The 72,089-nt window shown below is 34.6% G+C and overlaps 1 protein-coding gene and 1 long non-coding RNA gene across 4 annotated transcripts in view; both read left to right on the top strand.

Moving 5' to 3' along the window:
* Window positions 1-33,115: 33,115 nt before the first annotated feature.
* On the top strand, window positions 33,116-38,750 carry LOC145270313 (deoxyribonuclease TATDN3-like). 2 transcript variants are annotated; one of them, XM_080125959.1, is made up of 4 exons: window positions 33,116-33,406; window positions 35,101-35,213; window positions 36,369-36,449; window positions 38,533-38,750. In XM_080125959.1, exons 2-4 carry the CDS (start codon window positions 35,151-35,153, stop codon window positions 38,671-38,673), a joined length of 285 nt encoding a protein of 94 aa, XP_079982085.1. In that variant the 5' UTR covers window positions 33,116-33,406; window positions 35,101-35,150; the 3' UTR covers window positions 38,674-38,750. The 2 variants fall into 2 exon arrangements, 1 of the variants encoding a protein (XP_079982085.1); XR_013865322.1 differs by lacking the exon at window positions 38,533-38,750 and having other exon boundaries at window positions 33,138-33,406; window positions 36,372-37,626.
* A 30,033-nt stretch (window positions 38,751-68,783) lies between these two features.
* LOC145270392 (uncharacterized) overlaps window positions 68,784-72,089 on the top strand; it is a 4,489-nt gene continuing 1,183 nt past the window's right edge. Inside the window, exons 1-3 of one of the 2 annotated variants that reach the window (XR_013865334.1) lie at window positions 68,784-69,053; window positions 70,747-70,859; window positions 72,018-72,089. The exon at window positions 72,018-72,089 is cut by the window's right edge and continues 1,183 nt beyond it. This is a non-coding gene — a long non-coding RNA (uncharacterized LOC145270392). Of the gene's footprint in view, window positions 69,054-70,746; window positions 70,860-72,014 lie in introns of both variants that reach the window. The other variant, XR_013865333.1, reaches the window with a different exon arrangement.

Here is a 72,089-nt window from a genome sequence, read left to right as displayed (position 1 = left end):
CCTATAGACCAATGCAAGTCAACGTGTATTCAATTGAAAATTTCTAAGTCCAAACAACAGGGGATGTGGATATAGGTAGATGAGAATCCTATAGACCAATGCAAGTCAACGTGTATTCAATTGAAAATTTCTAAGTCCAAACAAGAGGGGATGTGGATATAGGTAGATGAGAATCCTATAGACCAATGCAAGTCAACGTGTATTCAATGTAAAATTTCTAAGTCCAAACAAGAGGGCATGTGAATATAGGTAGATGAGAATCCTATAGACCAATGCAAGTCAACGTGTATTCAATTGAAAATTTCTAAGTCCAAACAAGAGGGGATGTGGATATAGGTAGATGAGAATCCTATAGACCAATGCAAGTCAACGTGTATTCAATTGAAAATTTCTAAGTCCAAACAACAGGGGATGTGGATATAGGTAGATGAGAATCCTATAGACCAATGCAAGTCAACGTGTATTCAATTGAAAATTTCTAAGTCCAAACAACAGGGGACGTTGGTATAGGTAGATGAGAATCCTATAGACCAAGTCAAGTCAACGTGTATTCAATTGAAAATTTCTAAGTTCAAACAAGAGGGGACGTTGGTATAGGTAGATGACAATCCTATAGACCAAGTCAAGTCAACGTGTATTCAATTGAAAATTTCTAAGTTCAAACAAGAGGGGACATTGGTATAGGTAGATGACAATCCTATAGACCAAGGCAAGTCAACGTGTATTCAATTGAAAATTTCTAAGTCCAAACAAGAGGGGATGTAGATATAGGTAGATAAGAATCCTATAGACCAAGTCAAGTCAACGTGTATTCAATTGAAAATTTCTAAGTTCAAACAAGAGGGGACGTTGGTATAGGTAGATGAGAATCCTATAGACCAAGTCAAGTCAATGTGTATTCAATTGAAAATTTCTAAGTTCAAACAAGAGGGGACGTTGGTATAGGTAGATGATAATCCTATAGACCAAGGCAAGTCAATGTGTATTCAATTGAAAATTTCTAAGTTCAAACAAGAGGGGACGTCGGTATAGGTAGATGAGAATCCTATAGACCAAGTCAAGTCAATGTGTATTCAATTGAAAATTTCTAAGTTCAAACAAGAGGGGACGTTGGTATAGGTAGATGACAATCCTATAGACCAAGGCAAGTCAACGTGTATTCAATTGAAAATTTCTAAGTCCAAACAAGAGGGGATGTAGGTATAGATAGGTGACAATCCTATAGACCAAGCCTTCTCAGATTGTATTCAATTGAAAAATTCTAAGTCCAAACAAGAGGGGAGGTAGGTATAGATAGGTGACAATCCTATAGACCAAGCCTTCTCAACGTGTATTCAATTGAAAATTTCTAAGTCCAAACAAGAGGGGATGTAGGTATAGATAGGTGACAATCCTATAGACCAAGCCTTCTCAGATTGTATTCAATTGAAAAATTTCTAAGTCCAAACAAGAGGGGATGTAGGTATAGATAGGTGACAATCCTATAGACCAAGCCTTCTCAGATTGTATTCAATTGTCAAATTTCTAAGTCCAAAAAAAAGGGGATGTAGGTATAGATAGGTGACAATCCTATAGACCAAGCCTTCTCAGATTGTATTCAATTGAAAAATTTCTAAGTCCAAACAAGAGGGGATGTAGGTATAGATAGGTGAGAATCCTATAGACCAAGCCTTCTCAGATTGTATTCAATTGAAAAATTTCTAAGTCCAAACAAGAGGGGACGTAGGTATAGGTAAATGAGAATCCTATAGACCAAGTCAAGTCAACGTGTATTTAATTGAAAATTTCTAAGTCCAAACAATAGGGGACGTAGGTATAGGTAGATGAGAATCCTATAGACCAAGTCATCTCAACGTGTATTCAATTGAAAATTTCTAAGTCCAAACAAGAGGGGACGTAGGTATAGGTAGGTGAGAATCCTATAGACAAAGTCATCTCAACGTGTATTCAAGTGAAAATTTCTAAGTCCAAACAAGAGGGGACGTAGGTATAGGTAGGTGAGAATCCTATAGACCAAGTCATCTCAACGTGTATTCAATTGAAAATTTCTAAGTCCAAACAAGAGGGGACGTTGGTATAGGTAAATGAGAATCCTATAGACCAAGTCATCTCAGATTGTATTCAATTGAAAATTTCTAAGTCCAAACAAGAGGGGACGTAGGTATAGGTAAATGAGAATCCTATAGACCAAGTCAAGTCAACGTGTATTCAATTGAAAATTTCTAAGTCTAAACAAGAGGGGATGTGGATATAGGTATATGAGAATCCTATAGACCAATGCAAGTCAACGTGTATTCAATTGAAAATTTCTAAGTCCAAACAACAGGGGATGTGGATATAGGTAGATGAGAATCCTATAGACCAATGCAAGTCAACGTGTATTCAAATGAAAATTTCTAAGTCCAAACAACAGGGGATGTGGATATAGGTAGATGAGAATCCTATAGACCAATGCAAGTCAACGTGTATTCAATTGAAAATTTCTAAGTCCAAACAAGAGGGGATGTGGATATAGGTAGATGAGAATCCTATAGACCAATGCAAGTCAACGTGTATTCAATTGAAAATTTCTAAGTCCAAACAAGAGGGGATGTGGATATAGGTAGATGAGAATCTTATAGACCAATGCAAGTCAACGTGTATTCAATTGAAAATTTCTAAGTCCAAACAAGAGGGGATGTGGATATAGGTAGATCAGAATCCTATAGACCAATGCAAGTCAACGTGTATTCAATTGAAAATTTCTAAGTCCAAACAAGAGGGGATGTGGATATAGGTAGATGAGAATCTTATAGACCAATGCAAGTCAACGTGTATTCAATTGAAAATTTCTAAGTCCAAACAAGAGGGGATGTGGATATAGGTAGATGAGAATCCTATAGACCAATGCAAGTCAACGTGTATTCAATTGAAAATTTCTAAGTCCAAACAACAGGGGATGTGGATATAGGTAGATGAGAATCCTATAGACCAATGCAAATCAACGTGTATTCAATTGAAAATTTCTAAGTCCAAAAAAGAGGGGATGTGGATATAGGTAGATGAGAATCCTATAGACCAATGCAAGTCAACGTGTATTCAATTGAAAATTTCTAAGTCCAAACAAGAGGGGATGTGGATATAGGTATATGAGAATCCTATAGACGAATCCAAGTCAACGTGTATTCAATTGAAAATTTCTAAGTCCAAACAACAGGGGATGTGGATATAGGTAGATGAGAATCTTATAGACCAATGCAAGTCAACGTGTATTCAATTGAAAATTTCTAAGTCCAAACAAGAGGGGATGTGGATATAGGTAGATGAGAATCCTATAGACCAATGCAAGTCAACGTGTATTCAATTGAAAATTTCTAAGTCCAAACAAGAGGGGATGTGGATATAGGTAGATGAGAATCCTATAGACCAATGCAAGTCAACGTGTATTCAATTGAAAATTTCCAAGTCCAAACAAGAGGGGATGTGGATATAGGTAGATGAGAATCCTATAGACCAATGCAAGTCAACGTGTATTCAATGTAAAATTTCTAAGTCCAAACAAGAGGGCATGTGAATATAGGTAGATGAGAATCCTATAGACCAATGCAAGTCAACGTGTATTCAATTGAAAATTTCTAAGTCCAAACAAGAGGGGATGTGGATATAGGTAGATGAGAATCCTATAGACCAATGCAAGTCAACGTGTATTCAATTGAAAATTTCTAAGTCCAAACAACAGGGGATGTGGATATAGGTAGATGAGAATCCTATAGACCAATGCAAGTCAACGTGTATTCAATTGAAAATTTCTAAGTCCAAACAACAGGGGATGTGGATATAGGTAGATGAGAATCCTATAGACCAATGCAAGTCAACGTGTATTCAATTGAAAATTTCTAAGTCCAAACAACAGGGGATGTGGATATAGGTAGATGAGAATCCTATAGACCAATGCAAGTCAACGTGTATTCAATTGAAAATTTCTAAGTCCAAACAAGAGGGGATGTGGATATAGGTAGATGAGAATCCTATAGACCAATGCAAGTCAACGTGTATTCAATTGAAAATTTCTAAGTCCAAACAACAGGGGATGTGGATATAGGTAGATGAGAATCCTATAGACCAATGCAAGTCAACGTGTATTCAATTGAAAATTTCTAAGTCCAAACAACAGGGGATGTGGATATAGGTAGATGAGAATCCTATAGACCAATGCAAGTCAACGTGTATTCAATGTAAAATTTCTAAGTCCAAACAAGAGGGCATGTGAATATAGGTAGATGAGAATCCTATAGACCAATGCAAGTCAACGTGTATTCAATTGAAAATTTCTAAGTCCAAACAACAGGGGATGTGGATATAGGTAGATGAGAATCCTATAGACCAATGCAAGTCAACGTGTATTCAATTGAAAATTTCTAAGTCCAAACAAGAGGGGATGTGGATATAGGTAGATGAGAATCCTATAGACCAATGCAAGTCAACGTGTATTCAATGTAAAATTTCTAAGTCCAAACAACAGGGGATGTGGATATAGGTAGATGAGAATCCTATAGACCAATGCAAGTCAACGTGTATTCAATTGAAAATTTCTAAGTCCAAACAACAGGGGATGTGGATATAGGTAGATGAGAATCCTATAGACCAATGCAAGTCAACGTGTATTCAATTGAAAATTTCTAAGTCCAAACAACAGGGGATGTGGATATAGGTAGATGAGAATCCTATAGACCAATGCAAGTCAACGTGTATTCAATTGAAAATTTCTAAGTCCAAACAACAGGGGATGTGAATATAGGTAGATGAGAATCCTATAGACCAATGCAAGTCAACGTGTATTCAATTGAAAATTTCTAAGTCCAAACAAGAGGGGATGTGGATATAGGTAGATGAGAATCCTATAGACCAATGCAAGTCAACGTGTATTCAATTGAAAATTTCTAAGTCCAAACAATAGGGGATGTGGATATAGGTAGATGAGAATCCTATAGACCAATGCAAGTCAACGTGTATTCAATTGAAAATTTCTAAGTCCAAACAAGAGGGGATGTGGATATAGGTAGATGAGAATCCTATAGACCAATGCAAGTCAACGTGTATTCAATTGAAAATTTCTAAGTCCAAACAACAGGGGATGTGGATATAGGTAGATGAGAATCCTATAGACCAATGCAAGTCAACGTGTATTCAATTGAAAATTTCTAAGTCCAAACAAGAGGGGATGTGGATATAGGTAGATGAGAATCCTATAGACCAATGCAAGTCAACGTGTATTCAATGTAAAATTTCTAAGTCCAAACAAGAGGGCATGTGAATATAGGTAGATGAGAATCCTATAGACCAATGCAAGTCAACGTGTATTCAATTGAAAATTTCTAAGTCCAAACAAGAGGGGATGTGGATATAGGTAGATGAGAATCCTATAGACCAATGCAAGTCAACGTGTATTCAATTGAAAATTTCTAAGTCCAAACAACAGGGGATGTGGATATAGGTAGATGAGCATCCTATAGACCAATGCAAGTCAACGTGTATTCAATTGAAAATTTCTAAGTCCAAACAACAGGGGATGTGGATATAGGTAGATGAGAATCCTATAGACCAATGCAAGTCAACGTGTATTCAATTGAAAATTTCTAAGTCCAAACAACAGGGGATGTGGATATAGGTAGATGAGAATCCTATAGACCAATGCAAGTCAACGTGTATTCAATTGAAAATTTCTAAGTCCAAACAAGAGGGGATGTGGATATAGGTAGATGAGAATCCTATAGACCAATGCAAGTCAACGTGTATTCAATTGAAAATTTCTAAGTCCAAACAACAGGGGATGTGGATATAGGTAGATGAGAATCCTATAGACCAATGCAAGTCAACGTGTATTCAATTGAAAATTTCTAAGTCCAAACAAGAGGGGATGTGGATATAGGTAGATGAGAATCTTATAGACCAATGCAAGTCAACGTGTATTCAATTGAAAATTTCTAAGTCCAAACAAGAGGGGATGTGGATATAGGTAGATGAGAATCTTATAGACCAATGCAAGTCAACGTGTATTCAATTGAAAATTTCTAAGTCAAAACAAGAGGGGATGTGGATATAGGTAGATGAGAATCTTATAGACCAATGCAAGTCAACGTGTATTCAATTGAAAATTTCTAAGTCCAAACAAGAGGGGATGTGGATATAGGTAGATGAGAATCCTATAGACCAATGCAAGTCAACGTGTATTCAATTGAAAATTTCTAAGTCCAAACAAGAGGGGATGTGGATATAGGTATATGAGAATCCTATAGACGAATCCAAGTCAACGTGTATTCAATTGAAAATTTCTAAGTCCAAACAAGAGGGGATGTGGATATAGGTAGATCAGAATCCTATAGACCAATGCAAGTCAACGTGTATTCAATTGAAAATTTCTAAGTCCAAACAAGAGGGGATGTGGATATAGGTAGATGAGAATCCTATAGACCAAGGCAAGTCAACGTGTATTCAATTGAAAATTTCTAAGTCCAAACAAGAGGGGATGTGGATATAGGTAGATGAGAATCCTATAGACCAAGGCAAGTCAACGTGTATTCAATTGAAAATTTCTAAGTCCAAACAAGAGGGGATGTGGATATAGGTAGATGAGAATCCTATAGACCAATGCAAGTCAACGTGTATTCAATTGAAAATTTCTAAGTCCAAACAACAGGGGATGTGGATATAGGTAGATGAGAATCTTATAGACCAATGCAAGTCAACGTGTATTCAATTGAAAATTTCTAAGTCCAAACAAGAGGGGATGTGGATATAGGTAGATGAGAATCCTATAGACCAATGCAAGTCAACGTGTATTCAATTGAAAATTTCTAAGTCCAAACAAGAGGGGATGTGGATATAGGTAGATGAGAATCCTATAGACCAATGCAAGTCAACGTGTATTCAATTGAAAATTTCTAAGTCCAAACAAGAGGGGATGTGGATATAGGTAGATGAGAATCCTATAGACCAATGCAAGTCAACGTGTATTCAATGTAAAATTTCTAAGTCCAAACAAGAGGGCATGTGAATATAGGTAGATGAGAATCCTATAGACCAATGCAAGTCAACGTGTATTCAATTGAAAATTTCTAAGTCCAAACAAGAGGGGATGTGGATATAGGTAGATGAGAATCCTATAGACCAATGCAAGTCAACGTGTATTCAATTGAAAATTTCTAAGTCCAAACAACAGGGGATGTGGATATAGGTAGATGAGAATCCTATAGACCAATGCAAGTCAACGTGTATTCAATTGAAAATTTCTAAGTCCAAACAACAGGGGATGTGGATATAGGTAGATGAGAATCCTATAGACCAATGCAAGTCAACGTGTATTCAATTGAAAATTTCTAAGTCCAAACAACAGGGGATGTGGATATAGGTAGATGAGAATCCTATAGACCAATGCAAGTCAACGTGTATTCAATTGAAAATTTCTAAGTCCAAACAAGAGGGGATGTGGATATAGGTAGATGAGAATCCTATAGACCAATGCAAGTCAACGTGTATTCAATTGAAAATTTCTAAGTCCAAACAACAGGGGATGTGGATATAGGTAGATGAGAATCCTATAGACCAATGCAAGTCAACGTGTATTCAATTGAAAATTTCTAAGTCCAAACAACAGGGGATGTGGATATAGGTAGATGAGAATCCTATAGACCAATGCAAGTCAACGTGTATTCAATGTAAAATTTCTAAGTCCAAACAAGAGGGCATGTGAATATAGGTAGATGAGAATCCTATAGACCAATGCAAGTCAACGTGTATTCAATTGAAAATTTCTAAGTCCAAACAACAGGGGATGTGGATATAGGTAGATGAGAATCCTATAGACCAATGCAAGTCAACGTGTATTCAATTGAAAATTTCTAAGTCCAAACAAGAGGGGATGTGGATATAGGTAGATGAGAATCCTATAGACCAATGCAAGTCAACGTGTATTCAATGTAAAATTTCTAAGTCCAAACAACAGGGGATGTGGATATAGGTAGATGAGAATCCTATAGACCAATGCAAGTCAACGTGTATTCAATTGAAAATTTCTAAGTCCAAACAACAGGGGATGTGGATATAGGTAGATGAGAATCCTATAGACCAATGCAAGTCAACGTGTATTCAATTGAAAATTTCTAAGTCCAAACAACAGGGGATGTGGATATAGGTAGATGAGAATCCTATAGACCAATGCAAGTCAACGTGTATTCAATTGAAAATTTCTAAGTCCAAACAAGAGGGGATGTGAATATAGGTAGATGAGAATCCTATAGACCAATGCAAGTCAACGTGTATTCAATTGAAAATTTCTAAGTCCAAACAAGAGGGGATGTGGATATAGGTAGATGAGAATCCTATAGACCAATGCAAGTCAACGTGTATTCAATTGAAAATTTCTAAGTCCAAACAACAGGGGATGTGGATATAGGTAGATGAGAATCCTATAGACCAATGCAAGTCAACGTGTATTCAATTGAAAATTTCTAAGTCCAAACAAGAGGGGATGTGGATATAGGTAGATGAGAATCCTATAGACCAATGCAAGTCAACGTGTATTCAATTGAAAATTTCTAAGTCCAAACAAGAGGGGATGTGGATATAGGTAGATGAGAATCTTATAGACCAATGCAAGTCAACGTGTATTCAATTGAAAATTTCTAAGTCCAAACAAGAGGGGATGTGGATATAGGTAGATGAGAATCCTATAGACCAATGCAAGTCAACGTGTATTCAATTGAAAATTTCTAAGTCCAAACAACAGGGGATGTGGATATAGGTAGATGAGAATCCTATAGACCAATGCAAGTCAACGTGTATTCAATTGAAAATTTCTAAGTCCAAACAAGAGGGGATGTGGATATAGGTAGATGAGAATCTTATAGACCAATGCAAGTCAACGTGTATTCAATTGAAAATTTCTAAGTCCAAACAAGAGGGGATGTGGATATAGGTAGATGAGAATCTTATAGACCAATGCAAGTCAACGTGTATTCAATTGAAAATTTCTAAGTCAAAACAAGAGGGGATGTGGATATAGGTAGATGAGAATCTTATAGACCAATGCAAGTCAACGTGTATTCAATTGAAAATTTCTAAGTCCAAACAAGAGGGGATGTGGATATAGGTAGATGAGAATCCTATAGACCAATGCAAGTCAACGTGTATTCAATTGAAAATTTCTAAGTCCAAACAAGAGGGGATGTGGATATAGGTAGATCAGAATCCTATAGACCAATGCAAGTCAACGTGTATTCAATTGAAAATTTCTAAGTCTAAACAAGACGGGATGTGGATATAGGTATATGAGAATCTTATAGACCAATGCAAGTCAACGTGTATTCAATTGAAAATTTCTAAGTCCAAACAAGAGGGGATGTGGATATAGGTAGATGAGAATCTTATAGACCAATGCAAGTCAACCTGTATTCAATTGAAAATTTCTAAGTCCAAACAACAGGGGATGTGGATATAGGTAGATGAGAATCCTATAGACCAATGCAAGTCAACGTGTATTCAATTGAAAATTTCTAAGTCCAAAAAAGAGGGGATGTGGATATAGGTAGATGAGAATCCTATAGACCAATGCAAGTCAACGTGTATTCAATTGAAAATTTCTAAGTCCAAACAAGAGGGGATGTGGATATAGGTAGATGAGAATCCTATAGACCAATGCAAGTCAACGTGTATTCAATTGAAAATTTCTAAGTCCAAACAAGAGGGGATGTGGATATAGGTAGATGAGAATCCTATAGACCAATGCAAGTCAACGTGTATTCAATTGAAAATTTCTAAGTCCAAACAACAGGGGATGTGGATATAGGTAGATGAGAATCCTATAGACCAATGCAAGTCAACGTGTATTCAATTGAAAATTTCTAAGTCCAAACAACAGGGGATGTGGATATAGGTAGATGAGAATCCTATAGACCAATGCAAGTCAACGTGTATTCAATTGAAAATTTCTAAGTCCAAACAACAGGGGATGTGGATATAGGTAGATGAGAATCCTATAGACCAATGCAAGTCAACGTGTATTCAATTGAAAATTTCTAAGTTCAAACAAGAGGGGACGTCGGTATAGGTAGATGAGAATCCTATAGACCAAGTCAAGTCAATGTGTATTCAATTGAAAATTTCTAAGTTCAAACAAGAGGGGACGTTGGTATAGGTAGATGACAATCCTATAGACCAAGGCAAGTCAACGTGTATTCAATTGAAAATTTCTAAGTCCAAACAAGAGGGGATGTAGGTATAGATAGGTGACAATCCTATAGACCAAGCCTTCTCAGATTGTATTCAATTGAAAAATTCTAAGTCCAAACAAGAGGGGAGGTAGGTATAGATAGGTGACAATCCTATAGACCAAGCCTTCTCAACGTGTATTCAATTGAAAATTTCTAAGTCCAAACAAGAGGGGATGTAGGTATAGATAGGTGACAATCCTATAGACCAAGCCTTCTCAGATTGTATTCAATTGAAAAATTTCTAAGTCCAAACAAGAGGGGATGTAGGTATAGATAGGTGACAATCCTATAGACCAAGCCTTCTCAGATTGTATTCAATTGTCAAATTTCTAAGTCCAAAAAAAAGGGGATGTAGGTATAGATAGGTGACAATCCTATAGACCAAGCCTTCTCAGATTGTATTCAATTGAAAAATTTCTAAGTCCAAACAAGAGGGGATGTAGGTATAGATAGGTGAGAATCCTATAGACCAAGCCTTCTCAGATTGTATTCAATTGAAAAATTTCTAAGTCCAAACAAGAGGGGACGTAGGTATAGGTAAATGAGAATCCTATAGACCAAGTCAAGTCAACGTGTATTTAATTGAAAATTTCTAAGTCCAAACAATAGGGGACGTAGGTATAGGTAGATGAGAATCCTATAGACCAAGTCATCTCAACGTGTATTCAATTGAAAATTTCTAAGTCCAAACAAGAGGGGACGTAGGTATAGGTAGGTGAGAATCCTATAGACAAAGTCATCTCAACGTGTATTCAAGTGAAAATTTCTAAGTCCAAACAAGAGGGGACGTAGGTATAGGTAGGTGAGAATCCTATAGACCAAGTCATCTCAACGTGTATTCAATTGAAAATTTCTAAGTCCAAACAAGAGGGGACGTTGGTATAGGTAAATGAGAATCCTATAGACCAAGTCATCTCAGATTGTATTCAATTGAAAATTTCTAAGTCCAAACAAGAGGGGACGTAGGTATAGGTAAATGAGAATCCTATAGACCAAGTCAAGTCAACGTGTATTCAATTGAAAATTTCTAAGTCTAAACAAGAGGGGATGTGGATATAGGTATATGAGAATCCTATAGACCAATGCAAGTCAACGTGTATTCAATTGAAAATTTCTAAGTCCAAACAACAGGGGATGTGGATATAGGTAGATGAGAATCCTATAGACCAATGCAAGTCAACGTGTATTCAAATGAAAATTTCTAAGTCCAAACAACAGGGGATGTGGATATAGGTAGATGAGAATCCTATAGACCAATGCAAGTCAACGTGTATTCAATTGAAAATTTCTAAGTCCAAACAAGAGGGGATGTGGATATAGGTAGATGAGAATCCTATAGACCAATGCAAGTCAACGTGTATTCAATTGAAAATTTCTAAGTCCAAACAAGAGGGGATGTGGATATAGGTAGATGAGAATCTTATAGACCAATGCAAGTCAACGTGTATTCAATTGAAAATTTCTAAGTCCAAACAAGAGGGGATGTGGATATAGGTAGATCAGAATCCTATAGACCAATGCAAGTCAACGTGTATTCAATTGAAAATTTCTAAGTCCAAACAAGAGGGGATGTGGATATAGGTAGATGAGAATCTTATAGACCAATGCAAGTCAACGTGTATTCAATTGAAAATTTCTAAGTCCAAACAAGAGGGGATGTGGATATAGGTAGATGAGAATCCTATAGACCAATGCAAGTCAACGTGTATTCAATTGAAAATTTCTAAGTCCAAACAACAGGGGATGTGGATATAGGTAGATGAGAATCCTATAGACCAATGCAAATCAACGTGTATTCAATTGAAAATTTCTAAGTCCAAAAAAGAGGGGATGTGGATATAGGTAGATGAGAATCCTATAGACCAATGCAAGTCAACGTGTATTCAATTGAAAATTTCTAAGTCCAAACAAGAGGGGATGTGGATATAGGTAGATGAGAATCCTATAGACCAAGGCAAGTCAACGTGTATTCAATTGAAAATTTCTAAGTCCAAACAAGAGGGGATGTGGATATAGGTAGATGAGAATCCTATAGACCAATGCAAGTCAACGTGTATTCAATTGAAAATTTCTAAGTCCAAACAACAGGGGATGTGGATATAGGTAGATGAGAATCTTATAGACCAATGCAAGTCAACGTGTATTCAATTGAAAATTTCTAAGTCCAAACAAGAGGGGATGTGGATATAGGTAGATGAGAATCCTATAGACCAATGCAAGTCAACGTGTATTCAATTGAAAATTTCTAAGTCCAAACAAGAGGGGATGTGGATATAGGTAGATGAGAATCCTATAGACCAATGCAAGTCAACGTGTATTCAATTGAAAATTTCTAAGTCCAAACAAGAGGGGATGTGGATATAGGTAGATGAGAATCCTATAGACCAATGCAAGTCAACGTGTATTCAATGTAAAATTTCTAAGTCCAAACAAGAGGGCATGTGAATATAGGTAGATGAGAATCCTATAGACCAATGCAAGTCAACGTGTATTCAATTGAAAATTTCTAAGTCCAAACAAGAGGGGATGTGGATATAGGTAGATGAGAATCCTATAGACCAATGCAAGTCAACGTGTATTCAATTGAAAATTTCTAAGTCCAAACAACAGGGGATGTGGATATAGGTAGATGAGAATCCTATAGACCAATGCAAGTCAACGTGTATTCAATTGAAAATTTCTAAGTCCAAACAACAGGGGATGTGGATATAGGTAGATGAGAATCCTATAGACCAATGCAAGTCAACGTGTATTCAATTGAAAATTTCTAAGTCCAAACAACAGGGGATGTGGATATAGGTAGATGAGAATCCTATAGACCAATGCAAGTCAACGTGTATTCAATTGAAAATTTCTAAGTCCAAACAAGAGGGGATGTGGATATAGGTAGATGAGAATCCTATAGACCAATGCAAGTCAACGTGTATTCAATTGAAAATTTCTAAGTCCAAACAACAGGGGATGTGGATATAGGTAGATGAGAATCCTATAGACCAATGCAAGTCAACGTGTATTCAATTGAAAATTTCTAAGTCCAAACAACAGGGGATGTGGATATAGGTAGATGAGAATCCTATAGACCAATGCAAGTCAACGTGTATTCAATGTAAAATTTCTAAGTCCAAACAAGAGGGCATGTGAATATAGGTAGATGAGAATCCTATAGACCAATGCAAGTCAACGTGTATTCAATTGAAAATTTCTAAGTCCAAACAACAGGGGATGTGGATATAGGTAGATGAGAATCCTATAGACCAATGCAAGTCAACGTGTATTCAATTGAAAATTTCTAAGTCCAAACAAGAGGGGATGTGGATATAGGTAGATGAGAATCCTATAGACCAATGCAAGTCAACGTGTATTCAATGTAAAATTTCTAAGTCCAAACAACAGGGGATGTGGATATAGGTAGATGAGAATCCTATAGACCAATGCAAGTCAACGTGTATTCAATTGAAAATTTCTAAGTCCAAACAACAGGGGATGTGGATATAGGTAGATGAGAATCCTATAGACCAATGCAAGTCAACGTGTATTCAATTGAAAATTTCTAAGTCCAAACAACAGGGGATGTGGATATAGGTAGATGAGAATCCTATAGACCAATGCAAGTCAACGTGTATTCAATTGAAAATTTCTAAGTCCAAACAAGAGGGGATGTGAATATAGGTAGATGAGAATCCTATAGACCAATGCAAGTCAACGTGTATTCAATTGAAAATTTCTAAGTCCAAACAAGAGGGGATGTGGATATAGGTAGATGAGAATCCTATAGACCAATGCAAGTCAACGTGTATTCAATTGAAAATTTCTAAGTCCAAACAAGAGGGGATGTGGATATAGGTAGATGAGAATCCTATAGACCAATGCAAGTCAACGTGTATTCAATTGAAAATTTCTAAGTCTAAACAAGAGGGGATGTGGATATAGGTAGATGAGAATCCTATAGACCAATGCAAGTCAACGTGTATTCAATTGAAAATTTCTAAGTCCAAACAACAGGGGATGTGGATATAGGTAGATGAGAATCCTATAGACCAATGCAAGTCAACGTGTATTCAATTGAAAATTTCTAAGTCCAAACAAGAGGGGATGTGGATATAGGTAGATGAGAATCCTATAGACCAATGCAAGTCAACGTGTATTCAATGTAAAATTTCTAAGTCCAAACAAGAGGGCATGTGAATATAGGTAGATGAGAATCCTATAGACCAATGCAAGTCAACGTGTATTCAATTGAAAATTTCTAAGTCCAAACAAGAGGGGATGTGGATATAGGTAGATGAGAATCCTATAGACCAATGCAAGTCAACGTGTATTCAATTGAAAATTTCTAAGTCCAAACAACAGGGGATGTGGATATAGGTAGATGAGAATCCTATAGACCAATGCAAGTCAACGTGTATTCAATTGAAAATTTCTAAGTCCAAACAACAGGGGATGTGGATATAGGTAGATGAGAATCCTATAGACCAATGCAAGTCAACGTGTATTCAATTGAAAATTTCTAAGTCCAAACAACAGGGGATGTGGATATAGGTAGATGAGAATCCTATAGACCAATGCAAGTCAACGTGTATTCAATTGAAAATTTCTAAGTCCAAACAAGAGGGGATGTGGATATAGGTAGATGAGAATCCTATAGACCAATGCAAGTCAACGTGTATTCAATTGAAAATTTCTAAGTCCAAACAACAGGGGATGTGGATATAGGTAGATGAGAATCCTATAGACCAATGCAAGTCAACGTGTATTCAATTGAAAATTTCTAAGTCCAAACAAGAGGGGATGTGGATATAGGTAGATGAGAATCTTATAGACCAATGCAAGTCAACGTGTATTCAATTGAAAATTTCTAAGTCCAAACAAGAGGGGATGTGGATATAGGTAGATGAGAATCTTATAGACCAATGCAAGTCAACGTGTATTCAATTGAAAATTTCTAAGTCAAAACAAGAGGGGATGTGGATATAGGTAGATGAGAATCTTATAGACCAATGCAAGTCAACGTGTATTCAATTGAAAATTTCTAAGTCCAAAAAAGAGGGGATGTGGATATAGGTAGATGAGAATCCTATAGACCAATGCAAGTCAACGTGTATTCAAATGAAAATTTCTAAGTCCAAACAAGAAGGGATGTGGATATAGGTAGATCAGAATCCTATAGACCAATGCAAGTCAACGTGTATTCAATTGAAAATTTCTAAGTCCAAACAAGAGGGGATGTAGGTATAGATAGGTGAGAATCCTATAGACCAAGCCTTCTCAACGTGTATTCAAATGAAAATTTCTAAGTCCTTACAGGGGTGGACGTAGGTATAGGTAGATGAGGAGCTACTAGACCAACACATGTCAAGTAGTATTCAATTGAAATCTCTAAGTTCAAAACAGTGTAAGTAAGTGTCTTGAAGTGCCCGATCGACGCCTACTGCCATGTTGGGTGCATGTAGGCGTAGCAAAATGCCTTCTAATCTGCTAGGCACATCGGGACTTAGTTTTTTTTTCTGTCCTTTCTCTGCACCGTGTAGGTTGGCGTCTGGATGTGCCTCATCGACGCCTACTGTTACCTGGGATAGCAAGACGGGGAATAGGGATAAAGAATAAGAAAAGGGAGATAGACAGATCTAGATAAATACAGAGGTATAAAGAGAGACAGGCAAGGGAGATACATTTCATGATTCAACTTATATGCTAATAGGAAATAGTTTGTATATCAGGAACACAAGCATTGTTTTTACTGGTTAATTCTACATCAGAATACACTTGTAGATTTTATGTAGCTTTTTTTCTATAGGGAACATGCAAATAGCACACATAACATCTAGACATATAAATATATACATAAAACAATTATAGTTATGAGATATATCTGAACTAATCCAAAAAGACAATAATGATGAATATCATCACTTACCTTGGAAAATTATCCAGGCTGTATGCCTACTCACATTCCATCAAACACCAGGAAATCATGAGCCATTGCTTGGTTGATTTTTTTTATTTTTATTTTTTTCATACACATTTGTAATTGTGTTTTGCTTTATCAAGTATTTTTGTAGTTAATCTGTGGTGTTGGGAGAGGTGTTAACATGAATCAATTTTGCTTAACATTTTTTATTATGTATATTTTTTTCAGTTTACAGAGTCATTGCAGTACCAAGTCTGACACTGTAATTGCTTGAAAAGTATTGCATTGGGAAGGATTCTTTTTTCTTTCTTTTTTTTTTTTTTTTTTTTTTAGGTGTGCAGGAATTTCAGTAGGGGAAGTTTCTACTGATTTCAGATTCCAAGACAGCAAACTTGTATTTTATTGTTTGTGCATTCTTTTATCAAGTTTTTACATATGTTTTTGTGTTATGAAAGTGAAAATGAATGAGTTGCAAAGACATTTACATTTTTGCATTCTTTTTTTAATTCTTCACCTTGTGTGTTTTAATGTCCCAAGAGTGAACCAAGACGGATGAGTCTTATTCAGCAGAGTGGAAAAAAACAGGTTACCTTTGGTTGTCCTCAATGGATTTGTCCATAGTATAATGTGTCCAAGTTATTGCCCTAATAAAGTGAGAACCATACCCCAAAACTAATGCAGAACTCTACTTACGTATTGCACAGCTACAAGAGTTAACTTGTCTAGGATAAGTGCCATATAAGTTTGCACAAGTCACTATATTGCTCTATTTATTAACTCATATGAACTTAAATTGCTGAACATGTCTCAAAAATTTTCTACAGAGCTCTACTTAGAAATGAGCACTCTCAAAGACAATTTATCTAACATAATTTTGAAATATGTTTTATAAAGTTACCATAAAGCTCTCAAATATATTAGGCACTCAAATAAGAAACTTGTTTTAAATACTTGTCATATATATATATATATATATATATATATATATATATATATATATATATATATTAAACACTTACAGTATATCTATACTTACATATTGACATTTAGGTTTTCAAAACATACTGCAGAGCTCTTCATGTTTTCTGAATTTTATTCTTTCGTCTACTAATGTATTGAGCACTCTTAAGTATATTCGTGTAGCTGAATTGCCATACGTTTTTTGAAAGTCTATATTTAGCTCTACTAATGTATTGAACTCTGTCAAAATAAATTTATGCAGTTGAAATGCCATATCTGTTTCTCAAATGTTTTATTTAGCTCTACTAATATATTGAGCACTCTGGAAGTAGATTTGTCTAAAATAATTGCCAAAATGTTTCCAACTCTTACTACAAAGCTCTATAAATGCATTGAGCACTCTTAAAGTAAAATCGTCTTGTATAATTAAACAAAGCAATTTTTAAATTTACTACACAGCTATATAAAACTATGGAGCACATGCAAGAATCATTGGTAAATATATAAATCACATAATTATTAGAAGTTATTTTTTTAATTGAAATACATATATATATATATATAATCTATATATATATATATTCAAGGGAGACAATTTGTATATAGATCACATAATTATTAGAAGTTTTTTTTTATTGAAATAAATAAATAAATATATATATATATATATATATATATATATGTATATACATATATATATATATTCAAGGGAGACAATTTGATATAGATCATATAATAATAAAAAGTTATTTTTATTAATTGAAGTAAATATATATATATATATATATATTTATTTATTTCAATTCAATCAATGAGACATAGAACAATAAAGTCATGTTATTTAGATTTTTACTTAATAATAACACTTTAAAATAGTGCTCAAAACTAGACAGAGCTGATATTATAAAACATTTTATTACAGGATAAGTAAACATAAAGATTTAACCAGAGTTATATAAGAGTGCTCAATAAGACAGAGCAATAAAGACATTTTATTTAGATTTTTATTTAATAATTACACTTTAAATAGTGCTAAAAAAAAGGGAGACAATTTGTATATAGATCATATAATTATCAGAAGTTATTTTTTTATTGAAATAAGTAAATATATGTATATATATATATATATATATATATATATATATATATATATATATTACAGGGGGACAATTTGTAATTTTTATTAGACCTTATTTTTTTATTGAAATAAGGGAGACAATTTTAATATAGATCACATAATTATTAGAAGTTATTTTTTTTAATAAATATATATATATATATATATATATATATATATATATATGTATTTAATATATATATATAATCTATATATGTTCAAGGGAGACAATTGTTATATAGATGACATAATTATTAGAAGTTATTCTCTTTATTGAAATATATATATATGTGTGTGTATATATATATATATATATATATATATATATATATATATATATATATATTGACATTTTAGATTTTTCATTGAGAATCATAACATTTAGAATAAAATTATTAAAATTTATATTACATTATGTCATATTCACACAAGAATACCAAAAAAATTGTGGTTATCTAAATTGACGTATACATTTTTTTTAATTTATTACCTTGCTCTACTGATGTATTGAGCACTCTGCATATAAGTCCTGTCATTTGAATTTCTGTGTATATATTTTAAATATTTACAGTTAGCTCTAAGTCTTACCATCAAATTGCCATACATATTTCCAAAAATTTAACAACTATCTCTACTAATTCATTAATCATTGTATATATTTATCTTTCTGTCTCTCATTATTTATCTATCTATCTATCTATAGAATTGAATATGTCTGTCTGTGTGTACATTTCTGTCAATTTTAGTCTACATATTCCAAATTTTGATAAAAAGGGTACTGAGATTTTGGAAAATCTATGTGATTGGTACTTGGACAGAAATTTGGCGATTGAGGGGTCAAACTTCAATGATTTGGCCTTTGAGAACCCTACAAATCTCCGACAATTATGGGTCTAAACACTTGAAATTTTACATATAGTTTCCTTGGACATGGATCTAAATTAATATCTCATTTGGAGCCCAAAACAATAAATTTTAAGGGTTCATAATAGGGGTCAAGTTTTAAAAAATTAACCGTTTCTGTTTTCTTTTTTGTTTGGGAGGGGGGCAGCATACACCGCTAAACACCGGGGCTACGCCAGTAACCTATGCTAGTATAATATATATATAAATGTATTTATTTCAATTTAAAAAATAATTCTAATAATTATCTGATCTATATACAAATTGTCTCCCTTGAATATATATATTTATTTCAATTAAAAAAAATAACTTCTAATAATTATGTGATCTTTATACAAATTGTCTCCCTTGAATATATATATATATATATTCAAGGAAGACTATGTGAATATAGATAACAATTATTAGAAGTTATTTTTTTAATTGAAATAAATAAATAAATATATATATATATATATTTGAATTAAAAAATAACTTCAAATAATTATATGATATATATACAAATTGTCTCCCTTGAATATATATATATATTTCAATTAAAAAAATAACTTCTAATTATTATGTAATCTATATACCAATGGTCTCCCTTGAATATGTATATATATATATATTCAAGGGAGACAATTTGTATATAGATTACATAATTATTAGAATTTATTTTTTTTATGCTTAATTGAACTTTAATGCTTAGTTTTTCCATCAATTGTTTGCCTTGGGTAATTTTTTTTAATGTATATTTGAAAAAAATCTATGCGCTAGTTGAGATAAGAAATAAAGAAAATTCTTACCTGTTACTTCCCAGGTGTTATCTCCACTTTTTCTCTTTTGTGCTTCTTGCTGAAACTCATGGCAATTTCATGTTTGTTTGTGTTCTTTGTTACATATATATAATTTTTACTGTGATGATTTTTTTCCTTTTAATAATTTAAAAACTTCTTTTTTTTAATAATTTAAAAACTTTTTTTTTTAATGATATATTTAACTTTCTGGTTATGATCAAACACCCATGTACTACTTTTTTTTTTGTAGTTGCATAAGTTAGCTGATGAGAAGAAATACAAGCAGAACTGCATTCATTTAAATAAAGCTAATAGTTTAGAATTTGATTGTACCCAGATGTGCATGTACACAAAGAAAGAAACACTTACTTGAGGACTTCTGTAACTACAGGAAACATGTGGAAGCTAGGATAGCTGATGCTGCTGGATTCAGTTGTTTTTTCTAATCCACATAATTCTCACAATAGCTGATAGTAGAATTCCATCATGATCAAGAGGAGTAACTGAAATTACAAAAATATACACACAGAAGGAAAGAAAAAGAATACTTACTCTATTTCTATGACAATGATTGCTGCCAACACTTCGAGATGCTAATGTTGGAAGAAACAGATAGACATACATCATACACAATTTGATTGTACCCAGATGTGCTTGAACGCAAAGAAAAAATACTTGATTCAAAGTGCACAAGACATGTTGCAGACAGGAACGGTGATGCTGCTAGGTTTCATTGCTTGTTCCAATCTATAAAAAAGAAATGATATTTATAGTGTTGATAATCTACTGCTGTGTGAAAGCTGGAACAATGAAAACAGTTAAATTAAATTTTCAAATCACAAAGACTGAAATCGAAATAGAAAGAAGAAAGGGTGATACTATACTCATCTTCCTGTCGGTGCAGACCACTTGCTGGTGACTGTTCCTTCGCCATTAAACTGGAAAGTAAAACAAAAAGAAAAAGAAAAGAAACAGGTTCCGCCGGGGAAAGCTCTTGTCTGGGCAGCGAGGTGATGAACTCCTGAAAGGAGGGGCACTATATAAAAACAAGCTTTGCTGCGAACATCTACTAAAAAGCGGTTTCTACTCAGAATAACAGGCGGAGCAGAAAACAGAGGTGATCTCTCTACCCAACAGGATTCGTAAAGATACCACTAGTTTGTATTCATAGACGGCGATGATCGCTCACAAAACTGGCATTCCTACTATCATATCGGAGGACCGTCATATATAATTGCACTACCATTTCGTATTGGAGGACGGTCATATATAATTGCACTACCATACCGTTTCGGAGTTCGTAGACAGTAGGAATAATAAAAGCGGCCTTAAAGCGGCTTGTGAGCACACAATCTAGTCGAACTCTAGTCGTCCTTAGTCGAGTCGAGGCAAGCATGCATTACATAGTAACACGAGCACGTGTCGCCTGCTTAGAGGGTAGCCCCCTTCGGGAGATTCGAAAGCGCACCTCACAGCGGAAGAGCTTCGGAACCAATCGGACCGTACCCAGACTTGCAGCTATTTGTTAACTTGGAAGTGGAGTCAACACCCCGACACTGAGAAAAGAGCTTCCCAAAAGCTCAAAACCAGTTGCATGCAAAATCGGGGAAACTGGGAGCAGGCTGGGGAGAAAACAGGGCCTTGGAGGGAGGCCCATTTTTCTCTTTCGTTCGGTTTACATCTTTCGGGTATTGTTCTCCTTTCAGCCTGCCCCCTTCACGCCTTTTTGCTCGCCACATGCAAGCGTATAAAAAGACGACCAGATGACGGACGCAACAAACTAATGCCGACATTTTCTGGATTTTTTTTTTTTTTTTGCCAGAGCCCATTTAGCCGTGTAGCTGTTAAACTACAACGTTACACCCCCCTACCACGGTGAGGATAGGGTTGGACTTTAGGGAGGAAAAACACATCCAGAATTTTATACAAGGAAAGCAAAGCACGGTCTATAAACTGCACAATTGTCACGGTAATTCTACAGTTTATCGACCGCCCTTAAATAATATTATATATATACTTTCATCTAACAAATTAAATTAAAAGACGTTAATTTAGATTTAAATTAAAAATATTTTATCCCAGAACACCACGGTTTATAAACTGCACAATTCTCACGGTAATTATACAGTTTATCGACCGCCCTTAAATAATATTATATATATACTTTCATCTAACAAATTAAATTAAAAGACGTTAATTTAGATTTAAATTAAAAATATTTTATCCCAGAACACCACGGTTTATAAACTGCACAATTCTCACGGTAATTATAAAGTTTATCGACCGCCCTTAAATAATATTATATATATACTTTCATCTAACAAATTAAATTAAAAGACATTAATTTAGATTTAAATTAAAAATATTTTATCCAAGAACACCACGGTTTATAAACTGCACAATTGTCACGGTAATTATACAGTTTATCGACCGCCCTTAAATAATATTATATATATACTTTCATCTAACAAATTAAATTAAAAGACGTTAATTTAGATTTAAATTAAAAATATTTTATCCAAGAACACCACGGTTTATAAACTGCACAATTCTCACGGTAATTCTAAAGTTTATCGACCGCCCTTATATATTATATTATATATATACTTTCATCTAACAAATTAAATTAAAAGACGTTAATTTAGATTTAAATTAAAAATATTTTATCCAACAACACCACGGTTTATAAACTGCACAATTCTCACGGTAATTCTAAAGTTTATCGACCACCCTTAAATAATATTATATATATACTTTCATCTAACAAATTAAATTAAAAGACGTTAATTTAGATTTAAATTAAAAATATTTTATCCAAGAACACCACGGTTTATAAACTGCACAATTGTCACGGCAATTCTAAAGTTTATCGACCGCCCTTAAATAATATTATATATATACTTTCATCTAACAAATTAAATTAAAAGACATTAATTTAGATTTAAATTAAAAATAGTTTATCCAACAACACCACGGTTTATAAACTGCACAATTGTCACGGTAATTCTAAAGTTTATCGACAAAATTATGGTCTATAAACTGCCAAATTGTCACGGTAATATTTATTGGCTGGGTTTCTAACAGTATTTTGTATAATAAAATATAAAATTAAATATAAAAAGACGTTAAACGTGAAAATCGTGTAAACTACACAAGTGTCGAAATTTGAAAAGAAATTCGACTTGTTTATGAACTGTGCGCATAGTAACAACGTTCATTTGAACACTCGTGCAGTTTACACACCTTAAATAAATGCGTCGTCTACTTGTCTACTTTGAAATGAGGAAAATATAAATACCTTAAATTTGTTTGACATCAGAGAAATAGGCAAAAATAAAGCAGCGGCAGGGCGGCGGTTATCTTTTAAGACGACGGGGGTGGTAAGTGGCGGCCAGTCGTGCTACTTCGGTGATATGTATCAGGCTTTTAACTGGAGAGCGAGGTCGGGTGGAAGAATGTCCGTGCGTTCACTGACACAGCTGGGCGAATCTCTTTTCTTCTGTTCGTCTTCTTTCTGGTCCCCTCGTTTTATAGTCGTAAACCGGCTCCCAGCGGCTGTCATATTTCAGGCCTTTATTTTCGGCGGGGAGCTCTGCCATTGGTTCATAATTCTTTTTATGGTTTCTTATTTTTCTTTTTCCAAACGGAAGCGATGCGTGGAGCCATGTGCAAACGAAGATTTTTTTATTTTGTCTCTATGCTGGAGACGTTAGCATCCGGTTGGCATGTTCCCACAAGTTTGAAGAGTGAATGTAGACGTGTGTGCGTCTGTGTATGTGTGTGTTAATGCAAGTGTGTGTGTGTATGTGGGTGTGTGCGTCGTTGGTGGACGAGAGCGTAGACACATTCTCTGTCTCTTTCGGTCTCTCCCCCCCTTTTCCCTCTCTGTCTGTCTATATATAAGGACACGGAGAAGCGCGCGCGCGAGAGAGAGAGAGAGAGAGAGAGAGAGAGGGGCAGGTGGGGGGGGGGGAGTGGGCGAAGGGAAGGGGAATTGGCAAACGAAGTTGAAATGAAATCCATTTCGTTAACTTTCAAATTCGCTTGACACTTAGGCCACCCACCCCTCCCCAGCTCATGACAGTTTTTAACGGAAAGTTGATTTGTGTTGGTGTGTATATGTGTGTACGTCTGTGTATGTGTATGTTTATGCGAGTGTGTGTGTTTATGAAAGTGTGTGTGTATGTGTGTGTTTATGCATTTATATTTAAAAATACAAACAATAATATCTCGAAAACTATGTCTTTCTCTGCTAATTTTCCTTGCGATATTCGTTTTCAGCATACCTGAACAAACTGAGGGTTGGCACTTTTCATATGCCGCCTGTTCAAACATGGTCGCCAGTGATTTACATTTCACAATACACGCATTAATAAAACTAGCTCCAAAACTATTTATCTCTGCTAATTTTCCTTGTGATATTCGTTTTCAGCATACCTGCACAAACTGAGGGTTGGCCCCGTTCATACACCGCCTGGTTAAACTGTTCAAACAGGGTCGCGAGTGATTTACATTTCAAAATACACGCATTAATAAAACTAGCTCCAAAACTATTTGTCTGTGCTAAATTTCCTTGCGATATTCGTTTTCAGCATACATGAACAAACTGAAGGTTGGCACCTTTCATATGCCGCCTCTTCAAACATGGTCGCCAGTGATTTACATTTCGCAATACACGCATTAATAAAACTAGCTCCAAGACTATTTTTCTCTGCTAATTTTCCTTGCGATATTCGTTTTCAGCATACCTGAACAAACTGAACGGTTCGAGTTTTCCGGGTACGATTTTTCCAGAGACGAGTTTTCCCGGGACAAGTTTTCCGGGCACTGGTATAAGTGCTATGGGTTCATGAGAGCACATCCCATTAAAGTACTTGTAAACAGGGATGCAACACCGAGGCGATGGGACAGACGTTGGAGATTGACCTATAGCACGCACTATTAGATTAGATACTCTTTTTTTGTTGTTGTTTTTGTGCTCAACGATAAAAACCGACTTCTTCATTTGTGTTTGCTTCTCATTTTCGCTTTTGCTCTGATAAGAGTTTCGCTAATGTGAAAAAGAAAACAGGTTCGAACGTTTGCTGACATTTATTAGATGTGTTCCTACCAGTATTTTGCTTAATTTTCGAGTTTGGAGCGATTATCGAGTCTCACAAGATGTCTGTAAAATGTCAGACACTTCTTTATTGTTCTAACTTAAAACCGTGCGCTACTTTTGTTTGTGTTAAATAAACGTTTTAAAATAAGTTAAAACAACAAAAATGTGATCTAGGTAGGTAGAAGAGTAACTTATCTTGCCTTTGGTAACATTCATTTTCTTATATATTTATTTGTTCACTACTTTTTCGTTTTGTTCTTATTGAATGCGAAATATTCGCCGTGGAATTTCCACGGGTCACGATTATTTCGTTTTATTAATCTTAAGTTTCATAGAATAAAAAGTTCAGACACAACTTTGTCGAGCGATTTATAATCGATTTCATTTAACTTCTGTTTGACCCCGGCACGTACGATCCTTTCTCTTCTTCCCCCACTCTCTCTCTCTTCTTTAGCTTGGTTACAAGTGATATGCTTATGTGTGCGTGCGTGTGTGTGTGTGTGTGTGTGTGTATGTGTGTACATGCGTGCGTATGTGTGTTGTCGTATTCACCAAATTTTAAAAAAATAAAAACTGTTTTCCCCGACCGGCCGGATTAGGGTTGTGAGGTGTGGTTAGAGTTCATGAAAATAAATGTTAGCAATAAAAACTTTTTAAAACCAAGTTAGAAAAAAGAAAACAATTTACTTCCCCACGGAGCCCCCGATTCTTCTTCTTTTTTTAGGCGATGTAATAAACCATATTTTTGAGCAGGGTTGCCTCCTCTCTTTATTTTGGTTTGTATATTTTTCATGTTGCAAAAATGCTCCCGGGAGATCTTTTTAGGATTCTAAAGGTTTGCTTTTTTTACACTTTTTATTATCTTCGAAAAATGTAAAAAAAAATGTAAACAGGCAGTTTACGATTTGAAATGCATCGTTAAAATGATACTTTTCGCTAGTTCTTTCAACTTTATATTTTTATTTCCTCGTCTTCAAGTCCAATGTAAACAAGTTCTTTATAAGCCGTTCCTCTTAAATAATCCAATTTACCAAATTTACACTTCTAACGATTACTATGATATTGTCCATTGACTACTGTATGTACACACTTTAACCCTTATCCTCGAGTGGCCTCTGGGGCTTGATAAGTAGTGATTCCTTTATAAAATAAAAAATATTTCAATACTTTGATGGTGAGTCTATAGTCAGTCTGTGCTGATTTTCCTTGCGATATTCGTTTTCAGCATACCTGAACAAACTGAGTGTTGGCCCCTTTCATATGCCGCCTGTTAAAACTGTTCACACATGGTCGCCAGTGATTTACATTTCAAAATACACGCATTGATAAAACAAGCTCCAAAACTAGTAGTCGGTCATTCTCTGCTAATTTTCCTTGCGATATTCGTTTTCAGCATACCTGAACAACTTGATGGTTGGCCCCTTTCATATGCCGCCTGTTCAAACATGGTCGCCAGTGATTTACATTTCACAATACACGCATTACTATCTCGAAAACTATTGGTCTGTCTGTGCTGATTTTCCTTGCGATATTCGTTTTCAGCATACCTGAACAAACTGAGGGTTGGCCCCTTTCATATGCCGCCTGTTAAAACTGTTCACACATGGTCGCCAGTGATTTACATTTCAAAATACACGCATTGATAAAACAAGCTCCAAAACTAGTAGTCGGTCATTCTCTGCTAATTTTCCTTGCGATATTCGTTTTCAGCATACCTGAACAACTTGATGGTTGGCCCCTTTCATATGCCGCCTGGTCAAACATGTTCGCCAATGATTTACATTTTAAAATACACGCATTACTATCTCGAAAACTATTGGTCTGTCTGTGCTAATTTTCCTTGCGATATTCGTTTTCAGCATACCTGAACAAACTGAGAGTTGGCCCCTTTCATATGCTGCCTGTTCAAACATGGTCGCCGTGATTTACATTTCAAAATACACGCATTAATAAAACTAGCTCCCAAACTATTTGTCTCTGCTAATTTTCCTTGCGATATTCGTTTTCAGCATACCTAAACAAACTGATGGTTGCCCCCGTTCATATGTCGCCTGTTCAAACATGGTCGCCAGTGATTTACATTTCAAAATACACGCATTAATAAAACTAGCTCCAAAACTATTTGTCTCTGCTAATTTTCCTTGCGATATTCGTTTTCAGCATACCTGAACAAACTGAGGGTTTGCCCCTTTCATATGCCGCCTGTTCAAACATGGTCGCCAGTGATTTACATTTCAAAATACACGCATTAGTATCTGGAAAACTATTTGTCTGTGCTAATTTTCCTTGCGATATTCGTTTTCAGCATACCTGAACAACTTGATGGTTGGCCCCTTTCATATGCCGCCTGGTCAAACATGTTCGCCAGTGATTTACATTTTAAAATACACGCATTACTATCTCGAAAACTATTGGTCTGTCTGTGCTAATTTTCCTTGCGATATTCGTTTTCAGCATACCTGAACAAACTGAGAGTTGGCCCCTTTCATATGCTGCCTGTTCAAACATGGTCGCCGTGATTTACATTTCAAAATACACGCATTAATAAAACTAGCTCCCAAACTATTTGTCTCTGCTAATTTTCCTTGCGATATTCGTTTTCAGCATACCTAAACAAACTGATGGTTGCCCCCGTTCATATGTCGCCTGTTCAAACATGGTCGCCAGTGATTTACATTTCAAAATACACGCATTAATAAAACTAGCTCCAAAACTATTTGTCTCTGCTAATTTTCCTTGCGATATTCGTTTTCAGCATACCTGAACAAACTGAGGGTTTGCCCCTTTCATATGCCGCCTGTTCAAACATGGTCGCCAGTGATTTACATTTCAAAATACACGCATTAGTATCTGGAAAACTATTTGTCTGTGCTAATTTTCCTTGCGATATTCGTTTTCAGCATAACGTAACAACTTGATGGTTGGCCCCTTTCATATGCCGCCTGGTCAAACATGTTCGCCAGTGATTTACATTTTAAAATACACGCATTACTATCTCGAAAACTATTGGTCTGTCTGTGCTAATTTTCCTTGCGATATTCGTTTTCAGCATACCTGAACAAACTGAGAGTTGGCCCCTTTCATATGCTGCCTGTTCAAACATGGTCGCCGTGATTTACATTTCAAAATACACGCATTAATAAAACTAGCTCCCAAACTATTTGTCTCTGCTAATTTTCCTTGCGATATTCGTTTTCAGCATACCTAAACAAACTGATGGTTGCCCCCGTTCATATGTCGCCTGTTCAAACATGGTCGCCAGTGATTTACATTTCAAAATACACGCATTAATAAAACTAGCTCCAAAACTATTTGTCTCTGCTAATTTTCCTTGCGATATTCGTTTTCAGCATACCTGAACAAACTGAGGGTTTGCCCCTTTCATATGCCGCCTGTTCAAACATGGTCGCCAGTGATTTACATTTCAAAATACACGCATTAGTATCTGGAAAACTATTTGTCTGTGCTAATTTTCCTTGCGATATTCGTTTTCAGCATACCCGAACGATTTTAAAATGGACAGTCTGAATGTCAACGAAGCACACACACACACACACACACACACACACACACACACACACACACACACACACACACACACACACACACAAAAGACACACAAAAAGACACACACACACACGTAAACTCAGTGAAAGTGTCTACTGTCGATAAGCTAGTTGTAAATTAGATTACTGACTCTTATGAGTTTTAGTCTAACCACCCTTTACAACTGTGATACAGTAGAACAGTCCGTCTCTGGACAATTAGCAGTGTATCGCATAACTCAATGACAGTGTCGAATGTTGACTAGCTAGTTGTAAGTTAGGTTACTGGCTCTGATGAGTTACACTCTAACCACCCTTAATAACTGTGATACAGCGGAAGAGTCCGTTTTTGGACAAGTGGCGGTGATCGCATAACTCATTGAAAGTGCCGAATGTCTATTAGCTTGTTGAAACTTAGATTACTGGCTTTGATGAGTTTAAGTCTAACCACACTTAATAACTTTGATACAGCGGAACAGTCCGTCTGTTTCGCATAACTCATTGACAGTGTGAGTGTCGATTAGCTAGTTGTAACTTCGTAGCCGAAAAGTCCCTTTAAGAAGAGACTTGAAGATAATAATTATTGTTGTTATTATTGTTATTTTTATCGTCCAGCCATGTACGTGCAGAAATCTATTTCCAACTCAACTGTTTTATAAAACTTACTTCTCCTTCAACGAGACAAGAACGCCGACACTCGACTTCGCACCGATACGCGAATGACGATTCATAGAAATTAAAGCTGTTGATTTTATTGAATGTTACAACTTTGCCCCCACTCCTACACACACAGACACAGCGACGAACGATCTTGGCGACGCTTTCGATTGTAAATATAAGAGCGTTGTCGGCGGCGACAACCGGAAATGGCAAACCCTGTGTCAGTCAGATTTGTTTATTTCACGCCAATTTGAACTGCGAAATAATTCGTTTTAACTAATGAGACCTGTGGAAATTCTAAGGTTAATCCTTCGGAGTTAAGACAGCAAAGCGTAAAAGTTGAAAAAAAAATACAAAACAAATATATAATATGTAAATGTTACCAAAGGCAAGATAAGTTACTCTTCTACCTACCTGAACAAGTGTTTTAAGTTCTGCTGCGATATTCGTTTTCAGCATACCTGAGCCAACTGAGGGTTGGCCCCTTTCATACGCCGCCTGTTCAAACTGTTCAAACATGGTCGCCAGTGATTTACATTTAAAAATACACGCATTAATAAAACTAGCTCCAAAACTTTTTGTCTCTGCTAATTTTCCTTGCGATATTCATATGTGTATATATACGTTTATGTAATCGTTAGGTTAACAATCAATAAACCTTATTAACCGATAACCATGGTCTCTCCGTCGATAAGAATTGCATAGTCTAGTGGAGATATTTACATACTCCTTCATGTATGGTATTTGAACTGCGAAATAATTCATTTTAACTAATGAGACCTGTGGAAATTCTAAGGTTAATCCTTCCGAGTTAAGACAACAAAGCGTAAAAGTTAAAAAAAAATACAAAACAAATATATAATATATAAATGTTACCAAAGGCAAGATAAGTTACTCTTTTACCTACCTGAACAAGTGTTTTAAGTTCTGCTGCGATATTCGTTTTCAGCATACCTGAACAAACTGAGGGTTGGCCCCTTTCATACGCTGCCTGTTCAAACTGTTCAAACATGGTCGCCAGTGATTTACATTTAAAAATACACGCATTAATAAAACTAGCTCCAAAACTTTTTGTCTCTGCTAATTTTCCTTGCGATATTCATATGTGTATATATACGTTTATGTAATCGTTAGGTTAACAATCAATAAACCTTATTAACCGATAACCATGGTCTCTCCGTCGATAAGAATTGCATAGTCTAGTGGAGATATTTACATACTCCTTCATGTATGGTATTTGAACTGCGAAATAATTCATTTTAACTAATGAGACCTGTGGAAATTCTAAGGTTAATCCTTCCGAGTTAAGACAACAAAGCGTAAAAGTTAAAAAAAAAATACAAAACAAATATATAATATATAAATGTTACCAAAGGCAAGATAAGTTACTCTTTTACCTACCTGAACAAGTGTTTTAAGTTCTGCTGCGATATTCGTTTTCAGCATACCTGAACAAACTGAGGGTTGGCCCCTTTCATACGCTGCCTGTTCAAACTGTTCAAACATGGTCGCCAGTGATTTACATTTAAAAATACACGCATTAATAAAACTAGCTCCAAAACTATTTGTCTCTGCTAATTTTCCTTGCGATATTCATATGTGTATATATACGTTTATGTAATCGTTAGGTTAACAATCAATAAACCTTATTAACCGATAACCATGGTCTCTCCGTTGATGTGATTTATTACCATGTTTTTTTTACTGTTATGAAGGATTCCATTTACCCACGTCATAACAGTACATACTCCTTCATGTATGGTATATGGACCGTGGTGAGTTTTCGGGTGTTTGGTCCAGATTTCTTGGAGCTGATGTCATGCTCTCTGGATAGTTGTTTCAGCAGATTGTTTGAGAGAAAACCTTCTCTTGATATGCATGGCTGCTATTACATACTAGACTGCCCGTGACCCGTTGGGTCAGTATGTTATATTAGCTATGGAATTCATGTATGAGCGTGACACTTGTGACATAAAGAAAATAGTTTTTTTGTTTTTTTTACATAACAGAAACATTTCTATGAAAGTATATTAAAGTGAAAAATCACGGACGGATCACTCAAACATGAAAAAAAAATCCTACCTATTCGTGTAAAGTTACCTATTTTTCTAAACATAAATCGAAAATTCCACATGATAGATACTAGACTACCTGTGACCCGTTGGGTCAGTATGTTATATTAGCTATGGAATTAATGTATGAGCATGACACTTGTGACGTAAAGAAAATAGTTTTTTGTGACGTAACAGAAACATTTCTATGAAAGTATATTAAAAATGAAAAAAAGAATATAGATAGATTTCTATGAGTCGATCTGTTTATAATGGTTTATTTTTGAAATTATAAGTGGTTTGCCATACTTATAGGTAAATCTGCACTATTCAAATTTTGATATATCGTTTAATTTAAACGCGAAAAAAACAAAAACAATTGGGACGCTGAAAACGTACACAGTAAAACAATACGTTGTAAAATGCTCTTATGTTTGTCAAAGGTTAAAGTAGATTTATTTGTAAGAAAATTGCGTTAAAATAACTTAAACGTAATAAAGAAATGAACGATGTGAAAAAAATGCAGAAAGTATTAACAATTTTTTATTTGGATAATTTAAACGCCAAAAACAAAAACAGTTGGGATGCTGAAAACGTAAACAGTAAAACAATACATTGTCAATGGGTCAAAGTTGATTTATTTGTAAGAAAATTGCGTTAAAATAACTTAAACGTAATACGGAAATGAACGATGTGAAAAAAATGCAGAAAGTATTAACAATTTTTTATTTGGATAATTTAAACGCCAAAAACAAAAACAGTTGGGATGCTGAAAACGTAAACAGTAAAACAATACATTGTCAATGGGTCAAAGTTGATTTATTTGTAAGAAAATTGCGTTAAAATAACTTAAACGTAATACGGAAATGAACGATGTGAAAAAAATGCAGAAAGTATTAACAATTTTTTATTTGGATAATTTAAACGCCAAAAACAAAAACAGTTGGGATGCTGAAAACGTAAACAGTAAAACAATACATTGTCAATGGGTCAAAGTTGATTTATTTGTAAGAAAATTGCGAGAGTATACTTGTAATACAGAATAGTTGCAAAACATCCCCACCTTTCTCATATTAAATAATAATTTCTAAATAATAACGTTAATATTTCAGTGCGCATGTCAAATTCTGCAAAAGTAGCGATTGGTGTTTATTTGGTTATGCTGTCATTGGTTTATGTTTATGTACACGTGCGCAACCGGAAGTCGTAAACCGGAAAGTGGGTTACATCACTCGTTACAAGGTCATTTGAGTTTTATAATTATATAGATTACTTTTGTTCGGCGTTGTAGGCAACAGACTATTCCTTTCTTTACATTATATGGGTGGGGGAGATGAAGTTTAGATATTGTCCAGTGAAAGTTGGCTTTCGATATACAGATGACCTACAATTGTGAATTACTTATGAATTCTATTTTGTCATGGCTGACGGAATGAAAGCCTGTAACCTTAAGATGCACCCGAAAAAGTTTGGAGGTTACATCGGCTGAAACGTTATGAGAACATCCATCTCTGATCATTATGATTAAAAAAATATCCGTCTCCGATTCCTAGGTTTCTAAAAATATCTGCAGCAATTCCTAGGATTCTCAAAAATTCCACCTCTGATTTGTAGGATTCTAAAAATATCCATCTCCAATTCCTAGGATTCAAAAAATATCCGTCTTTGATTCCTAGGATTCTAAACATATTCATCTCTGATCCTTATGATTCGCAAAATATCAGTCTCTGATTCCTAGAATTCTAAACATATCTATATCCGATTCTTAGGATTGTAAAAATATCCGTTTCTGATTCTTAAGATTAAAAAAATATCCGTTTACGATTTCAAGAATTCTAAAAATATCTATCGCTAATTCTTAGGATTCTAAAAATATCCACCTCTTATCCTTCTGATTCTAATAATATCCGTCTCTGATTCCTAAGATTCTAAACTTAACAGCCTCTGATCCCTAAGAGTTTTAAAATATCGGCCTCTAATTTCTAGGATTCTAAAAATATCCATCCCCAAACAATGCAAATATCATTGCTTGCTTCTCCAATTTGCATTTTAAAATATATTTCTCTCCTTTTAATATAGGAATGTTCACTCTAGATCTGCTGGGAGGCCGACAATTACATTACTCAAAGAACAAGGTAAGTGAATTCTTGTTGCCTTTTCTGTCGTTGCCGTTCTTTCATGTAAAGTGATTCTTTAGATGCTCAGGATCATGACAAAAATATTCGCCTCTGATTTCTAAGATTCTAAAAAATATCCGCTTCCGATTCCTACAGTTGTAAACATATCCGTCACTGATTCCTAAGATTCTAAGAATATCTGTCTCCGATTCCTAGAATTCTAAAGCATTCCATCTTTGGTTCCTAAGATTCTAAAAATATCCGCCCCCCCCCCTCCAATTCTTAGATTTAAAAAATATCCATCTCTGATTTCTTAAATTGTAGACATATCCGTCTCTGATTCCTAAGATTCTAAAAATATCTGCCTCTGATTCCTAAGATTCTTAAAATATCCATCTCCGATTCCTAGAATTGTAAACATATCCATTTCTGATTCTCCAGATTCCAAAAATATCTATCTCTGATTCCTATGATTCTAAAGATATCCGTCTCTGATTCCTAAGATTCTAAAAAATATCTGCCTCTGATTCCTAAGATTCTAAAAATATCCATCCCTGATTCCTAAAATTCTAAAAATATCCGTCTCTGATTCTTAAGATTCCAATATCTGCCTCTGATTCTTTAGATTTTTAAAATATCCATCTCCGATTCTTAAGATTCCAATAATATCTGCCTCCGAGTCCTAAGATTCTAAAAATATCTATCTCTGATTCCTAAGATTCTAAAAATATCCATCTTTGATTTCTAAGATTCTAAAAATATCTATCTCTGATTCCTGAGATTCTAAACATATTTGTCTCCGATACTTAAGTTTCCAATAATATCTGCCTCTGATTCCTAAGATTCTAAAAATATCCACCTCCGATTCCTAAGATTGTAAACACATTTGTCTCCAATTCTTAAGATTCCAATAATATCTGCCTCCATTCCGATGATTCTAAAAAATATCCATCTCCGATTCCTAAGATTCTAAAAATATCTATCTCTGATTCCTGAGATTTCCCAACTTTACTGACATGCAGAAGTTCAAGTGTAATGTGAACAGACATCTTGCTACTCATCTCCCTTCATAATATCCCTGCAAATTATGTCCCCGATAGTAGCGCCGTACTGTGCCATGTTTGGGGTGAAAATAGAATAAAATAAATAAATAAAATATAACTAGCAGAGGTACCCGGCGTTGCCTGGGTGTGTGGAGGTGGTGTAGTAAGGAATCCCCTCCAAAAAGGAGTGGAAGTAGCGAGGTATAGGGGATCAAAACAATAGTAGGCAGCCCGGGTGGAGAGAGGTGTTGTTTAAAAATATTGGGAGCAGGCAGGTTCAAGGCCGGAAGCAAAGGAGGAAAAAACAAAAATGTAACGTCTTGGCCAATGCGTCCATGGCGAAATCGGAAGCCGAGAGCGTTGAAATTAAGAGTAGTCAGTTCAACAGAGACGATGACTTGCGAAAATATCAACAAAAAAAGCGACCACCTCCTTGTAAAAAACAGGTGAGTTGAGGTTGAAGGAATTAATTTTTCGATATTTGTTGTCTGAGACATTGAGCTTCAAAACGAAACTGATGTGTCGTGTGTGTCGAAAGTTTTAGCAGACATAAAAACATACATAAACAGACATTTGAGATTCATCTAATAGATTATGTAAAGTCAAAAACTAATACAAAAACTGTAATTATTTTATACAAAATCTGTGTTTTCTTTTTATAAATAAAAGGTGCCAAGAATGTGCTTCTACATGCATTTGATGGTCGGCCCGCGGTTGCAATGGAAGGCGTGAGAGAAGGTTATTATTTTTCCATTCCGCCATCCATTGTCAGGAGCGAACAGGTAAGCAATTAGTTTGCACTCACACTTTTTTTTTGCCATAAGAAATTATCGTTTCTCTTGTCTACAATTACATTATTGTTGTAGACCCGTGCTATGGGTTACAAATGAAAGAAACCACAAGTAGTGTAAAGTGTATACAATATAATATGTATTTATCATAAAGAATCCAAGAGCCACTGAAGTGGTATGAGAGGAACATGTTCGTAGCATGCGGTTAAACATGGTATGAATGTATCCATTTAGTTACTGAAAACAGTGGTATTCATAGGACTGGTTGATTCCACTTAGTTCTCAAATAGGGGTGATTTGTACCCCACAACATTTATTAAAACATTTTTTTCACTCACGTTCAACCCTAACAAGGCATATTGCCACTTGGACATAGGGTTACAATTGGACTTTTTGTCCGCAACTTGGTTTTAAAATTTATAGTTTCTTTAAATGCTGTCGTAATGGCTCTTGTGGGCTGCGACGTTGTTTGGCTGTGGAATGTTGCATCCCTCTGCCTGTTCTACAAGTATTTTAATGGTGAATGCTCTGATGAACTGCAAGCACTTGTGCCCCCACGACATGAACACCCTCAACAGACCCGACAAGCTGCAAAATCCCACCCCCACACAGTAGAGATCCCTAGATGTAAAAGATCTTTCTGCTCCAGTAGTTTCTTCCCCAGAACCGCTAGACTTTGGAATTCCATTCCAGGTCACTGCTTTCCCAACTGTACTGACATGCAGAAGTTCAAGTGCAACGTGAACCAACATCTTGCTGCCCAAATCCCTACATAGTACCCCAGTAGTTGTTTACCCTGATAATAGCCCCTTACACCAAAGTGGCAATGTGCCTTGTTTGGGGTGAAAATGTAATAAAAAAAAAATATATATATATATATATATATTTGGTGCCTCTCCTTTGTGAAATGACAATTGGCACGCTCACACTAGGGGAACTTCCAGAAGGTGTTGGAACTGTACAACAAGTGCATTACAGCCAGAGGAGATTACTTGGAAGGGGACTAGAGTTTTATGTATGTACTATCAATAAAAGTGGCCATATGAAAAAAAATAATTTTTTCTTGTCATTTCTCTCCAACCCAAACCTTTTCTTCTATTCAATGTCGACCGACCATTTTTTCTCTTGTCTTTCATGTCTTCCAAGAAGCAAAAACTTGTGAAACAACTTCCGCTAGAACATTTGATCCTTGAGTCCGACTCACCTGCTCTCGGACCGGAAAAACAGGTGAGAAATATTTCCAAATGTATTTTAATCCAGCCCCGAGTTGTAAAAATACAGATTTCTTTTTCAAGTTTTTCTTTTGAAAACCATTTCCATCCTTCAAGTCTTCCCTTTCCTGTTGTCCTGTTACAAAAGAGATTATAAAAACATTGGTACTGTCGGTTTCAAGTCTAAAACAAATGGGACCAATCCCTGATCGCCTATGTTGGTCCCTCTTCAGCCTCTGTTTGTATCTGAATCACTGATTTGTATCAGAAATCCACTGAGGAGAGCTCGATATAGGCGACCAGAGATTTAAAAAATTTTGATAATCTTTACTTTTTGCTTGTTAACGGATTTTTCTGCAAACCTGGATTACCTATATTTGGATTATGCCAAATTTTTCTTTTCGGAACAAATTTCTTATTGATAATATGTTTTTTTTTTTACATAGACGTCAAGGCCGATAGGCCACTCAAGGATAAGGGTTAAAGAGTGTAGAGTAGTCAAAAGGACAATATAGTAATCGATAGTAATGGAAGTTCGGTAAATTTGTTAACTTAAGTGGAACGGCTCATCAGAAACTTGTTCACGTTGGACTTGAAGACAACCATATTATAGACAGCTGGAAAGCAGGAAAACGGAAGACAATTCCACAGGCGTGCAGTTCTAAGAAAGAAGCTTTGATCATGGAATCTGTTTAGGTTTAGGCACAGATAAAGAGTGGGGAAAATTATTGATAATGTTTTCAGCTAGTCTAGTGTTTCTTGTGAAAGTTTGGCGAGGGGGGACCATAGATTGAAGCTCAGTCGAACACTTTCCATGAAAATAACGATAAAGCAGAGACAAACTCGCAACATCTCTTCTGTGAGATAGAGGTTGCAGCGAAGAGAAAAGGACATCTCCCACCAGGCCACGAAGTCTATTTTGAACCCTATCAAGGCAGGACAAGCTTTGTTATAATATTCATTTGCTAATATCTTTCTTTTGATGAGAAGAACATATTTCTTTGAAACTCTGCGGATTAAGGAAAGTTCAATATACCTTTTTTGAGTATCTTGTCGAACAATGAATTATTGTAAAATATATTTTTGCGGTCTTTAATTTTTTTGTTTACATATATATATATATATATATATATATATATATATATATATGTATATATATATATATATAAATCTATAAATATAAAAGCGAAAATATATGTTTGTATGTGTGTTCGCTTTTTCTGTATGTCTACAAAAGGCTTTTTTCAGAGAAGCGGTCGCTCGGTTCACAATATATATAGTGGCGCCAAATTGACGTGATCACTAGGATACTTCAAGTAAAAGTCAAATATGAACAGGTAAAATTATAGAGGAATAAAAGGCAAATTAAAATATCATATTTAAGCATATTTTACGACCAGGCAAAGCTGCCCCCCCTAGTAGATATATTATAGAGTAATTATACAGATCAGCTCAATTTCATTTATTTTAAAAATTATTTCATTTATTTTAGAAGTTATTTTAATTGTTTAAAAAGTATATTATTAATTTAAAAATTATTTCATAAATTTTAAAAACTTATTTTATTTATTTTAAAAATAATTTTATTTATTTTAACAACTATTTCATTTCTTTTAAAAATCATTTTATTTTAAAAATCATTTTATTTATTTTAAAAATCATTTTACTTATTTTAAAAGTTGCTTTAATTATCTTAAAAATCGTTTTATTTATTAAAAAAAATTAATGATTTCTTAAATAAATAAAATTATTTTTCAAATAAATGAAATAATTTTTAAAACAAATAAATTTGTTTTAAAAATTATTTTATTTATTTGAAAAATAATTTTATTTATTTTAGAAATCATTTTATTTTAAAAGTTGTTTTATTTATTGTAAAAATTATTTCATTTATTTTAAAAATAAAAGCGAATTAAAAAATCATATTTAAGCATAAAATATACTTAAATATGATATTATAATATATACCAGGCAAAGCTCCCCGCCCCTAGTAGATATATTATAGAGTAATTATACAGATCAGCTCAATTACAGAACTAATCTATAGTTTTCTGTTTTTATTCACTTGTTTGTTTTTTTTTCCCATTTTTTTTTCTTAGGTTAGAAATGAACCCGCAAACATTCGGATATCTGCTGAATACATCGCCAAAATCAAAGGAGTTGATATCAATAAAGTTTTAACGACGACAACAGAAAATGTCATAAAACTTTTTCCAAGATTAAAAAATTTTTTTAAATGAATTTTTTTTATTTTATTTTTTTTTATATAAAGAAAATTGTAATTAAAACTTTATTTATGCAAATGATGCCTTATTTTTATTTTTTATTCTTTTTTATTATATTTGCTTGTGTTATTTGCTCATATTAATTAGAGTTCGTGTCTCTTTTTTATTTTTTATTCTTTACTAGCGGGGTACCCGGTGTAACAAAGAAAACTTTTTGCATGTGCATGAAAGATAAAGCTTTTAAAAATTTTCTTCTTTTATTAACCAAATAGCTAAATATTATGAATTGTAAAACCACAGAAATTCCCTAGTATTAAGGTCAAGTAAGAAGAAGTCGGTTAGAAAAAATATTGATCTCAATATTGTTTCTTTTAAGTAGGGGAGGTAATGTAACAAAGATCTTTGAAGCGAGCCATTGTGTTATTTTTGTAAATGATAATTTAGATTATGGACTGAGAATTGAATTTCTAAACAAAAAAGAAATAATATCTGCGTGATGTTCAGAGGGCGATATAATTGTTTATATATATATCAACAAGTCAGATGGACAAAAAGAGAATGCGCAGGCATTTTCTTGGGGAAGAGATGTGCAGAGAGGAACACAGTCAAAGCAGAGTTGGCTCTTGACTTGACACATTTCTTCAGATACCCAGAGACCGACACTCCACAAGGTTACAAGCCTTTGACCATATTCTTAGCATAATAACACATCACTTCCTTCAGGACTCTGAAAGAATTATAAGAACTGTACTGTTTTTTTTGTTAATATATATTTGTGTGCAGAATCGTTTTATCTTTTTTGTCTTTTACTACACAAAATATCCATGGCTCTCTTTCGACGACGTTCGTCGTTAAGAGGGTACACAACAAATTGGTCCAGGATATATAACTAGACGATCAACTGATAATTCGGTCACTTCCCCATACCAGTAACTTTAGACGGTCAAGAATTATCACCAGCAGTGGAAGGGTTCCGAGGTCGACGATCATCCTCAACCGACTGGTGAAAGAGTGGGGGTGACACCCGGTGTTGCTCGGGTGTAGACAAGTTTTATGGTAAGGGTACAAAAAAAAGGTGGTAAGCAGGCAATTATTTATTTTTTAAATTATTTTATTTATTTTAAAAATTATTTCATTTATTTTAAAAATTATTTTATTTATTTTAAAAATCATTTTATTTATTTTAAAAATCATTTTATTTTTTTAAAAATCATTTTATTTATTTTAAAAATTATTTTATTTATTTTTAAAATTATTTTATTTATTTTAAAAATCATTTTATTTATTTTAAAAATCATTTTATTTATTTTAAAAATCATTTTATTTATTTTAAAAATCATTTTATTTATTTTAAAAATTATTTCATTTATTTTAGAAGTTGTTTTAATTATTTAAAAAGTATTTTATTAATTTAAAAATTATTTCATTAATTTTAAAAACTTATTTTATTTATAAAATAATTTTTAGTTAGAAAATTATTTTATTAATTTGAACAATTATTTCATTTATTTTAAAAATCATTTTATTTATTTTAAAAATCATTTTATTTATTTTAAAAGTTTTAATTATTTAAAAATCGTTTTATTTATTAAAAATATTATTTTATTTATTAAAACAAATTTATTTGTTTTAAAAATTATTTCATTTATTTGAAAAGTAATTTTATTTATTTAAGAAATCATTTTATTTTAAAAGTTGTTTTATTTATTGTAAAAATTATCTCATTTATTTTAAACCTTATTTTATTTATTTTAAAAATAATTTTATTTATTTTAAAAATTATTTTATATATTTTAATAATTATTTTATATATTTTAAAAATTATTTTATTTATTTTAAAAATTATTTCCTTTATTTTAGAAATTATTTTTTATTTTAAAAATTATTTCATTTATATTGGAAATTATATTTTTTATTTTAAAAATTATTTTATTTATTTCAAAAATTATATTAATCATTTTAAAAATTATTTTATTTACTTTAGAAAATTTTTTTATTTTAAAAATAATTTTATTTATTTTAAAAATCATTTTATTTATTTTAGAAGTTGTTTCATTTATTTTAAAAATTATTTCATTTATTTTAGAAGTAATTTTAATTCTTGAAAAATTATTTTATTAATTTTAAAATTATTTCATTTATTTAAAAAAACTATTTTATTTATTTTAAAAATTATTTTATTGATTTCAAAATTTCCTAAAAGTCAAATTCAGACTTCTAATCCGAAACATTTTCAAATAATCACTTAAAAATAAGGATACACAAGGGAGATAATTCATTAAGAAGATACATTCAATTAACTGTGATTGCAAAATTTAATCGCGACTGAGAAGTTGAAGAAATACATAAAAGACATTGCCAAGGTTGCTGCAAAGAAGCTAGGCTCCTTCTACCGTGCTAGAAAACTATCGACACCTGCTAGTATCCTGCATCTTTACAAAAAATGGAATATTTTTGCCTGGTACATCAAACACTAGTCTCTCTCTTTACTGAACAGGGTCCTAAAAAAGGGCTTTATTCTAATTGGTTACGCATTGTCAACCAAGATAAAACCCTGTCCCATCACCGCAATTTTGAGATAGACAGATATATAAAAGACTCAGATCGTTTTTGCGTTTCAACAAACTCATCTACCAGAAAGACTAGCAAAATATCTTCTGTGAGAAAGTGGCTATAAGGAAGATCCATAGAGAACATGAACTGGAAGACATTGCCAAGGTTGCTGTATAATACTGATCTAGATAAGAACTCACACCTGACAATATTGTGACACAATGACGTAGCTCCTATTTTGGAGGAGCAAGGGGGCTTCTACATTAATAAACCTTGTGCCTAACTTGTTCTGTACTTATGTTTCATACAAGATGGTTTGTCGACACAGCAATTACCATTACGATGGGAACAGTCATTTAGCAACGGTGAAATGACAGATAATTATGCAATTCATTTTTGTATAGCGGAACATCAACTTAATGTTTCCTGTCCATTTTATGCGGAGCAGATGCGGTGAATGCTGGCTATAAATGGCCGTACGGAGTGTGAATAGTTGGCTAAATGCAAAAGGATCTTTGCAAATTACATCTACAATTATTATTAAAAATAAATACAAGTCAAAGTCGATTATTACTATTATTATTTGGACTGAGAAGAACTCATCTTAAACTAAACTTAATTGCTGACAGTAAAATCATGTAGATAAACTTCTAGTACGTTTCCTTTGGTTTTAAAAGTGTAGACTGTGCAATATCCTATGCTTACATCATCAACGCTCTGATCCCCATCTGGCATCAATTGAAATGGATGGCTCTCGTCTAGGAGAAGCGTCATATTTTGACAAGCTTCTGGGTTTGACCTTTACTCCTGATCTGAAATGGAACACGTACATCAAGTCTGTTGCCAAAGTCGCTGGAAAGATGGTGGGATCCTTCTACCACTCTAGAAGATATCTCACTACTGATGCAATTCTCTATTTATATAAAAGCCAAGTACGTCCAAGGATGGAGTACTGCTGCCATATCTGGGAAGGAGCTGCTAAAAACAGCCTATCCTGCCTTGACAGAGTACAAAATAGACTTTGTGGCTTAGTGGGGGATGCCCTTTTCTCTACCCTGCAACCTCTCTCCCACGGAAGAGATGTTGCGAGCCTGTCTTTGTTTTATCGTTATTTCCATGGCAGGTGCTCGTCTGAACTCCAATCTCTGGTCCCCCTCGCCAATCCTTCACGAAAAACACCCGTCTAGCTGAATCCACTGTGAAAAATTTCCCCCACTCTTTATCTGTGCCTAAATCAAAACGTAGATTCCAAGAACAAAGCTTCTTTCTTAGAACTGCATGGCTGTGGAACTCTGTTCCGTCTGCCTGCTTCCCTCCTGACTACAACTTGAATGTCTTCAAGTTGTCTTTTTATTACCTACTTTATATATAATTTAATCGTCTCATGAATACCAAATCTACTAAATGCCTTCAAAGGACGATACAGTAAACAGTACATACACACATAAATAAATACATACATACATACATACATAAATACATACACACATAAATACATAGATACATACATACACACATACATACATGCATACATAAATACATACATACACACATAAATACATACATAAATACATACACACATAAATACATACATAAATACATACATACATAGATACATACATACACACATACATACATACATACATTAAGTAGAACAACTACCATTGTGTTTTTATAAATAAAAATAAAATAGCCTATTGCTATTTACAACGAATATAGTATTAACAGCTGAGGCGGAGACACCTAAAAAATCGATCTATATAAGAGCCAGGTACGTCCAAGGATGGAGTACTATTGCCACGTCTGGGCAGGAGTTGCTAGAAAGGACATCCTTCCTTGATAGAGTTCAAAATAGACTTTGTAGCCTCGTAGGAGATATCCTTTTCTCTTCTCTGCAACCTCTATCTCACAGAAGAGATGTTGCGAGTTTGTCTCTGCTGTATCATTATTTTCATGGCAAGTGCTCGTCTGAGCTCCAATCTATGGTCCCCCCCCCTCGCCAGACTTTCACAAGAAACATTTGTCTAGCTGAAAACACTTTCAATAATTTTCCCCACTCTTTATCTGTGCCTAAACTTAAGCATAGATTCCATGAACAAAGCTTCTTTCCTAGAACTGCACGCCTATGGAACAGTCTTCCGTTCTCCTGCTTTCCAGCTGACTACAATATGATTGTCTTCAAGTCCAGCGTAAACAAGTTCTTGATGAGCCGTTCGACTTAAGTTAACAAATTTACCGAATTTCCATTACTAACGATTACTATCTTGTCCAATTGACTACTGTACACTCTTTAGCCCTTATCCTCGAGTGGCTTTTGTGCCTTGATAAGTGGTTATGCTATGTTAAAACAAAAAAAGTAGATGATATTGCATACAATACATTTGAAAATTGTATCCATTTGGTGCTTCTATACCTCAATTGAGACGCGGTGCAAGTTTTCGGGTGTGTTTGAAAGTTTGACTCTCCCTTTGCGCACAATTACCTTTTAATTAATTAAAAGTCAAGTATGAACAGCTAAAATTAGAGAGGAATAAAAATGCGAATCAGAAAAAAAAAAATTAAATAAATTAAAAAAAAAAAAACTGAAAGAAGTTCCACAGGCGTGCAGTTCTAAGAAAGAAGCTTTGTTTATGGAATCTACATTTTGAATCTACATGTGCTGACAGATAATAGAAATCTCAGCCAATGAAATTCTAGCAAGCAGACAAGGAAAGAAAGGTTTTAGATTTGGTCAGTTTTGGCTTCATGAATTTTTTGCCGATTTCACTTGGAACCAAGACCCTCAAAGGTTATGATGAAAAGCCACTCAAGGAAAAAGATTAAGACAAGATGAAATTTTTTTTTTACAAGGTAGTCACCACTTATCAAGGCCCGGAAGCCACTCATGGATAAGGGTTATTGTAAGTACAGTACGTTAGTGTGAATATTTTAGAGTGTCTACTCAAGGGGGGGCGGTTCATCAGGAATTTGTTTACGTTGGACTTGAAGACATCCAAGTTGTAGTCAGGAGGGAAGCAGGCAGACGGAACAGAGTTTGAAAATTTCTAAGTCCAAACAAGAGGGGATGTGGATATAGGTAGATTAGAATCTTATAGACCAATGCAAGTCAACGTGTATTCAATTGAAAATTTCTTAGTCAAAACAAGAGGGGATGTGGATATAGGTAGATGAGAATCCTATAGACCAATGCAAGTCAACGTGTATTCAATTGAAAATTTCTAAGTCCAAACAAGAGGGGATGTGGATATAGGTAGATGAGAATCCTATAGACCAATGCAAGTCAACGTGTATTCAATTGAAAATTTCTAAGTCCAAACAACAGGGGATGTGGATATAGGTAGATGAGAATCCTATAGACCAATGCAAGTCAACGTGTATTCAATTGAAAATTTCTAAGTCCAAACAAGAGGGGATGTGGATATAGGTATATGAGAATCCTATAGACGAATGCAAGTCAACGTGTATTCAATTGAAAATTTCTAAGTCCAAACAAGAGGGGATGTGGATATAGGTAGATCAGAATCCTATAGACCAATGCAAGTCAACGTGTATTCAATTGAAAATTTCTAAGTCCAAACAAGAGGGGATGTGGATATAGGTAGATCAGAATCCTATAGACCAAGGCAAGTCAACGTGTATTCAATTGAAAATTTCTAAGTCCAAACAAGAGGGGATGTGGATATAGGTAGATGAGAATCCTATAGACCAAGGCAAGTCAACGTGTATTCAATTGAAAATTTCTAAGTCCAAACAAGAGGGGATGTGGATATAGGTAGATGAGAATCATATAGACCAATGCAAGTCAACGTGTATTCAATTGAAAATTTCTAAGTCCAAACAAGAGGGGATGTGGATATAGGTAGATGAGAATCCTATAGACCAATGCAAGTCAACGTGTATTCAATTGAAAATTTCTAAGTCCAAACAAGAGGGGATGTGGATATAGGTAGATGAGAATCCTATAGACCAATGCAAGTCAACGTGTATTCAATTGAAAATTTCTAAGTCCAAACAACAGGGGATGTGGATATAGGTAGATGAGAATCCTATAGACCAATGCAAGTCAACGTGTATTCAATTGAAAATTTCTAAGTCAAAACAAGAGGGGATGTGGATATAGGTAGATGAGAATCCTATAGACCAATGCAAGTCAACGTGTATTCAATTGAAAATTTCTAAGTCCAAACAAGAGGGGATGTGGATATAGGTAGATGAGAATCCTATAGACCAATGCAAGTCAACGTGTATTCAAATGAAAATTTCTAAGTCAAAACAAGAGGGGATGTGGATATAGGTAGATCAGAATCCTATAGACCAATGCAAGTCAACGTGTATTCAATTGAAAATTTCTAAGTCCAAACAAGAGGGGATGTGGATATAGGTAGATGAGAATCCTATAGACCAATGCAAGTCAACGTGTATTCAATTGAAAATTTCTAAGTCCAAACAAGAGGGGATGTGGATATAGGTAGATGAGAATCCTATAGACCAATGCAAGTCAACGTGTATTCAAATGAAAATTTCTAAGTCAAAACAAGAGGGGATGTGGATATAGGTAGATGAGAATCCTATAGACCAATGCAAGTCAACGTGTATTCAATTGAAAATTTCTAAGTCCAAACAAGAGGGGATGTGGATATAGGTAGATGAGAATCCTATAGACCAATGCAAGTCAACGTGTATTCAATTGAAAATTTCTAAGTCCAAACAAGAGGGGATGTGGATATAGGTAGATGAGAATCCTATAGACCAATGCAAGTCAACGTGTATTCAATTGAAAATTTCTAAGTCCAAACAAGAGGGGATGTGGATATAGGTAGATGAGAATCCTATAGACCAATGCAAGTCAACGTGTATTCAATTGAAAATTTCTAAGTCCAAACAAGAGGGGATGTGGATATAGGTAGATGAGAATCCTATAGACCAATGCAAGTCAACGTGTATTCAAATGAAAATTTCTAAGTCAAAACAAGAGGGGATGTGGATATAGGTAGATGAGAATCCTATAGACCAATGCAAGTCAACGTGTATTCAATTGAAAATTTCTAAGTCCAAACAAGAGGGGATGTGGATATAGGTAGATGAGAATCCTATAGACCAATGCAAGTCAACGTGTATTCAATTGAAAATTTCTAAGTCCAAACAAGAGGGGATGTGGATATAGGTAGATGAGAATCCTATAGACCAATGCAAGTCAACGTGTATTCAATTGAAAATTTCTAAGTCCAAACAAGAGGGGATGTGGATATAGGTAGATGAGAATCCTATAGACCAATGCAAGTCAACGTGTATTCAATTGAAAATTTCTAAGTCCAAACAAGAGGGGATGTGGATATAGGTAGATGAGAATCCTATAGACCAATGCAAGTCAACGTGTATTCAATTGAAAATTTCTAAGTCCAAACAAGAGGGGATGTGGATATAGGTAGATGAGAATCCTATAGACCAATGCAAGTCAACGTGTATTCAAATGAAAATTTCTAAGTCAAAACAAGAGGGGATGTGGATATAGGTAGATGAGAATCCTATAGACCAATGCAAGTCAACGTGTATTCAATTGAAAATTTCTAAGTCCAAACAAGAGGGGATGTGGATATAGGTAGATGAGAATCCTATAGACCAATGCAAGTCAACGTGTATTCAATTGAAAATTTCTAAGTCCAAACAAGAGGGGATGTGGATATAGGTAGATGAGAATCCTATAGACCAATGCAAGTCAACGTGTATTCAATTGAAAATTTCTAAGTCCAAACAAGAGGGGATGTGGATATAGGTAGATGAGAATCCTATAGACCAATGCAAGTCAACGTGTATTCAATTGAAAATTTCTAAGTCCAAACAAGAGGGGATGTGGATATAGGTAGATGAGAATCCTATAGACCAATGCAAGTCAACGTGTATTCAAATGAAAATTTCTAAGTCAAAACAAGAGGGGATGTGGATATAGGTAGATGAGAATCCTATAGACCAATGCAAGTCAACGTGTATTCAATTGAAAATTTCTAAGTCCAAACAAGAGGGGATGTGGATATAGGTAGATGAGAATCCTATAGACCAATGCAAGTCAACGTGTATTCAATTGAAAATTTCTAAGTCCAAACAAGAGGGGATGTGGATATAGGTAGATGAGAATCCTATAGACCAATGCAAGTCAACGTGTATTCAATTGAAAATTTCTAAGTCCAAACAAGAGGGGATGTGGATATAGGTAGATGAGAATCCTATAGACCAATGCAAGTCAACGTGTATTCAATTGAAAATTTCTAAGTCCAAACAAGAGGGGATGTGGATATAGGTAGATGAGAATCCTATAGACCAATGCAAGTCAACGTGTATTCAATTGAAAATTTCTAAGTCCAAACAAGAGGGGATGTGGATATAGGTAGATGAGAATCATATAGACCAATGCAAGTCAACGTGTATTCAATTGAAAATTTCTAAGTCCAAACAAGAGGGGATGTGGATATAGGTAGATGAGAATCCTATAGACCAATGCAAGTCAACGTGTATTCAATTGAAAATTTCTAAGTCCAAACAACAGGGGATGTGGATATAGGTAGATGAGAATCCTATAGACCAATGCAAGTCAACGTGTATTCAATTGAAAATTTCTAAGTCCAAACAACAGGGGATGTGGATATAGGTAGATGAGAATCCTATAGACCAATGCAAGTCAACGTGTATTCAATTGAAAATTTCTAAGTCAAAACAAGAGGGGATGTGGATATAGGTAGATGAGAATCCTATAGACCAATGCAAGTCAACGTGTATTCAATTGAAAATTTCTAAGTCCAAACAAGAGGGGATGTGGATATAGGTAGATGAGAATCCTATAGACCAATGCAAGTCAACGTGTATTCAAATGAAAATTTCTAAGTCAAAACAAGAGGGGATGTGGATATAGGTAGATCAGAATCCTATAGACCAATGCAAGTCAACGTGTATTCAATTGAAAATTTCTAAGTCCAAACAAGAGGGGATGTGGATATAGGTAGATGAGAATCCTATAGACCAATGCAAGTCAACGTGTATTCAATTGAAAATTTCTAAGTCCAAACAAGAGGGGATGTGGATATAGGTAGATGAGAATCCTATAGACCAATGCAAGTCAACGTGTATTCAAATGAAAATTTCTAAGTCAAAACAAGAGGGGATGTGGATATAGGTAGATGAGAATCCTATAGACCAATGCAAGTCAACGTGTATTCAATTGAAAATTTCTAAGTCCAAACAAGAGGGGATGTGGATATAGGTAGATGAGAATCCTATAGACCAATGCAAGTCAACGTGTATTCAATTGAAAATTTCTAAGTCCAAACAAGAGGGGATGTGGATATAGGTAGATGAGAATCCTATAGACCAATGCAAGTCAACGTGTATTCAATTGAAAATTTCTAAGTCCAAACAAGAGGGGATGTGGATATAGGTAGATGAGAATCCTATAGACCAATGCAAGTCAACGTGTATTCAATTGAAAATTTCTAAGTCCAAACAAGAGGGGATGTGGATATAGGTAGATGAGAATCCTATAGACCAATGCAAGTCAACGTGTATTCAAATGAAAATTTCTAAGTCAAAACAAGAGGGGATGTGGATATAGGTAGATGAGAATCCTATAGACCAATGCAAGTCAACGTGTATTCAATTGAAAATTTCTAAGTCCAAACAAGAGGGGATGTGGATATAGGTAGATGAGAATCCTATAGACCAATGCAAGTCAACGTGTATTCAATTGAAAATTTCTAAGTCCAAACAAGAGGGGATGTGGATATAGGTAGATGAGAATCCTATAGACCAATGCAAGTCAACGTGTATTCAATTGAAAATTTCTAAGTCCAAACAAGAGGGGATGTGGATATAGGTAGATGAGAATCCTATAGACCAATGCAAGTCAACGTGTATTCAATTGAAAATTTCTAAGTCCAAACAAGAGGGGATGTGGATATAGGTAGATGAGAATCCTATAGACCAATGCAAGTCAACGTGTATTCAATTGAAAATTTCTAAGTCCAAACAAGAGGGGATGTGGATATAGGTAGATGAGAATCCTATAGACCAATGCAAGTCAACGTGTATTCAAATGAAAATTTCTAAGTCAAAACAAGAGGGGATGTGGATATAGGTAGATGAGAATCCTATAGACCAATGCAAGTCAACGTGTATTCAATTGAAAATTTCTAAGTCCAAACAAGAGGGGATGTGGATATAGGTAGATGAGAATCCTATAGACCAATGCAAGTCAACGTGTATTCAATTGAAAATTTCTAAGTCCAAACAAGAGGGGATGTGGATATAGGTAGATGAGAATCCTATAGACCAATGCAAGTCAACGTGTATTCAATTGAAAATTTCTAAGTCCAAACAAGAGGGGATGTGGATATAGGTAGATGAGAATCCTATAGACCAATGCAAGTCAACGTGTATTCAATTGAAAATTTCTAAGTCCAAACAAGAGGGGATGTGGATATAGGTAGATGAGAATCCTATAGACCAATGCAAGTCAACGTGTATTCAATTGAAAATTTCTAAGTCCAAACAAGAGGGGATGTGGATATAGGTAGATGAGAATCCTATAGACCAATGCAAGTCAACGTGTATTCAATTGAAAATTTCTAAGTCAAAACAAGAGGGGATGTGGATATAGGTAGATGAGAATCCTATAGACCAATGCAAGTCAACGTGTATTCAATTGAAAATTTCTAAGTCCAAACAAGAGGGGATGTGGATATAGGTAGATGAGAATCCTATAGACCAATGCAAGTCAACGTGTATTCAAATGAAAATTTCTAAGTCAAAACAAGAGGGGATGTGGATATAGGTAGATCAGAATCCTATAGACCAATGCAAGTCAACGTGTATTCAATTGAAAATTTCTAAGTCCAAACAAGAGGGGATGTGGATATAGGTAGATGAGAATCCTATAGACCAATGCAAGTCAACGTGTATTCAATTGAAAATTTCTAAGTCCAAACAAGAGGGGATGTGGATATAGGTAGATGAGAATCCTATAGACCAATGCAAGTCAACGTGTATTCAATTGAAAATTTCTAAGTCCAAACAAGAGGGGATGTGGATATAGGTAGATGAGAATCTTATAGACCAATGCAAGTCAACGTGTATTCAATTGAAAATTTCTAAGTCCAAACAAGAGGGGATGTTGATATAGGTAGATGAGAATCCTATAGACCAATGCAAGTCAACGTGTATTAAATTGAAAATTTCTAAGTCCAAACAAGAGGGGATGTGGATATAGGTAGATCAGAATCCTATAGACCAATGCAAGTCAACGTGTATTCAATTGAAAATTTCTAAGTCCAAACAAGAGGGGATGTGGATATAGGTAGATGAGAATCCTATAGACCAATGCAAGTCAACGTGTATTCAATTGAAAATTTCTAAGTCCAAACAACAGGGGATGTGGATATAGGTAGATGAGAATCTTATAGACCAATGCAAGTCAACGTGTATTCAATTGAAAATTTCTAAGTCCAAACAACAGGGGATGTGGATATAGGTAGATGAGAATCCTATAGACCAATGCAAGTCAACGTGTATTCAAATGAAAATTTCTAAGTCCAAACAACAGGGGATGTGGATATAGGTAGATGAGAATCCTATAGACCAATGCAAGTCAACGTGTATTCAAATGAAAATTTCTAAGTCCAAACAACAGGGGATGTGGATATAGGTAGATGAGAATCTTATAGACCAATGCAAGTCAACGTGTATTCAATTGAAAATTTCTAAGTCCAAACAAGAGGGGATGTGGATATAGGTAGATGAGAATCCTATAGACCAATACAAGTCAACGTGTATTCAATTGAAAATTTCTAAGTCCAAACAACAGGGGATGTGGATATAGGTAGATGAGAATCCTATAGACCAATGCAAGTCAACGTGTATTCAATTGAAAATTTCTAAGTCCAAACAACAGGGGATGTGGATATAGGTAGATGAGAATCCTATAGACCAATGCAAGTCAACGTGTATTCAATTGAAAATTTCTAAGTCCAAACAACAGGGGATGTGGATATAGGTAGATGAGAATCCTATAGACCAATGCAAGTCAACGTGTATTCAATTGAAAATTTCTAAGTCCAAACAACAGGGGATGTGGATATAGGTAGATGAGAATCCTATAGACCAATGCAAGTCAACGTGTATTCAATTGAAAATTTCTAAGTCCAAACAACAGGGGATGTGGATATAGGTAGATGAGAATCTTATAGACCAATGCAAGTCAACGTGTATTCAATTGAAAATTTCTAAGTCCAAACAAGAGGGGATGTGGATATAGGTAGATGAGAATCTTATAGACCAATGCAAGTCAACGTGTATTCAATTGAAAATTTCTAAGTCAAAACAAGAGGGGATGTGGATATAGGTAGATGAGAATCCTATAGACCAATGCAAGTCAACGTGTATTCAATTGAAAATTTCTAAGTCCAAACAAGAGGGGATGTGGATATAGGTAGATGAGAATCCTATAGACCAATGCAAGTCAACGTGTATTCAATTGAAAATTTCTAAGTCCAAACAAGAGGGGATGTGGATATAGGTAGATCAGAATCCTATAGACCAATGCAAGTCAACGTGTATTCAATTGAAAATTTCTAAGTCTAAACAAGACGGGATGTGGATATAGGTATATGAGAATCCTATAGACCAATGCAAGTCAACGTGTATTCAATTGAAAATTTCTAAGTCTAAACAAGACGGGATGTGGATATAGGTATATGAGAATCTTATAGACCAATGCAAGTCAACGTGTATTCAATTGAAAATTTCTAAGTCTAAACAAGACGGGATGTGGATATAGGTATATGAGAATCTTATAGACCAATGCAAGTCAACGTGTATTCAATTGAAAATTTCTAAGTCCAAAAAAGAGGGGATGTGGATATAGGTAGATGAGAATCCTATAGACCAATGCAAGTCAACGTGTATTCAAATGAAAATTTCTAAGTCCAAACAAGAAGGGATGTGGATATAGGTAGATCAGAATCCTATAGACCAATGCAAGTCAACGTGTATTCAATTGAAAATTTCTAAGTCCAAACAAGAGGGGATGTAGGTATAGATAGGTGAGAATCCTATAGACCAAGCCTTCTCAACGTGTATTCAAATGAAAATTTCTAAGTCCTTACAGGGGTGGACGTAGGTATAGGTAGATGAGGAGCTACTAGACCAACACATGTCAAGTAGTATTCAATTGAAATCTCTAAGTTCAAAACAGTGTAAGTAAGTGTCTTGAAGTGCCCGATCGACGCCTACTGCCATGTTGGGTGCATGTAGGCGTAGCAAAATGCCTTCTAATCTGCTAGGCACATCGGGACTTAGTTTTTTTTTCTGTCCTTTCTCTGCACCGTGTAGGTTGGCGTCTGGATGTGCCTCATCGACGCCTACTGTTACCTGGGATAGCAAGACGGGGAATAGGGATAAAGAATAAGAAAAGGGAGATAGACAGATCTAGATAAATACAGAGGTATAAAGAGAGACAGGCAAGGGAGATACATTTCATGATTCAACTTATATGCTAATAGGAAATAGTTTGTATATCAGGAACACAAGCATTGTTTTTACTGGTTAATTCTACATCAGAATACACTTGTAGATTTTATGTAGCTTTTTTTCTATAGGGAACATGCAAATAGCACACATAACATCTAGACATATAAATATATACATAAAACAATTATAGTTATGAGATATATCTGAACTAATCCAAAAAGACAATAATGATGAATATCATCACTTACCTTGGAAAATTATCCAGGCTGTATGCCTACTCACATTCCATCAAACACCAGGAAATCATGAGCCATTGCTTGGTTGATTTTTTTTATTTTTATTTTTTTCATACACATTTGTAATTGTGTTTTGCTTTATCAAGTATTTTTGTAGTTAATCTGTGGTGTTGGGAGAGGTGTTAACATGAATCAATTTTGCTTAACATTTTTTATTATGTATATTTTTTTCAGTTTACAGAGTCATTGCAGTACCAAGTCTGACACTGTAATTGCTTGAAAAGTATTGCATTGGGAAGGATTCTTTTTTCTTTCTTTTTTTTTTTTTTTTTTTTTTTAGGTGTGCAGGAATTTCAGTAGGGGAAGTTTCTACTGATTTCAGATTCCAAGACAGCAAACTTGTATTTTATTGTTTGTGCATTCTTTTATCAAGTTTTTACATATGTTTTTGTGTTATGAAAGTGAAAATGAATGAGTTGCAAAGACATTTACATTTTTGCATTCTTTTTTTAATTCTTCACCTTGTGTGTTTTAATGTCCCAAGAGTGAACCAAGACGGATGAGTCTTATTCAGCAGAGTGGAAAAAAACAGGTTACCTTTGGTTGTCCTCAATGGATTTGTCCATAGTATAATGTGTCCAAGTTATTGCCCTAATAAAGTGAGAACCATACCCCAAAACTAATGCAGAACTCTACTTACGTATTGCACAGCTACAAGAGTTAACTTGTCTAGGATAAGTGCCATATAAGTTTGCACAAGTCACTATATTGCTCTATTTATTAACTCATATGAACTTAAATTGCTGAACATGTCTCAAAAATTTTCTACAGAGCTCTACTTAGAAATGAGCACTCTCAAAGACAATTTATCTAACATAATTTTGAAATATGTTTTATAAAGTTACCATAAAGCTCTCAAATATATTAGGCACTCAAATAAGAAACTTGTTTTAAATACTTGTCATATATATATATATATATATATATATATATATATATATATATATATATATATATATATATATATATTAAACACTTACAGTATATCTATACTTACATATTGACATTTAGGTTTTCAAAACATACTGCAGAGCTCTTCATGTTTTCTGAATTTTATTCTTTCGTCTACTAATGTATTGAGCACTCTTAAGTATATTCGTGTAGCTGAATTGCCATACGTTTTTTGAAAGTCTATATTTAGCTCTACTAATGTATTGAACTCTGTCAAAATAAATTTATGCAGTTGAAATGCCATATCTGTTTCTCAAATGTTTTATTTAGCTCTACTAATATATTGAGCACTCTGGAAGTAGATTTGTCTAAAATAATTGCCAAAATGTTTCCAACTCTTACTACAAAGCTCTATAAATGCATTGAGCACTCTTAAAGTAAAATCGTCTTGTATAATTAAACAAAGCAATTTTTAAATTTACTACACAGCTATATAAAACTATGGAGCACATGCAAGAATCATTGGTAAATATATAAATCACATAATTATTAGAAGTTATTTTTTTAATTGAAATACATATATATATATATATAATCTATATATATATATATTCAAGGGAGACAATTTGTATATAGATCACATAATTATTAGAAGTTTTTTTTTATTGAAATAAATAAATATATATATATATATATATATATATGTATATACATATATATATATATTCAAGGGAGACAATTTGATATAGATCATATAATAATAAAAAGTTATTTTTATTAATTGAAGTAAATATATATATATATATATATATTTATTTATTTCAATTCAATCAATGAGACATAGAACAATAAAGTCATGTTATTTAGATTTTTACTTAATAATAACACTTTAAAATAGTGCTCAAAACTAGACAGAGCTGATATTATAAAACATTTTATTACAGGATAAGTAAACATAAAGATTTAACCAGAGTTATATAAGAGTGCTCAATAAGACAGAGCAATAAAGACATTTTATTTAGATTTTTATTTAATAATTACACTTTAAATAGTGCTAAAAAAAAGGGAGACAATTTGTATATAGATCATATAATTATCAGAAGTTATTTTTTTATTGAAATAAGTAAATATATGTATATATATATATATATATATATATATATATATATATATATATATTACAGGGGGACAATTTGTAATTTTTATTAGACCTTATTTTTTTATTGAAATAAGGGAGACAATTTTAATATAGATCACATAATTATTAGAAGTTATTTTTTTTAATAAATATATATATATATATATATATATATATATATATATGTATTTAATATATATATATAATCTATATATGTTCAAGGGAGACAATTGTTATATAGATGACATAATTATTAGAAGTTATTCTCTTTATTGAAATATATATATATGTGTGTATATATATATATATATATATATATATATATATATATATATATATTGACATTTTAGATTTTTCATTGAGAATCATAACATTTAGAATAAAATTATTAAAATTTATATTACATTATGTCATATTCACACAAGAATACCAAAAAAATTGTGGTTATCTAAATTGACGTATACATTTTTTTTAATTTATTACCTTGCTCTACTGATGTATTGAGCACTCTGCATATAAGTCCTGTCATTTGAATTTCTGTGTATATATTTTAAATATTTACAGTTAGCTCTAAGTCTTACCATCAAATTGCCATACATATTTCCAAAAATTTAACAACTATCTCTACTAATTCATTAATCATTGTATATATTTATCTTTCTGTCTCTCATTATTTATCTATCTATCTATCTATAGAATTGAATATGTCTGTCTGTGTGTACATTTCTGTCAATTTTAGTCTACATATTCCAAATTTTGATAAAAAGGGTACTGAGATTTTGGAAAATCTATGTGATTGGTACTTGGACAGAAATTTGGCGATTGAGGGGTCAAACTTCAATGATTTGGCCTTTGAGAACCCTACAAATCTCCGACAATTATGGGTCTAAACACTTGAAATTTTACATATAGTTTCCTTGGACATGGATCTAAATTAATATCTCATTTGGAGCCCAAAACAATAAATTTTAAGGGTTCATAATAGGGGTCAAGTTTTAAAAAATTAACCGTTTCTGTTTTCTTTTTTGTTTGGGAGGGGGGCAGCATACACCGCTAAACACCGGGGCTACGCCAGTAACCTATGCTAGTATAATATATATATAAATGTATTTATTTCAATTTAAAAAATAATTCTAATAATTATCTGATCTATATACAAATTGTCTCCCTTGAATATATATATTTATTTCAATTAAAAAAAATAACTTCTAATAATTATGTGATCTTTATACAAATTGTCTCCCTTGAATATATATATATATATATATTCAAGGAAGACTATGTGAATATAGATAACAATTATTAGAAGTTATTTTTTTAATTGAAATAAATAAATAAATATATATATTTATATATTTGAATTAAAAAATAACTTCAAATAATTATATGATATATATACAAATTGTCTCCCTTGAATATATATATATATTTCAATTAAAAAAATAACTTCTAATTATTATGTAATCTATATACCAATGGTCTCCCTTGAATATGTATATATATATATATTCAAGGGAGACAATTTGTATATAGATTACATAATTATTAGAATTTATTTTTTTTATGCTTAATTGAACTTTAATGCTTAGTTTTTCCATCAATTGTTTGCCTTGGGTAATTTTTTTTAATGTATATTTGAAAAAAATCTATGCGCTAGTTGAGATAAGAAATAAAGAAAATTCTTACCTGTTACTTCCCAGGTGTTATCTCCACTTTTTCTCTTTTGTGCTTCTTGCTGAAACTCATGGCAATTTCATGTTTGTTTGTGTTCTTTGTTACATATATATAATTTTTACTGTGATGATTTTTTTCCTTTTAATAATTTAAAAACTTCTTTTTTTTAATAATTTAAAAACTTTTTTTTTAATGATATATTTAACTTTCTGGTTATGATCAAACACCCATGTACTACTTTTTTTTTTGTAGTTGCATAAGTTAGCTGATGAGAAGAAATACAAGCAGAACTGCATTCATTTAAATAAAGCTAATAGTTTAGAATTTGATTGTACCCAGATGTGCATGTACACAAAGAAAGAAACACTTACTTGAGGACTTCTGTAACTACAGGAAACATGTGGAAGCTAGGATAGCTGATGCTGCTGGATTCAGTTGTTTTTTCTAATCCACATAATTCTCACAATAGCTGATAGTAGAATTCCATCATGATCAAGAGGAGTAACTGAAATTACAAAAATATACACACAGAAGGAAAGAAAAAGAATACTTACTCTATTTCTATGACAATGATTGCTGCCAACACTTCGAGATGCTAATGTTGGAAGAAACAGATAGACATACATCATACACAATTTGATTGTACCCAGATGTGCTTGAACGCAAAGAAAAAATACTTGATTCAAAGTGCACAAGACATGTTGCAGACAGGAACGGTGATGCTGCTAGGTTTCATTGCTTGTTCCAATCTATAAAAAAGAAATGATATTTATAGTGTTGATAATCTACTGCTGTGTGAAAGCTGGAACAATGAAAACAGTTAAATTAAATTTTCAAATCACAAAGACTGAAATCGAAATAGAAAGAAGAAAGGGTGATACTATACTCATCTTCCTGTCGGTGCAGACCACTTGCTGGTGACTGTTCCTTCGCCATTAAACTGGAAAGTAAAACAAAAAGAAAAAGAAAAGAAACAGGTTCCGCCGGGGAAAGCTCTTGTCTGGGCAGCGAGGTGATGAACTCCTGAAAGGAGGGGCACTATATAAAAACAAGCTTTGCTGCGAACATCTACTAAAAAGCGGTTTCTACTCAGAATAACAGGCGGAGCAGAAAACAGAGGTGATCTCTCTACCCAACAGGATTCGTAAAGATACCACTAGTTTGTGTTCATAGACGGCGATGATCGCTCACAAAACTGGCATTCCTACTATCATATCGGAGGACCGTCATATATAATTGCACTACCATTTCGTATTGGAGGACGGTCATATATAATTGCACTACCATACCGTTTCGGAGTTCGTAGACAGTAGGAATAATAAAAGCGGCCTTAAAGCGGCTTGTGAGCACACAATCTAGTCGAACTCTAGTCGTCCTTAGTCGAGTCGAGGCAAGCATGCATTACATAGTAACACGAGCACGTGTCGCCTGCTTAGAGGGTAGCCCCCTTCGGGAGATTCGAAAGCGCACCTCACAGCGGAAGAGCTTCGGAACCAATCGGACCGTACCCAGACTTGCAGCTATTTGTTAACTTGGAAGTGGAGTCAACACCCCGACACTGAGAAAAGAGCTTCCCAAAAGCTCAAAACCAGTTGCATGCAAAATCGGGGAAACTGGGAGCAGGCTGGGGAGAAAACAGGGCCTTGGAGGGAGGCCCATTTTTCTCTTTCGTTCGGTTTACATCTTTCGGGTATTGTTCTCCTTTCAGCCTGCCCCCTTCACGCCTTTTTGCTCGCCACATGCAAGCGTATAAAAAGACGACCAGATGACGGACGCAACAAACTAATGCCGACATTTTCTGGATTTTTTTTTTTTTTTTGCCAGAGCCCATTTAGCCGTGTAGCTGTTAAACTACAACGTTACACCCCCCTACCACGGTGAGGATAGGGTTGGACTTTAGGGAGGAAAAACACATCCAGAATTTTATACAAGGAAAGCAAAGCACGGTCTATAAACTGCACAATTGTCACGGTAATTCTACAGTTTATCGACCGCCCTTAAATAATATTATATATATACTTTCATCTAACAAATTAAATTAAAAGACGTTAATTTAGATTTAAATTAAAAATATTTTATCCCAGAACACCACGGTTTATAAACTGCACAATTCTCACGGTAATTATACAGTTTATCGACCGCCCTTAAATAATATTATATATATACTTTCATCTAACAAATTAAATTAAAAGACATTAATTTAGATTTAAATTAAAAATATTTTATCCAAGAACACCACGGTTTATAAACTGCACAATTGTCACGGTAATTATACAGTTTATCGACCGCCCTTAAATAATATTATATATATACTTTCATCTAACAAATTAAATTAAAAGACGTTAATTTAGATTTAAATTAAAAATATTTTATCCAAGAACACCACGGTTTATAAACTGCACAATTCTCACGGTAATTCTAAAGTTTATCGACCGCCCTTATATATTATATTATATATATACTTTCATCTAACAAATTAAATTAAAAGACGTTAATTTAGATTTAAATTAAAAATATTTTATCCAACAACACCACGGTTTATAAACTGCACAATTGTCACGGTAATTCTAAAGTTTATCGACCACCCTTAAATAATATTATATATATACTTTCATCTAACAAATTAAATTAAAAGACGTTAATTTAGATTTAAATTAAAAATATTTTATCCAAGAACACCACGGTTTATAAACTGCACAATTGTCACGGCAATTCTAAAGTTTATCGACCGCCCTTAAATAATATTATATATATACTTTCATCTAACAAATTAAATTAAAAGACATTAATTTAGATTTAAATTAAAAATAGTTTATCCAACAACACCACGGTTTATAAACTGCACAATTGTCACGGTAATTCTAAAGTTTATCGACAAAATTATGGTCTATAAACTGCCAAATTGTCACGGTAATATTTATTGGCTGGGTTTCTAACAGTATTTTGTATAATAAAATATAAAATTAAATATAAAAAGACGTTAAACGTGAAAATCGTGTAAACTACACAAGTGTCGAAATTTGAAAAGAAATTCGACTTGTTTATGAACTGTGCGCATAGTAACAACGTTCATTTGAACACTCGTGCAGTTTACACACCTTAAATAAATGCGTCGTCTACTTGTCTACTTTGAAATGAGGAAAATATAAATACCTTAAATTTGTTTGACATCAGAGAAATAGGCAAAAATAAAGCAGCGGCAGGGCGGCGGTTATCTTTTAAGACGACGGGGGTGGTAAGTGGCGGCCAGTCGTGCTACTTCGGTGATATGTATCAGGCTTTTAACTGGAGAGCGAGGTCGGGTGGAAGAATGTCCGTGCGTTCACTGACACAGCTGGGCGAATCTCTTTTCTTCTGTTCGTCTTCTTTCTGGTCCCCTCGTTTTATAGTCGTAAACCGGCTCCCAGGGGCTGTCATATTTCAGGCCTTTATTTTCGGCGGGGAGCTCTGCCATTGGTTCATAATTCTTTTTATGGTTTCTTATTTTTCTTTTTCCAAACGGAAGCGATGCGTGGAGCCATGTGCAAACGAAGATTTTTTTATTTTGTCTCTATGCTGGAGACGTTAGCATCCGGTTGGCATGTTCCCACAAGTTTGAAGAGTGAATGTAGACGTGTGTGCGTCTGTGTATGTGTGTGTTAATGCAAGTGTGTGTGTGTATGTGGGTGTGTGCGTCGTTGGTGGACGAGAGCGTAGACACATTCTCTGTCTCTTTCGGTCTCTCCCCCCCCTTTTCCCTCTCTGTCTGTCTATATATAAGGACACGGAGAAGCGCGCGCGCGCGAGAGAGAGAGAGAGAGAGAGAGAGAGAGGGGCAGGTGGGGGGGAGTGGGCGAAGGGAAGGGGAATTGGCAAACGAAGTTGAAATGAAATCCATTTCGTTAACTTTCAAATTCGCTTGACACTTAGGCCACCCACCCCTCCCCAGCTCATGACAGTTTTTAACGGAAAGTTGATTTGTGTTGGTGTGTATATGTGTGTACGTCTGTGTATGTGTATGTTTATGCGAGTGTGTGTGTTTATGAAAGTGTGTGTGTATGTGTGTGTTTATGCATTTATATTTAAAAATACAAACAATAATATCTCGAAAACTATGTCTTTCTCTGCTAATTTTCCTTGCGATATTCGTTTTCAGCATACCTGAACAAACTGAGGGTTGGCACTTTTCATATGCCGCCTGTTCAAACATGGTCGCCAGTGATTTACATTTCACAATACACGCATTAATAAAACTAGCTCCAAAACTATTTATCTCTGCTAATTTTCCTTGTGATATTCGTTTTCAGCATACCTGCACAAACTGAGGGTTGGCCCCTTTCATACACCGCCTGGTTAAACTGTTCAAACAGGGTCGCGAGTGATTTACATTTCAAAATACACGCATTAATAAAACTAGCTCCAAAACTATTTGTCTGTGCTAAATTTCCTTGCGATATTCGTTTTCAGCATACATGAACAAACTGAAGGTTGGCACCTTTCATATGCCGCCTCTTCAAACATGGTCGCCAGTGATTTACATTTCGCAATACACGCATTAATAAAACTAGCTCCAAGACTATTTTTCTCTGCTAATTTTCCTTGCGATATTCGTTTTCAGCATACCTGAACAAACTGAACGGTTCGAGTTTTCCGGGTACGATTTTTCCAGAGACGAGTTTTCCCGGGACAAGTTTTCCGGGCACTGGTATAAGTGCTATGGGTTCATGAGAGCACATCCCATTAAAGTACTTGTAAACAGGGATGCAACACCGAGGCGATGGGACAGACGTTGGAGATTGACCTATAGCACGCACTATTAGATTAGATACTCTTTTTTTGTTGTTGTTTTTGTGCTCAACGATAAAAACCGACTTCTTCATTTGTGTTTGCTTCTCATTTTCGCTTTTGCTCTGATAAGAGTTTCGCTAATGTGAAAAAGAAAACAGGTTCGAACGTTTGCTGACATTTATTAGATGTGTTCCTACCAGTATTTTGCTTAATTTTCGAGTTTGGAGCGATTATCGAGTCTCACAAGATGTCTGTAAAATGTCAGACACTTCTTTATTGTTCTAACTTAAAACCGTGCGCTACTTTTGTTTGTGTTAAATAAACGTTTTAAAATAAGTTAAAACAACAAAAATGTGATCTAGGTAGGTAGAAGAGTAACTTATCTTGCCTTTGGTAACATTCATTTTCTTATATATTTATTTGTTCACTACTTTTTCGTTTTGTTCTTATTGAATGCGAAATATTCGCCGTGGAATTTCCACGGGTCACGATTATTTCGTTTTATTAATCTTAAGTTTCATAGAATAAAAAGTTCAGACACAACTTTGTCGAGCGATTTATAATCGATTTCATTTAACTTCTGTTTGACCCCGGCACGTACGATCCTTTCTCTTCTTCCCCCACTCTCTCTCTCTTCTTTAGCTTGGTTACAAGTGATATGCTTATGTGTGCGTGCGTGTGTGTGTGTGTGTGTATGTGTGTACATGCGTGCGTATGTGTGTTGTCGTATTCACCAAATTTAAAAAAAATAAAAACTGTTTTCCCCGACCGGCCGGATTAGGGTTGTGAGGTGTGGTTAGAGTTCATGAAAATAAATGTTAGCAATAAAAACTTTTTAAAACCAAGTTAGAAAAAAGAAAACAATTTACTTCCCCACGGAGCCCCCGATTCTTCTTCTTTTTTTAGGCGATGTAATAAACCATATTTTTGAGCAGGGTTGCCTCCTCTCTTTATTTTGGTTTGTATATTTTTCATGTTGCAAAAATGCTCCCGGGAGATCTTTTTAGGATTCTAAAGGTTTGCTTTTTTTACACTTTTTATTATCTTCGAAAAATGTAAAAAAAAAAATGTAAACAGGCAGTTTACGATTTGAAATGCATCGTTAAAATGATACTTTTCGCTAGTTCTTTCAACTTTATATTTTTATTTCCTCGTCTTCAAGTCCAATGTAAACAAGTTCTTTATAAGCCGTTCCTCTTAAATAATCCAATTTACCAAATTTACACTTCTAACGATTACTATGATATTGTCCATTGACTACTGTATGTACACACTTTAACCCTTATCCTCGAGTGGCCTCTGGGGCTTGATAAGTAGTGATTCCTTTATAAAATAAAAAATATTTCAATACTTTGATGGTGAGTCTATAGTCAGTCTGTGCTGATTTTCCTTGCGATATTCGTTTTCAGCATACCTGAACAAACTGAGTGTTGGCCCCTTTCATATGCCGCCTGTTAAAACTGTTCACACATGGTCGCCAGTGATTTACATTTCAAAATACACGCATTGATAAAACAAGCTCCAAAACTAGTAGTCGGTCATTCTCTGCTAATTTTCCTTGCGATATTCGTTTTCAGCATACCTGAACAACTTGATGGTTGGCCCCTTTCATATGCCGCCTGTTCAAACATGGTCGCCAGTGATTTACATTTCACAATACACGCATTACTATCTCGAAAACTATTGGTCTGTCTGTGCTGATTTTCCTTGCGATATTCGTTTTCAGCATACCTGAACAAACTGAGGGTTGGCCCCTTTCATATGCCGCCTGTTAAAACTGTTCACACATGGTCGCCAGTGATTTACATTTCAAAATACACGCATTGATAAAACAAGCTCCAAAACTAGTAGTCGGTCATTCTCTGCTAATTTTCCTTGCGATATTCGTTTTCAGCATACCTGAACAACTTGATGGTTGGCCCCTTTCATATGCCGCCTGGTCAAACATGTTCGCCAGTGATTTACATTTTAAAATACACGCATTACTATCTCGAAAACTATTGGTCTGTCTGTGCTAATTTTCCTTGCGATATTCGTTTTCAGCATACCTGAACAAACTGAGAGTTGGCCCCTTTCATATGCTGCCTGTTCAAACATGGTCGCCGTGATTTACATTTCAAAATACACGCATTAATAAAACTAGCTCCCAAACTATTTGTCTCTGCTAATTTTCCTTGCGATATTCGTTTTCAGCATACCTAAACAAACTGATGGTTGCCCCCGTTCATATGTCGCCTGTTCAAACATGGTCGCCAGTGATTTACATTTCAAAATACACGCATTAATAAAACTAGCTCCAAAACTATTTGTCTCTGCTAATTTTCCTTGCGATATTCGTTTTCAGCATACCTGAACAAACTGAGGGTTTGCCCCTTTCATATGCCGCCTGTTCAAACATGGTCGCCAGTGATTTACATTTCAAAATACACGCATTAGTATCTGGAAAACTATTTGTCTGTGCTAATTTTCCTTGCGATATTCGTTTTCAGCATACCTGAACAACTTGATGGTTGGCCCCTTTCATATGCCGCCTGGTCAAACATGTTCGCCAGTGATTTACATTTTAAAATACACGCATTACTATCTCGAAAACTATTGGTCTGTCTGTGCTAATTTTCCTTGCGATATTCGTTTTCAGCATACCTGAACAAACTGAGAGTTGGCCCCTTTCATATGCTGCCTGTTCAAACATGGTCGCCGTGATTTACATTTCAAAATACACGCATTAATAAAACTAGCTCCCAAACTATTTGTCTCTGCTAATTTTCCTTGCGATATTCGTTTTCAGCATACCTAAACAAACTGATGGTTGCCCCCGTTCATATGTCGCCTGTTCAAACATGGTCGCCAGTGATTTACATTTCAAAATACACGCATTAATAAAACTAGCTCCAAAACTATTTGTCTCTGCTAATTTTCCTTGCGATATTCGTTTTCAGCATACCTGAACAAACTGAGGGTTTGCCCCTTTCATATGCCGCCTGTTCAAACATGGTCGCCAGTGATTTACATTTCAAAATACACGCATTAGTATCTGGAAAACTATTTGTCTGTGCTAATTTTCCTTGCGATATTCGTTTTCAGCATACCTGAACAACTTGATGGTTGGCCCCTTTCATATGCCGCCTGGTCAAACATGTTCGCCAGTGATTTACATTTTAAAATACACGCATTACTATCTCGAAAACTATTGGTCTGTCTGTGCTAATTTTCCTTGCGATATTCGTTTTCAGCATACCTGAACAAACTGAGAGTTGGCCCCTTTCATATGCTGCCTGTTCAAACATGGTCGCCGTGATTTACATTTCAAAATACACGCATTAATAAAACTAGCTCCCAAACTATTTGTCTCTGCTAATTTTCCTTGCGATATTCGTTTTCAGCATACCTAAACAAACTGATGGTTGCCCCCGTTCATATGTCGCCTGTTCAAACATGGTCGCCAGTGATTTACATTTCAAAATACACGCATTAATAAAACTAGCTCCAAAACTATTTGTCTCTGCTAATTTTCCTTGCGATATTCGTTTTCAGCATACCTGAACAAACTGAGGGTTTGCCCCTTTCATATGCCGCCTGTTCAAACATGGTCGCCAGTGATTTACATTTCAAAATACACGCATTAGTATCTGGAAAACTATTTGTCTGTGCTAATTTTCCTTGCGATATTCGTTTTCAGCATACCCGAACGATTTTAAAATGGACAGTCTGAATGTCAACGAAGCACACACACACACACACACACACACACACACACACACACACACACAAAAGACACACAAAAAGACACACACACACACGTAAACTCAGTGAAAGTGTCTACTGTCGATAAGCTAGTTGTAAATTAGATTACTGACTCTTATGAGTTTTAGTCTAACCACCCTTTACAACTGTGATACAGTAGAACAGTCCGTCTCTGGACAATTAGCAGTGTATCGCATAACTCAATGACAGTGTCGAATGTTGACTAGCTAGTTGTAAGTTAGGTTACTGGCTCTGATGAGTTACACTCTAACCACCCTTAATAACTGTGATACAGCGGAAGAGTCCGTTTTTGGACAAGTGGCGGTGATCGCATAACTCATTGAAAGTGCCGAATGTCTATTAGCTTGTTGAAACTTAGATTACTGGCTTTGATGAGTTTAAGTCTAACCACACTTAATAACTTTGATACAGCGGAACAGTCCGTCTGTTTCGCATAACTCATTGACAGTGTGAGTGTCGATTAGCTAGTTGTAACTTCGTAGCCGAAAAGTCCCTTTAAGAAGAGACTTGAAGATAATAATTATTGTTGTTATTATTGTTATTTTTATCGTCCAGCCATGTACGTGCAGAAATCTATTTCCAACTCAACTGTTTTATAAAACTTACTTCTCCTTCAACGAGACAAGAACGCCGACACTCGACTTCGCACCGATACGCGAATGACGATTCATAGAAATTAAAGCTGTTGATTTTATTGAATGTTACAACTTTGCCCCCACTCCTACACATACAGACACAGCGACGAACGATCTTGGCGACGCTTTCGATTGTAAATATAAGAGCGTTGTCGGCGGCGACAACCGGAAATGGCAAACCCTGTGTCAGTCAGATTTGTTTATTTCACGCCAATTTGAACTGCGAAATAATTCGTTTTAACTAATGAGACCTGTGGAAATTCTAAGGTTAATCCTTCGGAGTTAAGACAACAAAGCGTAAAAGTTAAAAAAAAAAAATACAAAACAAATATATAATATATAAATGTTACCAAAGGCAAGATAAGTTACTCTTTTACCTACCTGAACAAGTGTTTTAAGTTCTGCTGCGATATTCGTTTTCAGCATACCTGAACAAACTGAGGGTTGGCCCCTTTCATACGCTGCCTGTTCAAACTGTTCAAACATGGTCGCCAGTGATTTACATTTAAAAATACACGCATTAATAAAACTAGCTCCAAAACTATTTGTCTCTGCTAATTTTCCTTGCGATATTCATATGTGTATATATACGTTTATGTAATCGTTAGGTTAACAATCAATAAACCTTATTAACCGATAACCATGGTCTCTCCGTTGATGTGATTTATTACCATGTTTTTTTACTGTTATGAAGGATTCCATTTACCCACGTCATAACAGTACATACTCCTTCATGTATGGTATATGGACCGTGGTGAGTTTTCGGGTGTTTGGTCCAGATTTCTTGGAGCTGATGTCATGCTCTCTGGATAGTTGTTTCAGCAGATTGTTTAAGAGAAAACCTTCTCTTGATATGCATGGCTGCTATTACATACTAGACTGCCCGTGACCCGTTGGGTCAGTATGTTATATTAGCTATGGAATTCATGTATGAGCGTGACACTTGTGACATAAAGAAAATAGTTTTTTTGTTTTTTTTACATAACAGAAACATTTCTATGAAAGTATATTAAAGTGAAAAATCACGGACGGATCACTCAAACATGAAAAAAAAATCCTACCTATTCGTGTAAAGTTACCTATTTTTCTAAACATAAATCGAAAATTCCACATGATAGATACTAGACTACCTGTGACCCGTTGGGTCAGTATGTTATATTAGCTATGGAATTAATGTATGAGCATGACACTTGTGACGTAAAGAAAATAGTTTTTTGTGACGTAACAGAAACATTTCTATGAAAGTATATTAAAAATGAAAAAAAGAATATAGATAGATTTCTATGAGTCGATCTGTTTATAATGGTTTATTTTTGAAATTATAAGTGGTTTGCCATACTTATAGGTAAATCTGCACTATTCAAATTTTGATATATCGTTTAATTTAAACGCGAAAAAAACAAAAACAATTGGGACGCTGAAAACGTACACAGTAAAACAATACGTTGTAAAATGCTCTTATGTTTGTCAAAGGTTAAAGTAGATTTATTTGTAAGAAAATTGCGTTAAAATAACTTAAACGTAATAAAGAAATGAACGATGTGAAAAAAATGCAGAAAGTATTAACAATTTTTTATTTGGATAATTTAAACGCCAAAAACAAAAACAGTTGGGATGCTGAAAACGTAAACAGTAAAACAATACATTGTCAATGGGTCAAAGTTGATTTATTTGTAAGAAAATTGCGTTAAAATAACTTAAACGTAATACGGAAATGAACGATGTGAAAAAAATGCAGAAAGTATTAACAATTTTTTATTTGGATAATTTAAACGCCAAAAACAAAAACAGTTGGGATGCTGAAAACGTAAACAGTAAAACAATACATTGTCAATGGGTCAAAGTTGATTTATTTGTAAGAAAATTGCGTTAAAATAACTTAAACGTAATACGGAAATGAACGATGTGAAAAAAATGCAGAAAGTATTAACAATTTTTTATTTGGATAATTTAAACGCCAAAAACAAAAACAGTTGGGATGCTGAAAACGTAAACAGTAAAACAATACATTGTCAATGGGTCAAAGTTGATTTATTTGTAAGAAAATTGCGAGAGTATACTTGTAATACAGAATAGTTGCAAAACATCCCCACCTTTCTCATATTAAATAATAATTTCTAAATAATAACGTTAATATTTCAGTGCGCATGTCAAATTCTGCAAAAGTAGCGATTGGTGTTTATTTGGTTATGCTGTCATTGGTTTATGTTTATGTACACGTGCGCAACCGGAAGTCGTAAACCGGAAAGTGGGTTACATCACTCGTTACAAGGTCATTTGAGTTTTATAATTATATAGATTACTTTTGTTCGGCGTTGTAGGCAACAGACTATTCCTTTCTTTACATTATATGGGTGGGGGAGATGAAGTTTAGATATTGTCCAGTGAAAGTTGGCTTTCGATATACAGATGACCTACAATTGTGAATTACTTATGAATTCTATTTTGTCATGGCTGACGGAATGAAAGCCTGTAACCTTAAGATGCACCCGAAAAAGTTTGGAGGTTACATCGGCTGAAACGTTATGAGAACATCCATCTCTGATCATTATGATTAAAAAAATATCCGTCTCCGATTCCTAGGTTTCTAAAAATATCTGCAGCAATTCCTAGGATTCTCAAAAATTCCACCTCTGATTTGTAGGATTCTAAAAATATCCATCTCCAATTCCTAGGATTCAAAAAATATCCGTCTTTGATTCCTAGGATTCTAAACATATTCATCTCTGATCCTTATGATTCGCAAAATATCAGTCTCTGATTCCTAGAATTCTAAACATATCTATATCCGATTCTTAGGATTGTAAAAATATCCGTTTCTGATTCTTAAGATTAAAAAAATATCCGTTTACGATTTCAAGAATTCTAAAAATATCTATCGCTAATTCTTAGGATTCTAAAAATATCCACCTCTTATCCTTCTGATTCTAATAATATCCGTCTCTGATTCCTAAGATTCTAAACTTAACAGCCTCTGATCCCTAAGAGTTTTAAAATATCGGCCTCTAATTTCTAGGATTCTAAAAATATCCATCCCCAAACAATGCAAATATCATTGCTTGCTTCTCCAATTTGCATTTTAAAATATATTTCTCTCCTTTTAATATAGGAATGTTCACTCTAGATCTGCTGGGAGGCCGACAATTACATTACTCAAAGAACAAGGTAAGTGAATTCTTGTTGCCTTTTCTGTCGTTGCCGTTCTTTCATGTAAAGTGATTCTTTAGATGCTCAGGATCATGACAAAAATATTCGCCTCTGATTTCTAAGATTCTAAAAAATATCCGCTTCCGATTCCTACAGTTGTAAACATATCCGTCACTGATTCCTAAGATTCTAAGAATATCTGTCTCCGATTCCTAGAATTCTAAAGCATTCCATCTTTGGTTCCTAAGATTCTAAAAATATCCGCCCCCCCCCTCCAATTCTTAGATTTAAAAAATATCCATCTCTGATTTCTTAAATTGTAGACATATCCGTCTCTGATTCCTAAGATTCTAAAAATATCTGCCTCTGATTCCTAAGATTCTTAAAATATCCATCTCCGATTCCTAGAATTGTAAACATATCCATTTCTGATTCTCCAGATTCCAAAAATATCTATCTCTGATTCCTATGATTCTAAAGATATCCGTCTCTGATTCCTAAGATTCTAAAAAATATCTGCCTCTGATTCCTAAGATTCTAAAAATATCCATCCCTGATTCCTAAAATTCTAAAAATATCCGTCTCTGATTCTTAAGATTCCAATATCTGCCTCTGATTCTTTAGATTTTTAAAATATCCATCTCCGATTCTTAAGATTCCAATAATATCTGCCTCCGAGTCCTAAGATTCTAAAAATATCTATCTCTGATTCCTAAGATTCTAAAAATATCCATCTTTGATTTCTAAGATTCTAAAAATATCTATCTCTGATTCCTGAGATTCTAAACATATTTGTCTCCGATACTTAAGTTTCCAATAATATCTGCCTCTGATTCCTAAGATTCTAAAAATATCCACCTCCGATTCCTAAGATTGTAAACACATTTGTCTCCAATTCTTAAGATTCCAATAATATCTGCCTCCATTCCGATGATTCTAAAAAATATCCATCTCCGATTCCTAAGATTCTAAAAATATCTATCTCTGATTCCTGAGATTTCCCAACTTTACTGACATGCAGAAGTTCAAGTGTAATGTGAACAGACATCTTGCTACTCATCTCCCTTCATAATATCCCTGCAAATTATGTCCCCGATAGTAGCGCCGTACTGTGCCATGTTTGGGGTGAAAATAGAATAAAATAAATAAATAAAATATAACTAGCAGAGGTACCCGGCGTTGCCTGGGTGTGTGGAGGTGGTGTAGTAAGGAATCCCCTCCAAAAAGGAGTGGAAGTAGCGAGGTATAGGGGATCAAAACAATAGTAGGCAGCCCGGGTGGAGAGAGGTGTTGTTTAAAAATATTGGGAGCAGGCAGGTTCAAGGCCGGAAGCAAAGGAGGAAAAAACAAAAATGTAACGTCTTGGCCAATGCGTCCATGGCGAAATCGGAAGCCGAGAGCGTTGAAATTAAGAGTAGTCAGTTCAACAGAGACGATGACTTGCGAAAATATCAACAAAAAAAGCGACCACCTCCTTGTAAAAAACAGGTGAGTTGAGGTTGAAGGAATTAATTTTTCGATATTTGTTGTCTGAGACATTGAGCTTCAAAACGAAACTGATGTGTCGTGTGTGTCGAAAGTTTTAGCAGACATAAAAACATACATAAACAGACATTTGAGATTCATCTAATAGATTATGTAAAGTCAAAAACTAATACAAAAACTGTAATTATTTTATACAAAATCTGTGTTTTCTTTTTATAAATAAAAGGTGCCAAGAATGTGCTTCTACATGCATTTGATGGTCGGCCCGCGGTTGCAATGGAAGGCGTGAGAGAAGGTTATTATTTTTCCATTCCGCCATCCATTGTCAGGAGCGAACAGGTAAGCAATTAGTTTGCACTCACACTTTTTTTTTGCCATAAGAAATTATCGTTTCTCTTGTCTACAATTACATTATTGTTGTAGACCCGTGCTATGGGTTACAAATGAAAGAAACCACAAGTAGTGTAAAGTGTATACAATATAATATGTATTTATCATAAAGAATCCAAGAGCCACTGAAGTGGTATGAGAGGAACATGTTCGTAGCATGCGGTTAAACATGGTATGAATGTATCCATTTAGTTACTGAAAACAGTGGTATTCATAGGACTGGTTGATTCCACTTAGTTCTCAAATAGGGGTGATTTGTACCCCACAACATTTATTAAAACATTTTTTTCACTCACGTTCAACCCTAACAAGGCATATTGCCACTTGGACATAGGGTTACAATTGGACTTTTTGTCCGCAACTTGGTTTTAAAATTTATAGTTTCTTTAAATGCTGTCGTAATGGCTCTTGTGGGCTGCGACGTTGTTTGGCTGTGGAATGTTGCATCCCTCTGCCTGTTCTACAAGTATTTTAATGGTGAATGCTCTGATGAACTGCAAGCACTTGTGCCCCCACGACATGAACACCCTCAACAGACCCGACAAGCTGCAAAATCCCACCCCCACACAGTAGAGATCCCTAGATGTAAAAGATCTTTCTGCTCCAGTAGTTTCTTCCCCAGAACCGCTAGACTTTGGAATTCCATTCCAGGTCACTGCTTTCCCAACTGTACTGACATGCAGAAGTTCAAGTGCAACGTGAACCAACATCTTGCTGCCCAAATCCCTACATAGTACCCCAGTAGTTGTTTACCCTGATAATAGCCCCTTACACCAAAGTGGCAATGTGCCTTGTTTGGGGTGAAAATGTAATAAAAAAAAAATATATATATATATATATATATTTGGTGCCTCTCCTTTGTGAAATGACAATTGGCACGCTCACACTAGGGGAACTTCCAGAAGGTGTTGGAACTGTACAACAAGTGCATTACAGCCAGAGGAGATTACTTGGAAGGGGACTAGAGTTTTATGTATGTACTATCAATAAAAGTGGCCATATGAAAAAAAATAATTTTTTCTTGTCATTTCTCTCCAACCCAAACCTTTTCTTCTATTCAATGTCGACCGACCATTTTTTCTCTTGTCTTTCATGTCTTCCAAGAAGCAAAAACTTGTGAAACAACTTCCGCTAGAACATTTGATCCTTGAGTCCGACTCACCTGCTCTCGGACCGGAA

Source organism: Euprymna scolopes, chromosome 46 (genome assembly GCF_053919585.1).
Source record: "Euprymna scolopes isolate OS-2025 chromosome 46, ASM5391958v1, whole genome shotgun sequence".
Lineage (NCBI taxonomy): Eukaryota > Metazoa > Mollusca > Cephalopoda > Sepiida > Sepiolidae > Euprymna > Euprymna scolopes.
Note: the sequence above shows the minus strand (reverse complement) of the source record. Positions and strands in the feature narration are given on the sequence as shown.

Coding starts and splice junctions, on each gene's coding strand:
- LOC145270313 (XM_080125959.1), top strand. CDS start 35,151: ATGGAAGGCGTGAGAGAAGGTTATTATTTTTCCATTCCGCCATCCATT. Junction 35,214..36,368: donor CCATTGTCAGGAGCGAACAG/GTAAGCAATTAG, acceptor ATGTCTTCCAAG/AAGCAAAAACTTGTGAAACA. Junction 36,450..38,532: donor CTCTCGGACCGGAAAAACAG/GTGAGAAATATT, acceptor TTTTTTTCTTAG/GTTAGAAATGAACCCGCAAA.